Source organism: Trichomycterus rosablanca, chromosome 4 (genome assembly GCF_030014385.1).
Source record: "Trichomycterus rosablanca isolate fTriRos1 chromosome 4, fTriRos1.hap1, whole genome shotgun sequence".
Taxonomy (NCBI): Eukaryota; Metazoa; Chordata; class Actinopteri; order Siluriformes; family Trichomycteridae; genus Trichomycterus; species Trichomycterus rosablanca.
In genome coordinates, this window is record NC_085991.1 from 36,231,255 (window position 1) to 36,284,594 (window position 53,340).

General features: G+C 36.6%; 2 protein-coding genes across 3 annotated transcripts in view; one reads left to right on the forward strand and one right to left on the reverse strand.

Moving 5' to 3' along the window:
* The window catches only part of rell1 (RELT like 1), a 26,339-nt gene extending 13,439 nt beyond the window's left edge, over window positions 1–12,900 (forward strand). Inside the window, exons 4-6 of the mRNA XM_062993278.1 lie at window positions 7,412–7,666; window positions 9,827–9,965; window positions 12,645–12,900. Of these exons, the coding sequence (XP_062849348.1) occupies window positions 7,412–7,666; window positions 9,827–9,965; window positions 12,645–12,668 (418 nt within the window). The 3' untranslated portion in view covers window positions 12,669–12,900. The remainder of the gene's footprint in view (window positions 1–7,411; window positions 7,667–9,826; window positions 9,966–12,644) is intronic.
* A 9,297-nt stretch (window positions 12,901–22,197) lies between these two features.
* zgc:194930 (uncharacterized protein LOC557813 homolog) lies at window positions 22,198–51,864 on the reverse strand. 2 transcript variants are annotated; one of them, XM_062993275.1, is made up of 3 exons: window positions 51,799–51,864; window positions 34,196–34,248; window positions 22,198–22,895 (listed from the first exon to the last, which is right to left on the reverse strand). In XM_062993275.1, exons 2-3 carry the CDS (start codon window positions 34,225–34,227, stop codon window positions 22,235–22,237), a joined length of 693 nt encoding a protein of 230 aa, XP_062849345.1. In that variant the 5' UTR covers window positions 34,228–34,248; window positions 51,799–51,864; the 3' UTR covers window positions 22,198–22,234. The 2 variants fall into 2 exon arrangements, with proteins under 2 accessions (XP_062849345.1, XP_062849344.1); XM_062993274.1 differs by lacking the exon at window positions 51,799–51,864 and adding an exon at window positions 34,978–35,072.
* Between the last annotated feature and the right edge of the window lie 1,476 nt (window positions 51,865–53,340).

Here is a 53,340-nt window from a genome sequence, read left to right on the forward strand (position 1 = left end):
TGACAAAATGATACTTTGACACAATGAAAAGTAGTCTGTGTGCAGCTTATATAACAGTGTAAATTTATTCTTTCCTCAAAATAACTCAATATACAGCCATTAATGTCTAAACCACCGGCAACAAAAGTGAGTACACCCCTTAGTGAAAGTTCCTGAAGTGTCAATATTTTGTGTGGCCACCATTATTTCCCAGAACTGCCTTAACTCTCCTGGGCATGGAGTTTACCAGAGCTTCACAGGTTGCCACTGGAATGCTTTTCCACTCCTCCATGACGACATCACGGAGCTGGCGGATATTCGAGACTTTGCGCTCCTCCACCTTCCGCTTGAGGATGCCCCAAAGATGTTCTATTGGGTTTAGGTCTGGAGACATGCTTGGCCAGTCCATCACCTTTACCCTCAGCCTCTTCAATAAAGCAGTGGTTGTCTTAGAGGTGTGTTTGGGGTCATTATCATGCTGGAACACTGCCCTGCGACCCAGTTTCCGGAGGGAGGGGATCATGCTCTGCTTCAGTATTTCACAGTACATATTGTTCATGTGTCCCTCAATGAAATGTAACTCCCCAACACCTGCTGCACTCATGCAGCCCCAGACCATGGCATTCCCACCACCATGCTTGACTGTAGGCATGACACACTTATCTTTGTACTCCTCACCTGATTGCCGCCACACATGCTTGAGACCATCTGAACCAAACAAATTAATCTTGGTCTCATCAGACCATAGGACATGGTTCCAGTAATCCATGTCCTTTGTTGACATGTCTTCAGCAAACTGTTTGCGGGCTTTCTTGTGTAGAGACTTCAGAAGAGGCTTCCTTCTGGGGTGACAGCCATGCAGACCAATTTGATGTAGTGTGCGGCGTATGGTCTGAGCACTGACAGGCTGACCCCCCACCTTTTCAATCTCTGCAGCAATGCTGACAGCACTCCTGCGCCTATCTTTCAAAGACAGCAGTTGGATGTGACGCTGAGCACGTGCACTCAGCTTCTTTGGACGACCAACGCGAGTCTGTTCTGAGTGGACCCTGCTCTTTTAAAACGCTGGATGATCTTGGCCACTGTGCTGCAGCTCAGTTTCAGGGTGTTGGCAATCTTCTTGTAGCCTTGGCCATCTTCATGTAGCACAACAATTCGTCTTTTAAGATCCTCAGAGAGTTCTTTGCCATGAGGTGCCATGTTGGAACTTTCAGTGACCAGTATGAGAGAGTGTGAGAGCTGTACTACTAAATTGAACACACCTGCTCCCTATGCACACCTGAGACCTAGTAACACTAACAAATCACATGACATTTTGGAGGGAAAATGACAAGCAGTGCTCAATTTGGACATTTAGGGGTGTAGTCTCTTAGGGGTGTACTCACTTTTGTTGCCGGTGGTTTAGACATTAATGGCTGTATATTGAGTTATTTTGAGGGAAGAATAAATTTACACTGTTATATAAGCTGCACACAGACTACTTTTCATTGTGTCAAAGTGTCATTTTGTCAGTGTTGTCCCATGAAAAGATATACTTAAATATCTGCAGAAATGTGAGGGGTGTACTCACTTTTGTGATACACTAATACGTAAGCGTAAAAATATTCATCTGCTGCCAAATTGACTACACTGTAGTACTCATCCTACATGTTGTGCACTTTACTGTTATGTAAATATTTCAGATGCTGCTAAATTACATATCTGTATATAATCTTATAGTTTGGATAATTTCATGATTTTGTGTTTAATGTTTAATGTATACGTTGCTTGTACACTGTATCGTACCATTACTAGAGAGATACCATCAGCCGAAAACAAATTCCTTGTGTGTATCCACATACCTGGCCATTAAATCTGATTCTGATTCTGATTCTAAGGAAAGTCTATGAGTATACATACCTGAAACCATAAAAGAAACTTATACACAACCTACCCCAACCTGTGAAATCTGCCAAACATCTGTTACAATAAAGCACATCCTAATAGAATGCCACAAATGCACCAAGGAAAGACTACAAGTATACATACCTGAAACCATAAAAGAAACTCTTACGCAACCCACCTTGCAGCCATAAAATAAAAAAATTAAATGGACCTACAATACACTGATCAGCCATAACATTAAAACCACCTCCTTGTTTCTACACTCACTGTCCATTTTATCAGCTCCACTTACCATATAGAAGCACTTTATAATTCTACAATTATTGACTGTGGTCAATCTGTTTCTCTACATACTTTTTTAGCCTGCTTTTACTCTGTGCTTCAATGGTCAGGACCCCCACAGGACCACCGCAAATATTATTTAGGTGATGGATCATTCTCAGCACTGCAGTGACACTGACATGGTGGTGGTGTGTTAGTGTGTGTTGTGCTGGTATGAGTGGATCAGACACAGCAGTGCTGCTAAAGTTTTTAAATACCGTGTCCACTCATTGTCCACTCTATTAGACACTCCTACCTAGTTGGTCCACCTTGTAGATGTAAAGTCAGAGACGATCGCTCATCTTTTGCTGCTGTTTGAGTTGATCATCTTCTGGACCTCCATCAGTGGTCACAGGACGCTGCCCATGGGGCGCTGTTGGCTGGATATATTTTTGGTTGGTGGACTATTCTCAGTCCAGCAGTGACAGTGAGGTGTTTAAAAACTCCATCAGCGCTGCTGTGTCTTATCCACTCATACCATCACAACACACACTAACACACCACCACCATGTCAGTGTCACTGCAGTGCTGAGAATCATCCACCACCCAAATAATACCTGCTCTGTAGTGGTCTTGTGGGGGGGCCTGACCATTGAAGAACAGGGTGAAAGCGGGCTAAAATGGACAGTGAGTGTAGAAACGAGAAGGTGGTCATAATGTTATGCCTTAAACATGACATTCATAAAAGTAAATCAATATATTAATAATGGATGGCTAAAAAGATCTTTTAAGATCTTTCAATGTAGGATTTTTGCAGGGTATTAACTGGCATTGCCACAAGGTGGCTGTATAACATTTTGCAATGAATGGCCAGTTTATCACAGAATTAGTAATGCTCAAAGTGAGAAGCCCAAGTTTACTTTTGGAAAGTAATGATTGGTTTAGGACCAGCGAGCCAGGCAGTGGCTGTATGACGTTTTTAATTAAAATTAAGGTCTGAATTTTTAGTGTTGCACATGTACATGCACATGATTTCTTTAAGCATTAACATGTCTTAGTTTTATAGTTCTACCTGATGTTAGCAATCTTTAATCTAGAGTAAGGCCAGTAATTTAGAATCGGACCCAGAGCAGCAAAAACCAGTATAGATAGATGGATGGATGGATGGATGGATGGATGGATGGATAGATAGATACTTTATTGATCCCGAAGGAAATTAGAGAAAAAAAGCATTTAGTAAAGTTTAATGTAATTATAATTACATTTTTCTAGTCCTGTGGTAAAATATTTTTGCACAGTGATGCAAAAGGTCTATTCACGCCTATTACTTAAAGGTTTGTACATTTGTTCACTATTCAATTTCAATTAAACATCAAGTTTTCTTTGCCAAGGATTTTTGAAGCTCACATTATTTCTCATTCATACCTCCAACCTTGATGTTATAAATACATGCTCATTCAGAAACACCTCAATAGCTGTGTGCCTCTTTTAGCACACCAAGGTCTTTTCTATTCAAACGCTTTTCATGAGCAAAGCTCAGAAGCGTGCCTTTGCGTCATTGGACACTGAATTAAACAGCATGGTACAATTCCACAAATAAAAACAGAAAAAACATCTGTCAACAGCAAATAAGCTTTAAAGGTGTGTGCAGTATTTCAGTACAAGATGGCAGCTGTACCGTGGACGAGGATAGTAAATATGGGGATGACAACAAGGGAGGACATGCCATTATGAGAACAGTAGGAAGATGTCAGGGATGATGAATGACGGACAGGCAGAAAGAGTGGCTGGACGAGTGCGAGGGATAGATTAGCTGAAGGCTGGAGTATTTCAGAGCGGTGATGTCGGACAGGGTGCATTTATTTTCTGGCTGGTTGGTGGGCGGAGAGCCAAAGGAACACTTAGAGAAGCAGCTGGGAGGAGCCTGGGTTGCCCTAGCCAGACGAGGCAGAGCTAAGGTTGGAGCAAGAGTTGATTGACAGGCTGGAGAGAGTGTTGCTGGGCCTGGGTTGAAGCTTTCTGGATGCTGAATATATGAAAAAGTGGATACAGATACAGATATAGTGCTTCAATCAAAATGAACAGCAGTTTAATGTTTGATGTCTGCATTTAATAGTTTTATTAGCTTGCAAAGATAAAACGAGCGTAAAAGTCCGCCCATTTCTGTATATCTTTGCCTGCCTGTTGTATGAGCATCAACAATTGATTAGCATTAACCAGAGTCATGAAATTATATGATTACTACCATCACCCACACACCATTATGAAGCTTTTTGTCACAGTTACTGCAGTGTTCCCTTCTGCTAACTGCATCAGCACGATGCTTTAATTTTACTCCTGCACTGGGGCACAGCCAGGCAGCCTAGTTCTAATTAACAGAAAATCAAACCAGCATGGAACATCAACAGATCATAAAGACATTCTCATTAAGAGTTAAGAGTAAGTGTTTTATTAAAAATGGCTTGTGAGAATACTCCATGGTGCTGACCCTCCCCCTATTCTCACTGGTTAATCTTCAAAATCCTAATAACCAGGTTTTTTCTTTGGCCGAAAAATATGTGGCTTAAAAACATTATTAAACTATAGTCTAATTGGTTGGTTTTCAAGCAACCCACATTTTGTCCTTGATTTTTATTGTAACACAGGCAACACACACAATGCATCAAAACAAAACATACCTTAATTAATAAAAATGGTGGTAATCACAAGGGGTGTGGTGTTCATGTAAAGTCATGGGTAAGGATAGGGTAGGGTCACCTTACTGATTTCCAAGGTAGACCACATCCAAATACAACACAAAATAAGATCTAACACAGTGGCATGTACTTCTTAGGATTGCACTGTTTTATAACATAAAATCATTTTATTAACTTTGCTAGATAGAAGTTAGCTATACAATTAAACTGGTTCTCTAAAAGAATTATAAATTATTTTCTAAAGTTTCTTACTGTTGGCTCAGGTTGGGTTTGAAATTATGTCTAAATAGTAACAATAAGGTTGGTCTGGGTGTTTGGTGGTTAGAAGCAAAAATAATTCCCTGTTTAACACCTGACATGTTTAATGTTGTGCACTCTGTAACATTTATATTTTAATCACTGTACTGCCCTTATTTAGACAGTCCATGTTATGATTACTTGAGGGAGCAAAAAAAAAACAATGATTTCATGATATAAATAATTGTTTTGCCCTTTTCCTCACTGCCATTGAAATGAGGGCACAGCTTCAGATTTCTCTTTCATTTTCTCTCTCATATCTTCTGTAGATGGTCATTTACATATCATCTTCATCCTGATCTAACTCTAGGCTCATCACACAATCACAGTGGCATCCCATAGCGTGAATGAGACCATTACACGGTGGGCTACTGTGTTTCCCCAAATAGTGCGCCCCAATAGCAGAACATTGACATCACTTAACCATTAGCCAGCAGGGAAGGAGAGAGTATAGAGACGGAAATTAACAACAATTTAACAAAATAGAGAAAGCACTTAATGCAGCTGCTGGATTTCTGATACTGAAGACGATAGTGAAAAATGCAGGCCAAAAAATGCTTTTTCTTTTCAAACAGATATAAAATAGAATTTGTAGAACACATTAAAAGGGAAAAGTATTAAACAATTTGTTTATTTAATATACATACATTTCTGTACACATAACCACCTTAAATTTAGGTCATTTGAATAATAAAAAAAATTATTTATAAGCATAATCATATGTTTGAAAAAAATACAATTAAAATATACTGTCACTATTGTTTTGGGTTAATAATAATGTTGCAAATACAAAAAATAAATAAAAGAAATTTTAGGCACCTGATATTATTAAATACATAGGTTAAAAGGATTTACAGGATAATAGATAGATAAATGAAATATAATAAAATATTTAAAAAAATTTGTAGATATAGATAGATTAATGAAATAAATAAAAATATATTTTAAATAACATTATTGTTAACCCATACCAATATACTGACAGTATATTTTACAAGTACAAGTTGCAAAAAAAAAAAAAAAAAAATTAGGCAGCTGATATTATTAAATATCTTGCCATAGGTTAAAAGGATTTAAAGGATAATAGATAGATAAATAAAATATAATAAAATATTTAAAAATATATAGATAGATTAATAAAAAATAAAAAAAGCAAATATATATTTTTGAATAACATTAAAGTGTACTGTGACTATATTGGTATAGGTTAATAATGTTGTAAATTAAAAAACAAAAAACTTTAGCCACTTCATATTAAACATGTTGTCATGGGTTAAAAGGAATTTATGCCTCGAGTAATAATCATGATAAAGGTAAATGAGGGACAGTGTATAAGGACAAATGATTAAAGAGCACTTGAATGGAAATAGCTACAAAGCCGTCGCAGGCACCTTAAATAATCCATGTCAGGACATCTGGCTCATTAATCTACTGTACATATTAGAAGTTCATGGTACACACATCATCATTAAAAGAAAGAAAAATGGTAATCTTTTAGCTTGACCCAGAAAAGTTGCATGCATGATCCCAAAAACACCACACTCACAGTAAGGTATGGTGGTGGCAGCATGATGATATTGGGCTGCTTCTCTGCAGACAGCACTGGGGTGTTATATGTCATTAAGGTAAACGTAAAGTAAGGGATGGGGGGCTGGGACTAAACAACAACAAGACAGTTACCTTAAACATAAAGCCAAAATAACTTAGGACTGTAAGGCAATCAGATAAACCTTTGTAATCTTAGATTTGAAGATGGTTTGCATCATAGCAGAAACATTAAACCTTAATGTGGTATAAAGCTTAATAATATTATTATTATTTTTATAATAACTGTAAATGTCTTAAAGCTGCAATGGCCAGCAAATGCTGTACAACAAAATACTAATATTAATAATTTCTTGTTCTTAAATACCTGTTTCCCTCTTTTGTACTTGCACTGGAAGCACAAAATTAATTGATCACCTTTCCCTCTCCAATAAAACCACAGTGGATGCTTTATAATATAGAAAACCAAATTGGTTTCAGTTTATTTGTGAGGACACTTCCACATCAGACTAGACGCTGTAAAAATGCCATAAACCTCACCTTCTTTATGCTCAGTGGTTTAGAGCTGCATATAAAATAGCAACAAACCACAGCTGCGTCGAGTGTTACCTGTTAGCACTGAATCTGTCAAAATATCAGAACAATTATTCATAGCATTATTAAAAATCACTCTGCTCTGTGTTCTAGTTGTCCTTTCTCTGACCAGTTGCTTGCACTTATTTAATCACTTGTGTTTATTTTGTCTATAGTGCTCCTCCGACACCCGTCACACCAGTGACTCCTGTGACTCCTGAAAGCCCTGATACCCCTGTGTCACCTGGTGCCCCTCTGGGAGCTGCCAAACACACCTGTAATCACCTTCACACTATCGGTGGAGTGGTGGGCCACAACAACATGTGTAACCGCTGCAGTCAAAAGAAATGGCCCCTGATGCGACGTGGGTCCAACAGGAAGGTGGAGCGACGCAGCCATGCAGGAGAGGTCACCGTGCTAGCAGTGGGCAGGTGTGTGTGTGCGTGCGTGTGTGTGTGAAAAACTGTATTATACATCAGTGTTTATGCCCATGAATAAATGTGGGTCTAGTCACATGGATAAGGTTTATAAGTAAGGCCCTACCTAATTCACGGCTGTGAAAATCGCATCACGAACCATGAAATAAATTGTTTCCCGTGTAATATGCAATCTGCTGTAAAATGTAAACTCTAGGGTTTGTGTTCAACAATTTAACGTTTTTCATTCGCATAGCATTTAATTGCCTCATGCTAACTGGTTAATTTGCACTACGAGGCGGTCCTAGCAATCCGACGGCAATTCAGTTGGCAATCGGTTAGTCAGAATGTCCAAGATGTCGAAGTCCCTAACATATACTGATCAGCCATAACATTAAAACCACCTCCTTGTTTCTACACTCACTGTACATTTTATCAGCTCCACTTACCTTATAGGAGCACTTTGTAGTTCTACAATTACTGACTGTAGTCTATCTATTTCTCTGCATACTTTTTAAACCTGCTTTTACTTTGTTCTGCAATGGTCAGGACCCCCACAGGACCACCACAGAGCAGGTATTATTTAGGTGTTGGATCATTCTCAGCACTGCAGTAACACTGACATGGTGGTGGTGTGTTAGTGTGTGTTGTGCAGGTATGAGTGGATCAGACACAGCAGCGCTGCTGGAGTTTTTAAATACCATGTCCACTCACTGTCCACTATATTAGACACTCCTAACTAGTTGGTCCACCTTGTAGATGTCAAGTCAGAGACGATCGCTCATCTATTGCTGCTGTTTGAGTTGGTCATCTTCTAGACCTTCATCAGTGGTCACGGGGCGCTGTTGGCTGGATATATTTTTGGTTGGTGGACTATTCTCAGTCCAGCAGAGTGAGGGTGAGGTGTTTAAAAACTCCATCAGCACTGCTGTGTCTTATCCACTCATACCAGCACAACACACACTAACACACCACCACCATGTCAGTGTCACTGCAGTGCTGAGAATGATCCACCACCCAAATAATACCTGCTCTGTAGTGGTCCTGTGAGAGTCCTGACTGGGGCTAACAAAGCATGCAGAGAAAAAGGACTACATGTACAAATGGACTACAGTCAGTAATTGTAGAACTACAAAGTGCTCCTATATGGTAAGTGGAGCTGATAGAATGAACAGTGTGTAGAAACAAGGATGTGGTTTTAATGTTCTGGCTGATCGGTATATTTATATATTTATATTTATATCGGTGTATGTATATTTTTTTGATTCCTCAAAAAAACCTTCACAATAACCCCCACAAAAAAGTGTTTTAATGGTTTACTGAATAAAAATAGATGCAGAAATCATTACATCTATAAATGTATGCCAACGTTTGACTTGTTTGTACTGTTCATGTGTTGTCATGCATCTTTTATGCATAAAATTGTTTCTGTAATATATTGTGTAATATATAATATATAATGTAATGTATATTAAAATAGTGTGCTTATTTGAATCAAGTACATGTATCACACCTCCTGTATTTGTGGGCAAATGCCTGCACATCTTTCCTGTGCAAATGCAGAGGTATAAATCAACAGTGAAGGCAGAGAATGTGAACACTCCCGTTTGGATGGATAGACGTTTGTGGTCCAGCACACCTGAACATGAAATTTTATTTGATTTCTGTTCTTAGTTTGTGTCAATGTTGGCTTGCACCTTCTGACAGGCCCATTCAAATGCATGTGCCCATTTGACATGAGTCTCTCTGTGGTTATGATGTACTGGCTGACACATTGACATTTCAGTGTGTGTGCATGCACAAAAACACACGCATCCCAAGATCATTGATGCTGCCTCGGTGTGTGGGTGAATTAGTGAGTGGCTGGACCAGGCCATTATTCATTCTCGTGTGCTTCCTGAATGTCAGGCTGTGTTTTGAATGCAAATCGAGCATTTCCTCATTCATCCGTTTTGATGAATGAGAGTTTATATCAGGGCCAAGGCAACCCGAATGTGTCTGTGTGCAGATCTTAATTAATCTACAGATTTATTTATTTAAATGTTCCCAGATTATTGTTTGTAAAGTGTGGGTGGCTGCCTGTATTCACCTCGTCATCCTGTTATGCGCATGTCCTTGTATTAAATCCACTATCTGTGCTGAACGGCAGACTTAAGAAATCGAATTTAATTTCAGGTTCCGCGTCACCAAGACTGACCCTCGGCCAGCCCGAGAAAGTCGCAGCCTGCTTGTCACTGAGCCCAACGGAAGTGTTCCCACAACTCCAGTGAAGACCGAGCCTACGTTGAACAGCAGTACGTTATTACAGCCTCAGGTGAGCTCCGCTGAAGTCTTTTTCACACATAAAATCCAGGTAATTGCCTGGTCACCTTTACTGAGCACGTTCTGCCCAAGTCCCTAGATAGGCAGAATTTGTCTGGAGCTTTGTTAAATAAATTTAAAGTCTAATAACTGTGAGAAATATAACCATGTTCTGGGCTGTGTTTGAACATGTGCTGGACTGACCTTGGAATTAACAGAAATAAACACATATTCATAGCACAGTTATACATCAGTACAGAGCAAATCTCTCATCTTATTAAACAGTGCCCGGCTTTACCAATGAAGCTGTGTAACTGTGAGATGTCAGCATTCCTCAACTCTGGTCAATCCTTCTTATTAGAATAATTAAATCCATACAAGTTGTTTATCAGTAACACTATGTTGTAATACAACCCAGTAATAAAATAGGGCATTATTATTATTTATTGTAGTAGTAGAAGTATTATTATTATTAGTAGTAGTAGTAGTAGTATTGTTGTTCTTATTAGTAGTAATAGAAGTATTATTATTATTTAATTATTATTATTAGTAGCAGTAGTAGTGTTTTTATTATTAGTAGAAGTATTATTATTATTTGTAGTAGTACTAGAAGTATTGCTTTTATTATTAGTAAAACTATTATTATTTATATTAGTAGCAGTATTGTTTTTATTATTAGTAGCAGAAGTACTATTATTATTATTATTGTTAGTAGTAGTAGTAGTATTGTTTTTTATAATTATTAGTAGAAGTATTATTATTTGTAGTAGTAGTAGTATTTCTTTTAATAATTACTGGTAGAAATATTATTATTTGTAGTAGTATTGTTTTTATTATTAATAGAAGTAGTATTATTATTTGTAGTAGTAGTATTGTTTTTATTATTAATAGAAGTAGTATTATTATTTGTAGTAGTAATATTGTTTTTATTATTAGTAGAAGTATTATTATTTGTAGTAGTAGTATTGTTATTATTATTAGTAGAAGTATTATTATTATTTGTAGTAGAAGTTGTAGTATTGTTTTCATTATTATTAGTAGAAGTATTATTTATAGTAGTAATATTGTTTTTATTGTTATTAGTAGAGGTATTATTATTTGTAGTAGTTCTAGAACAGGGGTGTCAAACTCATTTTTACCGAGGGCCACATCAGCATTATGGTGGCCCTCAAAGGGCCGATTGTAACGTATCCTGCTGTGATTGCAGTCACATTGCTGTTTTTCTTGGAGGCTGAATTCTGCATTTATATTGTTCTACTTTACCACAGACACAGCCTCATAACACAAGAGACGCACCGGTTTTTCTTCCTGAAGCACAAACTTGTTTTCACTTGCATTAAATTTCCTCCTTATGCTTAATTTTCTTACTTATCTTCTTGTACATTTTGGGATTATGTGTAAATATGTGTAACATCATCTACTGGTGGGCTGTGTCACTTTGCAGGTCACAAAATCAGCCTGCATTTTGAAAGATGCAGTTTATTTAGGATTTTACAGTGTATTTTTAAGACAATCATTCTGCCCTCACTAATAGTTTATCCCCCTTTCTCAGCTAGACAGACAGACAGACAGACAGACAGACAGACCCCTTCAGAATACAGTCGGTTTATTTGCTTCCCAGTTGTGTGATACACTGTGTGCATCAAAATGAAGTAAGAATACAAACAATAAAAACAATAAAGAACCTAATACAGTAAAAAGCACACAGCTGTAGTCAAGTGTTACATCTGGTACAATATGAGATTTAACCAAACGTAAAATAACAAGTTAGCATTTTGTGTAAAGATACTAATTGTTATAGTAACGGTAACAATTGTATTTAATTACGGTAAATTTGTAACTAAAACGCTGTGATATACTCACTAAACATTTACTAACAACTGAGAATATAAACGCCACTACTTACAGACGATGCTTGGGTATTATATTGCAGTATAATTATTTGTATTTATTTATTATTGTTTACATTACTAACTACGCTACCCCGCGTTCTTTTGCCGTAAAAGTCACATGGCTTCTTAGCGAAGGGTAAAGTTAGTTGCCATGACTACGATGTCACGTTGTCTCTTAAAGGCGCAGGAGCGCATTAAATTATAAGCGCGTCTCTGTAACGACTCGAACCATCACAACAATCATACAGTCGTTTAAGCTCTCGCGGGCCGGATCAAATGACGCGGCGGGCCGGATTTGGCCCGCGGGCCTTGAGTTTGACACCCCTGTTCTAGAAGTATTGCTTTTATTATTAATAAAAATTTATTATTATTATTTATATTAGTATTGTTAGTATAGTATTGTTTTTATTAGTAGTAGAAGTATTATTGTTATTATTATTTGTAGTAGTAGTATTGTTTTTATTATTAGTAGTAGAAGTACTGTTATTATTAGTATTTGTAGTAGTGGTAGAAGTATTATTGTTTTTTCACTAGTAGTAGAATTATTATTATTAATTGTAGTAGTAGTATTGTTTTTATTAGTAGTAGTAGAAGTACTGTTATTATTAGTATTTGTAGTAGTAGTAGTAAAAGTAGTTTTATAACCATAGTATTATTTGCACTAGTTAAACCCTAGACAGTTTAATGCGTATTAGATACTTCTTACCAGCAGACTAGACCTCTGTTTTTAACTGTTGGAACGTACGCATTACAGATGTAGTGAAGTGTGTTTTCATGTCTTCCTCATTGTCTTCTCATAGGTGGAAGCTGATAATAAAAAGTGACGTACAGTCAGATACGGTCAATGGATTTGAAAACTTTTTAAACCAAATCACCGAGCCATCACAGCGAAGGGAGGAAGTGATCGACCATGGAACTGCAATTTCTAAACCCTTTACAGGGCTTAGAAAAACCAGCCGGAGGTAAAACCAAAAAAAAAACAAAGGTAAAAATATGAAAGGAGAAAACCAAATTAACTTTTAATATTTGAACTGCAGTATTAGACTCTGCCCTCTTTCCAGTGGAGTTTGTCACTGGACAAAGGAGGAGAAGCAGGCTCCAGTAATTCCATCACCACGCCATGCCTCCCTTTACAAACACGCCGCGTCATTAATCGTGGACGGAGTCATTGTGTGCTTTTAATGACCAACAGTGTGTCAATGGTTAATCCACAGTTAAACATGAGGCACATTAAAGTGTATAGTCTGGAAAGGTTAGATGACCTGAGATCATGTGACTCGGTCCGCTAGTTCCAAGAAGCAGGAACTGGTTTAATGAACTCTTTTGTGCGTTTACAAGGAAGAACGAACAAAGTTTCCTTAAGACTGGATACAATCTTAACCAAATACGTCTGAATGCACCATCATGTGATTCTGACTATCTGTTGCACCAGTCCCCCACATAGCCGGCTATTCGTCTTTTTGAAATATAAAATGCCTTATTTTGCTAGTTATGCCTAACTTTATGCTTATCAGATCTGTGTAACCAATAGCATATCAAATCTAGACTATTACTTCCCATGTGCCAAAAACGTCCTCTATATGTCTAAAAAGCCATAGGTAAGAATGTGTATATGAACAATGCAAGCTTATTTAAAACATATTTTGGAACATCTGGCATCAACATCATTCTCCCCAAGACCGTGGGAGCAAACTACCACCTGTGTAAAATATCACCAGTAAAATGTCACCAGTGGGTTGTTTTTCTCTAGCAAAATGGCCACAAATGGGCTTGTCTAGCTGCCTTCATAGCACCACTGGGAGACAATTTGTGGGATTGTGCACTAAATCACCCACACAACTTTTTACACTGTTCTATTTTCTAGTTCTAACTAATACAAATATAATAATACTATATATTCGTATGTTACTCATGTTTGCCTGCTCAGATACTGTAATAGTAGGTCCGTTGCTGTTCTGTAGATACTTAGTAGTTAGTGTTTTCAAATATATCACTCCCACAAGAGTAATGGTGGCCTTATATAAAATACGGGCAAAGGAGGCTGTTCAGGGATTTAGGAATCTTAAAACACAATATATAGCTAACACACTTATTTATTCTGTGAATGATGTGAGGATGATGATGAGATGGATGAGGAAAACAGCTAAATGGTGTGAATTTTTCAAATGCACATTTCTAGTTTATCAAAATAATGAGGCATTTTAATTGTGTATATGCAACAAACAATGTCGTTTTTATGCATATGTGAACTCCTTTACACAGTTACAAATGTAATTGGTGGCATATCAAATGCTATTAGTAATGTGATTTTAATGAGATAAATACCAAACCTCTGAATTGTTAAGTGAGGAGAAAATAACCCAGACTGCTTCCAGGCCACATTTCTTTTTCCCCTCTTTTTTTTCTCTGCTTTGTCTCACATTGCAAGAACAGCTGATAAGCAGTTTTGCTTTAATTGGACAGTTTCAGCCCTTTAAAAATGAAACCCACTGTTAAGTGTGCAGTGTATGCTGGAATGGTTGACCTACTAGAAGTAAAATTTTGAAAGCTAATAAAATGCCAACACCGACCACTTTCACTTTAATTAAAGAAAATTCTGAACATTGCATGGCAAAAAGTATTCAGACTGTAATTATTCAGATATTTTCTCCCAATATCAAAATAATAAATCCTTCCTAGGATTGAGTAAATGAAAAAATAAGGCCCTTCAATAAACTGGCACCTAGTACAGGGTGTGTGTGTGTCCAGTTTCCAACCAGTATTTTTCAGACCCACTTTGACCCAGATTAGAAAGAAGTGTCTAATAAAAATGAACAACTTAAGAATTTGCGATATTAGTTTCAGCATTGTTTTAAACTTTAAATGGGAGAAAATGCAGATGCTTATTTTTTTAATAATATAAAGATCTAGAAGTCTTGCAGCATGATGTGGCAATTTCTAAACAATAAGTAAAACAATGATACTTCATATAGTCGTTTTTACAGTGGTTTTGTATTTAAAAAACATATCTGGCTCTTGTGGTCAACATGCTGATTGCAATTTTCCAAGTATGCTAAAAAATTTAAGTATTAACGTATGGAACCAAAAATCTGAAAAAGATAGCGACCACACTTTACCAGCTAATTATTTTATCTGTCTTCAGAATTAAAAAAATGCAGGTTCAATATGGCTTTATATGTCACTTGATAAAAAGGTAATGATAATGTATCTTTTAAACAGTGTTTTGTAATTTCCTATAATATTGCTTCTCATTTTATTAAGTCAATCTTCTAAACCCTGATTTCCTAAGAGATAAAAACCTAACCTAAAGTTAAAATATCGGGGGTAAAACACCAGCTATCAGAGTACACTATGTATAAAATAAATACATAAATAAATTATTAGCTATCAATATTGGCATCTGTAATACCAGTTTTGACCACAAGGAGCTGGGCTTTAAGCGTTAGACTGAAACTTCATCCTTTTATTCCTATTATTATTATTCTGTTATACATCCTATTATTATATTATATTACTGTCCTGAACTATAGTCATTTGAGACTTCCACATATTTTTTACATGATATAACATATAAACAGTAATACTTAAATCAGCTGCCTTCAGTAGTCAACATGTTTATCCTAATATTTAGTCTCATGTTTTCCTTCTGGCAATTTTTAAAGGGGCTGCAATTGTACTATTAACTGAGGGAACTCTTATTTCAGCTCTTTGTTACACAAAAAGAATAAAATGGCCTGGAAGGACTTTTTTTTATGTTCTTCTTCAATGCTTTTGTACAATGTGCTTCACTCATATGCAGTTTTGGTTAAAGCAATGCTTCACTCAAAAGTTTTAATACTGAGTCATGTGTGAAGTATTTCCTTGAAAAAACTGATTTGAGCCTAAAAACAATTAAATAAGTTATCTGTATTTTAAAAAAAGAACTTTTTAAACCAAGTATGTCTATAATGTAATGAAATATGGAATTCTAATAAACATTTTGAATTTGTAAAACAGAACATCCTGTTCTAATATTTTTGTACCCACCATTTGCACTATTAAAATGCTTAAAATAATTGCATGTTTTTCATCCTTTGTGTTATATGAGAGCACTTATGCCACCCCACCACTCCAATAATTCTCTCATTAAGTACTAGTTGGGTCCAGCAGGTTAATGTGGGCAACGTGGGCAATATCTAACAGGTGTGTATTAATATGTCACCAGTGTTACTGATGACCTTGGTAACTGGCTTCTTCCCAACACTCAAATGCCAATTCCTCTTCACTCCATTAATTCCTTATTTCTGTTGTTCACAGACCCATGTCCACTAACACTGTGGGCCTAAAGAAACTGCTGACCATAAGCTTTTATATTTGTCCCTCTGTATTTCATAGCAGTCTCTATCGCTTTAATGACGCTGCTGTATTTGATGTGAGTATAAACCTGGATCACGTGTAGTGTTTTATAATAGCATTTCCATAAACACTAACTAAAATCACATTAACCGAGCGAGCATCTGGAAGTTCCTGCAGTTTCATGGTAACTAATTTATGTGTGCGGTTTGCACATGTGGAGCTTATGAATGTTTAACAGGATGGATTATTAGTCCTGGTATTTTTGGATCCGTGAATGATTCTGCTTCATAAAGCTGTTTAAAAACACAAGTTTCTGAGATCCATCTGCACAATTAATGACGCATCATAGAGGATTATGTTTCATAATGTCACTATTAATATCATTTTATTACCTCATCGTGTTATTTACAGTGCTGTTCCCATAAATCAGGAGCTTTATAATACTGGTCCAAATATATTCGAAAATCCTTTTTTTTCCTTGATAAATATATGGATCAGTGACATGCTAGGCACTTTTGTGTCCAGGTAAATGAATATAATTGCCGTTTATACTCATCATACTACACCTATTCATCCATAATAAAAGTTAATGAATAATCAAAAATCTCATTCATAAAATTATTCAGACACTTTGCTGTAGCTCTTCAAATTATAGTCTGGTGCATCCTGTTTGCTTTAATTATTCTTGGCATGTGGAGTCAACCTGTTGCAATTTGAAGTGACATTTGAATTGTGGAAAGGCACACACTTGAGTCTGTACCTGACACTGCATTGTTAGAACAAAAAAAAAACATTTAGGTCAAGGAACTGAGTGCTTCCAGGACCAAAGTGGCCTAAATAATTTTTAATGAAAAAAGTTGACACAACCTTGAACCTTCCTAAAGTTCTCCAGTCGGCCAAACTGCAAAACTGATGAATGCTGCCAAATCTAAGAATATCCTTAAAGAAAACCTCCTCCAGAGCACAAACAAACTTAGACTTGCCCAACAGTTCACCTTTCAACTTGGCAATGACCTGAAGCATACAGTCAAAACAACACAAACAATTTTGTGTCAAGTCTCCTAATGTCCATAGGCGGCTGAGCCAAAGCAAACACTTAAACCCCTTTAAACATCTGTGGAAACTTGAGGGGATCTAACATTAAAAAAAAAAAAAAAAAAAGTCAAAACCATTTAAAGTATATATATTTTTTTTTAATTAAATTTTTTTTTTTTTACTTCGTTATGGATGGCTCAGTGTAGATTGATGGGTAACATGGCGATTATTTCCTTTTAAAATCAAATCCATAACATAAAAAGCGCAAAAAGTCAAGTTGTCTGAATGCTTTCTGAATCTACTTTCTAATGCAGCATGTGGAGCAACCCCCTCCCCCCCCCCATCTTTTTCCCCAAGAGTTTGCCAAGGTCTGTAGGAATTTGTGCCCATACAGCCAAAGAAGCATCTGAGAGGTCAGACACGGGATCAGTGTTCCAATTCATCCAAAAGCTGTTTAGTGGGTTGAGGTCAGTTCTTTGTGCAGGCCACTGGAGTTCCATCACACCAAACTTGTCAAACTGTTGCCACATAAATTATTACCAAAGCATATTATATAGTTTATAATAATTCATTTTGTACAGTATAGTTAGCAACGGGTGTAGCATATACACATATGTACAAAAGATGTGTGCAGGAATCCTGTAGCATTCTCCCAAATGATGAATGTCAGAAAATGATTTATAACAGGCTTTTAATCAGACATCATTTTATTGTTTTTTCAGTCATGTGACAATTTAACTATTTTCTCTTAATAAAATAAGTGGAACAGATTTATTTATAGGGCAAAATCATATTTGTGCTAAAGTATTGTGTAGTGTGTGCAAATCATGTAACGCAATAAATAGTGGATTAGTGATGATTTGTGCATTTACATATATACAGAATTTTTGGCCATAACAAATGCATAGTCCCACACTCAGTAATAAACAATGAAACTGCTAAATGATTCCCTTCCAGAAACATGAAAGCTTACAAAAGTACTATGAGAAAATAAAAAATATGGCTAATACCAAGATATCACATTTAACCTGATGAAGTTGAATATTATTTTGGAAATCTAAGGTGCTTCTTTCCACCCAATGTTTAAATTAAACACAATAAGAAACATCAGGTCTGACTAGTTAACCTGAGTTTTGCTTCTCTGAGTATTTGGTTTTGCCAGTAAAGCCATTCGCTATTGACACAGATCTGCTAGAGGGTCAGTTCTTTTACCTAGGCAGCTAAAGTAGTTAAATTTGTAGGGCTTTCACAGGTCACTTAATGCTTTTCTGAAGTGACCTTTGAAGGAAGTAAATAGTTGTGGTGCTCAAGATGTAAGCAGTCAACACCAAGGCCTTGTCCACACAAATATGGGTGTATTAAAAATGTATTATTGGTTCTTTAGAATAAAACTTTTTATTTATATTTATAATATATGCTTTTTATGTACTGTTGTGTCAATTTGCTGCATTTATTGTTCTTTGAAGTTGTGAAGACCACGATTCTAGGGCTACCTTAAAGTCATTTGTTAATTTATCATGAACCCAAAAATGTCAGACTGTTTGCAAACTACATAGCATCATAAAACATAATATAGAAAGATTTTCCTAGTGCAAAGGGTGGGTTTACTGTTTTAACATACTATTTAGTATGTAATGCTTTACATACTATTATGTAAATTTAGACCATCTGACTGGGTGTGTAAAAAGTATTTCGGCTCAAAAAAATGCACAAGCTTTTTTGTCACCACTGCATGTCAGTGTGAATTAAAAAACTATTTTTTTTAGGAATTTGTTTTAAGAATTAAAGTGCAACATAACAGCCTTTAAAAATATATTTATATGTGTTAGAACTGGGCATGTTTATTTTAATAAATATCTGAACAAATCATAGTAATTATTTGTTCTGCTTTTGAATGTTGCATTTTATTAAACTTTTGTATTAACATTCCATTTTTTGATAGAATGCATGATTTTGTTACTTAGCCCATTTCTTAATTAGCTCATGTAGTTCACTACATGTCCAGTAGAACACTAGTAAAAACTTAATTTACTCACTGTACAAACATTTATTTATTGTCACTAACTGCTTAATTTAGTCACTCCCTGCGCCCGAAGCCAACTCATCACAGGACAGACACTAATATATTAATTAATTAATTAATCACACCATGGGGCAATTCATATTAGCCAGTTCACATATGGCTGGTTGGTTTTTGGAAGCAGAGAAAACTGGATCTCCTGAAGAAAATCTACATTGAAAAAAACATGTGAAAATCAGACAGACACACAGACTTTCTGGCAGTGATCGAAGGAAAGGATCAAACGAGTTGCAACGCAAATGTGGGTATTTAATTATCTTCAAGAATCCTAATTAGCAGAGACCTTACTTGTTAGACACGATGTGCAACGAGCAGAAATTACAATTTGTTTAGTTTGTTAATTTAAATTAAATTAGTAAATAAGTAATAAAATTGGCACATGGGTAGTGAAGAGGTAACTAATGCTAGGATGCAGGGTTTTAAATTCCCAGCGGTGGTCTCAACCGGTCGGGCATCATTATACACCCATGATTGGATATGTCTGGAGAGAGAGGGAAGACCCCAAGATAAATTGGTGTCCTGTTCGGGGTATTCTCGGTGAAAAAGATGTGGTAAAACATGAAGATTATGACAATAAATAAAATGAACATATAATGACTGTTTATGATCTTGAGGTTTAGACTGTGATGACTGCATTATGTGGTTTTGATTAGTAATTATTGATAGTCTGAACTATATTCGTGTTCCTATACTCAAATACATGTACTCAGTATACATCTTCATCATCACCTATAATATCAATGTGGACAAGGCCTACGTTAACTTTATCAGCGGTGACATAGTCAATCAATACAGTGTGATAAACAGATAATCCAGGAACAGAATGAGTCAGCATGAACATGTTTACACTGTTGACTCTATCTTTGTTTGAATATTAAACTCCACCCACAGAAAGTGCACCTGGTCAAAGCCCTGCGTAGGAACTCTGTTTGTTCTACTGGGACGTAGTGCTCACATTTTGGGACAGAATTAGAAATGTGTTCAATATCTCTATTTGTACTATAAAAAATAAGTTTAGTTTACACATATTATTTCTATTCTGTTATACATGTATTATAAAAGTGGCTACAGTTACCTGAAAAGACATTCTGAACAGGAACTGGAACACATACACAGGGTTAATGGTACTTGCCCAGCCCTCTAGAGTACACTGCATGGTCATTAGGCCTGTCACAATCACTTCATCAAATAATTATGATTTTTATATAAAATGTTGTTTTTCCCCCAATATATAAATTATAAAAGTTAGATATAAGTTGCTGCAGTGCCTAAGTGGGTAGCACTGTCGCCTCACAGCAAGAAGGTCCTGGCTTCGATCTCCCTGTGTCTGCGTGGGTTTACTCTGGGCGCTCCGGTTTCCTCCCACAGTCCAAAGACATACAAGTAAAGTGAATTGGAGATACTAAATTGTCCATGACTGTGCTCGATATAACCTTGAGAACTGATGAACCTTGTGTAATGAGTAACTACCGTTCCAGTCATGAATGTAACCAAAGAGTGTAAAACATGATGCTAAAAACAAACAGATATAAGAACTGAACTGAAATTTATGTTAACTGTTTGGAACAAACCTTGTGTGGAAGAAGATTAGCACGAGGTACAATAATTAGACTGGTTTGGTTAATACGTGCCAAGGTCTAGAGACCTGCATTTCCGTTAGACTACCGGTGCAATTACAGAACTAGTACAAATAGTATGCAACTCTCTGAACAGGAGCAGGAGAAATGTTTTCTGGAAGGATGCAGAATAAATAAAGCTAATATAGTCTGGAGTATAGGTTTACCAATGACTTAAATTAAAAATTAATTGTGCTTTTAATGTATCACAGCACTCATCACCATGCATTTAGCCAGTCTAATCCAGCCATGCACACCAACATGCAGGTGTTAGGGATCTAAACTATTGGGTTTTCGATATTTAAATGACTGATTAGCCAAGCTCTTTAAAAAGAACATACTGCACCTTTACAAATTTGACTGAGTAAATCCTCAGACTATCACACACCCACCACCAACATGTGTGTAGTCGCCAGGATCTTTTTTCCACCAGCCAGAGGTAGCATCCCAGGGAGCTGTATCGCCTGTGGAGAGTCATGCTGTGACCATAAATCATTCAACCCTCGTGGTGACCCCTCGACCATTCCTCGGGGGAACTGTTTACCTCCTTCCCTCAGGCACAGCCAAGTTGACAGCACAGCTGAGGTCTGAGCTCGAAATCTCACATTTTGCATTAGTTATAGTTTCTAACTGAACAAAATGATGTTTTGAAAATGTGAATTTAATATACAATTTGCGTATTCACTGGCCATAGGTCAACAGAAAACACTATTTAATCATTTGTGCTAAATATAAAAAAAACTTTTGATTATATAATCAGTTTTAAGTAAAAATTTTATAATTGTGACAGGCTTAATGGTCCCATACTACAGTTAAAATAATGGTAACTGCAAATCAGGAACAGTGGTTTAGGTTTAGTTGGTTAGGTTTGCATATTTCTTTGCCCTTCCTGCCCTGTAGTCTCATTGTGCAATGTGGGAATGTGTTCCCAATGGCAATGTGTTCCCAATACACTGGGAATTGTTAAAAAGTAAATGATAACCAACAAGGTTAATCCCAGTAGTATGGATTCAATCAGAATATGAAAAGGCACAGAGTAAATTTAAAGAGTAACGGTCTGTACCCTCCATGCTACCGAGTTGTTAAATATGTCCATAAAATAAACCCATATATTCTGTTTATTAACAGCATGAGCTTTAGTTCCTTAGCCACATCTGTCGTCTCTAGAGGGAGCATTGTCTTTCCTGTAAACAACCCACAGTCCATTTCGTCAAGTTTAGACTTCATTTAAAATCCTTCATGGAGACCTTGTGAATTTTCCTATTAAGAAAATATATTTTGGCTATGTTTGGTTTTCCAAAAATGTAGCTTTACTATGTAGCATTTATTCAAACTCCTCTCCGGCAGTGGCAGCCTCCAAAGCTGCGAGTGCTTCTTCCACCATAGAGTCTGTGATGCTTACACTGTCCTCGTTTTTCTTTTTCGTCTGTGAGAATGATTCATCCCCCTCATCTCTGTCGTCTATCACGAGCTTGGTATCAGATGAAGATAGGCTGGTGCTGCTGGTGTGGATGTCCACCGAGATGACGCTCTCCTCGTCGGCTGTGTCTCCGGCAGACCCCGCTCTCTCTTCCTGTCCGCACAGGTACCCGTCCGATCCATCAGTCCTATCTGTTAGGCCACCGTTTCCCAGGCCTGAGTCTCGAAACCTATCAGAACAATTTCCAGGTTCTGTGCCCAGCATCAATTCGTTACATAATGGTGGAGCGCTAGGAAGAGTGGCTGAATCTCCTCCATCTGGTTGTAGAATATATAGGCTAGGCTCACTTCCTGATGGCTGGTTTGATTTAGCCTTGTTTATGTGATTGTTGTCAATGTCAGATTGGCTACTGCTGGTGTAGCCAAAATTATGGAAGCCTTCCTTCTCGTTAATTCCATCCACTGAGAATCGGTGTCCTCGGTAGGAAGAGACTAATGAGCTAGTGGAAGGATCCTGCTTGATTCCATTGATGTCTTCGGAGGCTCCGGCGGGGTCATTAACGTAACTGCAAGAGAGTCAGAGAAATGATTAAATAACAGCAGCAAAACAAAACAAATGCAGGTCAAGTGAAACGTTTACATACGCTTGTAAGGGGCACAGATGTCATAGCAGTCCTGAGATTACTGCAGCTGTTCTTTTTCTGTGACTAAATAGATGGACCATGCACTTCTTTTATGAATTTGCATTCGTTCTTCGATTTATTGTTTACTTTATTTCGATTTATTGAGTTTACTGGCTTAAAATTACGCATACAGCAGATTAGATTATCGATTTTGTAGTGTTAAAAGTTCTATAATGAAATTTTACTTTAGGGAATAACTTTCTAATTTCTGGTGATTGAATATAGCTGTTGAATTCTCTGTGTGCACATAAATATTGCCAGTTTAAGTGCATTTGTTTAGAAATACATTAAACCAGTGGTTCTCAAACCTTTTAGACCGAGTACCACCCATTATCAAATCGAAACTTCCAAGTACCACCTATGTTTCTCATCACAGAACCACATAAGGCTAACATTAATTAGGTGTGTGTATATATATATATATATATATATAAATATATATATATATATACAGTGTATCACAAAAGTGAGTACACCACTCACATTTCTGCAGATATTTAAGTATATCTTTTCATGGGACAACACTGACAAAATGACACTTTGACACAATGAAAAGTAGTCTGTGTGCAGCTTATATAACAGTGTAAATTTATTCTTCCCTCAAAATAACTCAATATACAGCCATTAATGTCTAAACCACTGGCAACAAAAGTGAGTACACCCCTTAGTGAAAGTTCCTGAAGTGTCAATATTTTGTGTGGCCACCATTATTTCCCAGAACTGCCTTAACTCTCCTGGGCATGGAGTTTACCAGAGCTTCACAGGTTGCCACTGGAATGCTTTTCCACTCCTCCATGACGACATCACGGAGCTGGCGGATATTCGAGACTTTGCGCTCCTCCACCTTCCGCTTGAGGATACCCCAAAGATGTTCTATTGGGTTTAGGTCTGGAGACATGCTTGGCCAGTCCATCACCTTTACCCTCAGCCTCTTCAATAAAGCAGTGGTCGTCTTAGAGGTGTGTTTGGGGTCATTATCATGCTGGAACACTGCCCTGCGACCCAGTTTCCGGAGGGAGGGGATCATGCTCTGCTTCAGTATTTCACAGTACATATTGGAGTTCATGTGTCCCTCAATGAAATGTAACTCCCCAACACCTGCTGCACTCATGCAGCCCCAGACCATGGCATTCCCACCACCATGCTTGACTGTAGGCATGACACACTTATCTTTGTACTCCTCACCTGATTGCTGCCACACATGCTTGAGACCATCTGAACCAAACAAATTAATCTTGGTCTCATCAGACCATAGGACATGGTTCCAGTAATCCATGTCCTTTGTTGACATGTCTTCAGCAAACTGTTTGCGGGCTTTCTTGTGTAGAGACTTCAGAAGAGGCTTCCTTCTGGGGTGACAGCCATGCAGACCAATTTGATGTAGTGTGCGGCGTATGGTCTGAGCACTGACAGGCTGACCCCCCACCTTTTCAATCTCTACAGCAATGCTGACAGCACTCCTGCGCCTATCTTTCAAAGACAGCAGTTGGATGTGACGCTGAGCACGTGCACTCAGCTTCTTTGGACGACCAACGCGAGGTCTGTTCTGAGTGGACCCTGCTCTTTTAAAACGCTGGATTGGCCACTGTGCTGCAGCTCAGTTTCAGGGTGTTGGCAATCTTCTTGTAGCCTTGGCCATCTTCATGTAGCGCAACAATTCGTCTTTTAAGATCCTCAGAGAGTTCTTTGCCATGAGGTGCCATGTTGGTACTTTCAGTGACCAGTATGAGAGAGTGTGAGAGCTGTACTACTAATTTGAACACACAATGCTCCCTATGCACACCTGAGACCTAGTAACACTAACAAATCACATGACATTTTGGAGGGAAAATGACAAGCAGTGCTCAATTTGGACATTTAGGGGTGTAGTCTCTTAGGGGTGTACTCACTTTTGTTGCCGGTGGTTTAGACATTAATGGCTGTATATTGAGTTATTTTGAGGGAAGAATAAATTTACACTGTTATATAAGCTGCACACAGACTACTTTTCATTGTGTCAAAGTGTCATTTTGTCAGTGTTGTCCCATGAAAAGATATACTTAAATATCTGCAGAAATGTGAGGGGTGTACTCACTTTTGTGATACACTGTATATATATATATATTAGGGCTGTCAAACGATTAAAAATTTTAATCGAGATTAATCTCAGAATTTCATATAGTTAATCGCGATTAATCGCATTAAAAAAAATCTGTGTAAATGTTATAGAAAACAAGGATTTTTAAGTGAAATGTTACAATTAAAATGGTGAACACATTTTATGCTAAATGTACTAATGTTAAAAACTGCTGGGACAAGAGAAAACTGTAAGGGAGTTTTATTCACTCACATACTAGGCAGTAATACTATCCAGTGGTTTAATGGACGTTTCTACACGAACTGAGTGTGTTTAGACTAGGGTGGCCAGATTCATAGTAACAAAAAAAATTCATTACACCCCAAAAAGCCGGACATCATATTAGGAACAGGGGGACATGCTACTGCAACACACAGAATGAATCCAGAACCCATATAACAGTTTTTGACCAATTTAAGCAAGAATTATATAACAAATGACTGTTTTACTCACTAAATGTTGTGTCTTTTCATATTTAGGTCCGTTCATCGCTGCCTCAAAAGTTTACTTTTTGGCATTTTCACCGCGTTCCTGATCATGAGAGCTGAGTGATTGACTCAGGTAGCGCGGTGTTTACAAAACAGAGAGGGCGGGCGAAATTCAACCACCCAATCACAGACTAGCATTTAGAGGGCGGACCTTCTCCGATTGGCCAGTGGTAGCTCTATAAGGAGTCAAATAAGGCTGTTAAACCAATGAAATACAAAGCATTTGTTTTGACATGTACCTGAGCCAATGGTAAATAATATTGATCAAAAATGAAACCAGTTCACTCCAAAAGGAGGATTTTGAAGTGTCCGTCCTAGCGTTACGTGAATGGAGGACTGGCAGCTTCTTTATTATGCAAGTGCATTACTACGACACTACCACGCTCGGTAACATTATGTTAACAAACCGCAAATAAAAAACGGTGGCAAGTCCGACATTAAAACGTTTGTTCTACCAGTCAAGTCTCAACATGAACTAGAATTTGCGTTAACGGCACTAATTTTTATAATCGCGTTAAATTGAGATTGCGTTAAAGCGTTATTATCGCGTTAACTTCGACAGCCCTAATATATATATACTGTATATATATACAGTGTATCACAAAAGTGAGTACACCCCTCACATTTCTGCAGATATTTAAGTATATCTTTTCATGGGACAACACTGACAAAATGACTTTTTGACACAATGAAAAGTAGTCTGTGTGCAGCTTATATAACAGTGTAAATTTATTCTTTCCTCAAAATAACTCAATATACAGCCATTAATGTCTAAACCACCGGCAACAAAAGTGAGTACACCCCTAAGAGACTACACCCCTAAATGTCCAAATTGAGCACTGCTTATCATTTTCCCTCCAAAATGTCATGTGATTTGTTAGTGTTACTAGGTCTCAGGTGTGCATAGGGAGCAGGTGTGTTCAATTTAGTAGTACAGCTCTCACACTCTCTCATACTGGTCACTGAAAGTTCCAACATGGCACCTCATGGCAAAGAACTCTCTGAGGATCTTAAAAGACGAATTGTTGCGCTACATGAAGATGGCCAAGGCTACAAGAAGATTGCCAACACCCTGAAACTGAGCTGCAGCACAGTGGCCAAGATTATCCAGCGTTTTAAAAGAGCAGGGTCCACTCAGAACAGACCTCGCGTTGGTCGTCCAAAGAAGCTGAGTGCACGTGCTCAGCGTCACATCCAACTGCTGTCTTTGAAAGACAGGCGCAGGAGTGCTGTCAGCATTGCTGCAGAGATTGAAAAGGTGGGGGGTCAGCCTGTCAGTGCTCAGACCATACGCCGCACACTACATCAAATTGGTCTGCATGGCTGTCACCCCAGAAGGAAGCCTCTTCTGAAGTCTCTACACAAGAAAGCCCGCAAACAGTTTGCTGAAGACATGTCAACAAAGGACATGGATTACTGGAACCATGTCCTATGGTCTGATGAGACCAAGATTAATTTGTTTGGTTCAGATGGTCTCAAGCATGTGTGGCGGCAATCAGGTGAGGAGTACAAAGATAAGTGTGTCATGCCTACAGTCAAGCATGGTGGTGGGAATGCAATGGTCTGGGGCTGCATGAGTGCAGCAGGTGTTGGGGAGTTACATTTCATTGAGGGACACATGAACTCCAATATGTACTGTGAAATACTGAAGCAGAGCATGATCCCCTCCCTCCGGAAACTGGGTCGCAGGGCAGTGTTCCAGCATGATAATGACCCCAAACACACCTCTAAGACGACCACTGCTTTATTGAAGAGGCTGAGGGTAAAGGTGATGGACTGGCAAAGCATGTCTCCAGACCTAAACCCAATAGAACATCTTTGGGGCATCCTCAAGCGGAAGGTGGAGGAGCGCGAAGTCTCGAATATCCGCCAGCTCCGTGATGTCGTCATGGAGGAGTGGAAAAGCATTCCAGTGGCAACCTGTGAAGCTCTGGTAAACTCCATGCCCAGGAAAGTTAAGGCAGTTCTGGGAAATAATGGTGGCCACACAAAATATTGACACTTCAGGAACTTTCACTAAGGGGTGTACTCACTTTTGTTGCCGGTGGTTTAGACATTAATGGCTGTATATTGAGTTATTTTGAGGGAAGAATAAATTTACACTGTTATACAAGCTGCACACAGACTACTTTTCATTGTGTCAAAGTGTCATTTTGTCAGTGGTGTCCCATGAAAAGATATACTTAAATATCTGCAGAAATGTGAGGGGTGTACTCACTTTTGTGATACACTGTATATACAGTTCCTTTCAAGGAGCCGTTCAAAAAGTGACTTCACGCTACTAGGTAAACTATAAGACACCCTCGATATTAACATCAAATTTGCATTAAATGTAGGCCTAATTCAAACATCACTTAAATGAGAAAGATTCATTTCAAAAGGCAAAAACACTACAGGGAAGAGGCAGACTGTGGTTGCATTTCATTAAGTTTCAGAAAAATCCTCTCGTACAGAGATGTGACTGTGTTTGTTTCTGCTTTAAAACATAAGCACAATGAAATAATCAGATTTAACAGAATTAAACAAGTTCATAGTTTATTTCTCAATTATTTGTAATTATACTACTATCTCTCTCTCTCTGTGTGTGTGTGTGTGTGTGTGTGTGTGTGTGTCTCGTTCTCCGCAATACTGAAAGATTTGAATATCGACAATACACAGCCTTTATTACGATTTACGATGAATTCCCCTTTACTGATGGAAGCTGAATGGGTGGATTACAGCCGATAAGAATTGTGCAGAAATAAAAGATTCGGCTCCTTTCGTTCATTTCAAAGATCCGTTCAATAGAATCGGCATGTGAGTGAGTGGGATGCGTCTGTTTAGCGGAGCAGCCAGGAATGAGATCAGTGAGCTTCAAACGCAGATCTGATCTGATAAAAGCGAGAGATCTACTGATAACTTTACTGATAACTTTACTGATAACTTTACTGATAACTTTACTGATACCGTTTCGGAAATTTCCAGATGGAAACCGCGAACGTGAAGTATAGACGTAATGAAGTACGGTGTCTGCGTAGCCCCGAATATTTTAAATAACACATTAGTTTTAATACGATTTGTTTTAATTCAACTGATTTTATTAAAACAGAATTATAAGAATTTTATTAGTAATTTACACATTTTGTTATTTTTTATTTATTATTATTAATTTTTTTTTTCGGTGCATGTAATTACTTTTCCGAGATTATCTGGCGTACCACCTCGTGCTGCTTCACGTACCACCAGTGGTACGCGTACCACAGTTTGAGAACCACTGCATTAAACAGTGTACTCAGGCCAATGTCAGGAAGAAAACCCAAAAGGCCACCTAATGCTAAAAAAAGGTCTTGAAGGTTGGATGTAATTCAAGAACTAAAGGTCAAGCCAAGTCAAGTAAGATTTATTTGTATAGAACCTGTTACAATAGACATTGTCTCAAAGCAACTTTACAGCATCCAGGACCAATAGACCAAAAACCCCTGTTGAGCAAGCCAGTGGCGACAGTGGCAAGGAAAAACTTCCTTAAAAGTACAGGAAGAAACCTTGAGAGACTTAGGAGGGATTTCTGTCCTCCTTGGGTGGCCTGACGAATAATTTAAATGAATAGGATTTACACAAACCATATATACACAAAATAAATTTTAACCAGAAGTTGTAACTATCAAAAAGAAGCAATAAATTGGAGGTAGAGGATATCATGAGGTAGAGGCTGCTGAAACAAGGGTGTCACTGTCCACAGTCAAGCAAATGTTACACTACCATGTTACACTACCATTTATTTAATAGTAGTTTTTTAAATGAAAAACATTTGACTTTATTCTGTGATTACTATACGTAACAATGGTATACGTCAATAGGAATGCAAGTATTAATTGTGTTACCTAAATAGAAGAATAAAAGAGAAGGAGACACTGAATAACCCATTGTTTCTGTAAACTACCACCTGGCTAGTTGCTCCTTTTAGGCAAGCCAGTAGATTTAAATGCCCAGAGAATTTGCATTAGGCAGGCAAACACATTGTCTGACACACCAAAGTACTTTGCAATAAGTCCTCTCTCATACATTACACATAGAGCCTCGTTTATAATTACCTAAAAACTAGTAATATTAAATAATCCTTTATAATAAGGCTAAGAGTCCATTAAAATATCACATAAAAAAAAAAAAAAAACTACTAGATAAAAACATAAAGGGTGTGGGGGGATATCTAGTTTGATGGAGAACGATATCTAGTTTGATGAAGAACAGTCCAATAGAGTGGTATTTTTGTACTAATTAAAATAACTTTTGCCCTTTTTGCTCTTAGAACAGCCTCATTTTTGAGGCAAGGATTTCACAGAGTTGGAAACATTCCTTTGACTTTTTGATCCATGTTAACATGACGGCTTCACAAATCGATAGATTACAGGACAGATGAATTAAGGCTATGGCCAGGCTGGTATTATTAAATGGTAGTCAGGGGCCTAAAAACCTCCCCCACACCATTACACCACCAGCTCGACTTGTTTACACAAGGCAGATTCCATTGGTTCCATGGATTTTTGCTGTTTATGTCAAATTCTAAATCTTCAGGTTTCAGTGAGCCTGTGCCCTCTGTAGACTCGGATTTCTGTTCTTGGCTGACAGGAGAAAAAAACCTCAAGGTCTGATGTGTTGTGCATACCCCTTTCATCATTCGTCAACTGATAGCTGATAGTGCAAGCAAGTAGTGACCCAATAAAATATAAAATACATCACTGAGCTTTATATCAACAAGTCTTTATGCTTTATTAAATGTTTTTTTCTAAAGAACGTCATAACATAGTGAACATCATCTGTATTAAACAGTATTAATAACTAATACTGTTTATTATTAATAATTTATGAAATAATACTGTTGATACTGTTGGCCACTTAATAATGGCTTTTTCACTTGATTTGTCAATGTTGCCAGTACAATCAGCTATGTTTGTCTAAATGATTCAACCATGCAGAAACCACCAGAAAGGTGACGGTAAGTAACATGTTCACAGAACTAGTTTATAAATCTGAATGTAGAATTTAAACAGTCCGTAAAAAACAGTTACAAGGGCTTAATAACTTGCTTATCATATGATAGTGATGCAGTCTGTAAATTCAAACTCTTCCAGACATCAGTGTAGCAGAATTTTACCTTTATACTGGAGCATGACACAAAATATCCAAATTATTTTTATACACAAATAAAGTGAAGAATTCAACATGTAGTCAGACTCCATACTTACACTAAAAAAAGCTTTTGTTTATGATTTAAATGTGTAATAGTTCCATTATTCATTAGTGAAATTATAGACATGCATAATTAAGTTTTTCTGTTAGGGTTAGAACAACAGTGATCATTGTAAAATTACACATGCGCTTTAAGGGTGGGTAGGGGTGAGTCTTAAATCAACAGTGCTCCTGCTCTCTGTACAGCTTAAGGATTTATGGCAGCACTCAAGCATCAGCTGTTGGAAATAAATTGAAATAAACCTTTACAGAACAATAACTTATTTGTTGGTTATTGGTTAACTGGTTAATCACTAACATTCCCAATAAGATGTTTGATTTGCAGGGAACTTTGTAGGTGTTGACAAGTTAACGTAAGTGACGACAAGTGCTATTTGTGATAGCCTTACATAAATTATTTTGTATCAGCATGCAACAACTTCACTGATTCTGATTTAGGTTTATTTAAGAGTAATTAAGTGCAGGAATCTTTGTTCTTGTTGTTCTCTAAAATGGTTTTCTGTAAAATTATTTTTAATGCATTTTTAATGTTTGTATTATTTCATCAAATCATATTTTTCATTATTTTCTTTTACAGTTTTATTGCTTAAAAATCTCTTTCATTTTACATTTGCTTTGTACTTTATCTTAGAAGCATTACCATTTTAGGCAGTTGCTGATCAAACATTCAGTATGGTGTGGAGCAGTTTTAGACCAGAGATCAGACCCTGACCAGCTAAGCATAATGCTTCCTGTCCTGCACTGTTTTACAGTTGTGATAAGGCAACTAATGTAGTTCCAATTAAATAAAATAGGGAATGTTTAAGTTTCAGTTTCAGCAGTCACATTAACTGTGAGATTAATTAAAGTTTTAAGGTAACAATGGTCACAAAGGGAAGATCACTGACAAGGATAGACGGCACTTTACAGTATAGTTGCTAAATGCCCCAAAAGTACAGTTAAAATAATTAGCACAGAAATGAAAACGTACCTTTTGCCAAAAAATGCAAATACACAGAAATACATTGGTGTAAGGAGTGAAAAACCTGGACCCCTGTGTAATAATAGAAATAAGTAATATACATTTTCTACATCTAGACATATTTATGTTAGGATGAAGCCAAATTCATTATGTCCTTGGATTGTTTTGCATGGTATAACAACTAATAAGAATAACTCATAACATCTTACTGGACTAGCTAGAACCAATTGAGCAAACACGCTTTTTATATTATGTTTTAATATGCCAAGATGATGCCTTCATACATGCTGCAAAAATAATAAAAGATTGGTTTGATAAATGTGAGGATAAAGTCAAGCACCCTTTTAGAGTGTCAGAACATTAATAAAGCTTTAAAGAAATGTCACAGATTATGATGTTGAGCCCTATCTCTCCAAAAAACTAAAAAAGTTAATTATGAAAAATGCTCCAAACCTGCTTTAAACCTGAGCTGCTTTAAAGGGAACTAAAGGCCTGCTTGCCTGGTCCCTAATATTGAAGTTAATAATTCCTTCTGTTATGTTGTCCTTTGTGGATTAAACAGTATTATATGATAGTAGATATATAATATTTATTTAATAATACTGTCTATATTGTTACGAGTAAAAAAATTGATAAAATAACCCCTTAGTAATGGCTTTTTCACTTGGTTTGTCACAGTTAGCCATGTTTTTTTAAATAATTAAACCGTTTCGGGCGTTTCTTTTTAGAAAACGGCTAAAATCACTAGCAGTAAAAGATTTTGTTGTTTGTTCTATACAGCACACCAGAGTGAACTATGCTATAGATCTGCAGGCTGCTCTATATAGCAGAGACACTACAATGGCTATAACACAAGCCATTAATGTTCACCCAGTGCATAAAATATTTATTCAGCACTTGAAAAGAAAAGGGTGCATTTAATATGGATAAAGGGAATGACTCAAAAAAGGAAGTGGCTTATGTTTGTATGGTATTTGCATATGAGGCAACCTTTTCAGCCAGCTCAGGCTATGCCCAGAAATGTGACACTCGGAGCATTTAGTGGGCAGCTTTAGTCAGTGTGTGTTCACTGCACTATGTATACTTTTAACTAAATCTGGATCATAGCCAGTACAAACTTAGAATGGATAGCAGTAACATTACCAGTGTAAAACACAATAGAGGTCATTTGCATTGGCATATTGAGCTATCGTCTAAACAATGCCCTAGCAAAGCATTTAGTCTGGTGTAATTCACTGGGAACACACTAGCTTGATCATTATAGCCCTATATGGCCAAAAGCAATCCCCTTCCAGAACCATAAGCATTAATACATAGTTGAAAGGCTTGGAAGGTGTTCAATAAAACTTGTAAAAAGTGGGAATTTGTGCCCATTCAGTCAAAAGAGCACTTGTGAGGTAGGTATTGCTGTTGAACAAGCAGGCCTGATCGCAATTCATCTAAAAGAGTTTTTCTGGGATTGAAGTCAGGGCTCTGGGCAGTCCACTGGAGTTTCTCCACCCCAGACTCATTAAGTCAGATTTTAATAAACCCCACTTTGTGTGCATGAGCACAGTCAGGGCCTTTGCTGTTGCTACAAAGTTATTTTATATAGCTGATTTCATAAACTGTTAGCAATAAGTGTTGCTGAGCATATGTCATATAAGAACCAAGAGGTTCATTGCTTGTTGCCCACTAGTAAGTGCAGGTATAGGCAGCTATTAATTATTATGTCACTAAACATGCTTGAACAGCTAAAATACACTTTATGTGTCATTCTTATGCTTTATTGGCACTCTAAATAAACTATAATTATAACTATAACATCACTATAAATTCGAAGTCGAGATGCCCCTTGTCTTATCAGAAAATGATGGAAAAGTTTAATACAAGACTTTGAAGACATCATAATTTTACAATTGAATGCAAGATCTACAGTATGCTCTTGAGTGGTGCAACAATAAAGTTTTTGCTCTAATATTTTGTGTGCTCAATTTCAAGAACAAATGATGCCACAGAAGCCATGCCCAATGGTCCAACAAAGCATACAAACAGCGGCAAAAAGAATACCAGGTTAAACCTGGTGCACCTTGGCCAAAAAAGCTTTTAGATATTTCCTGAAGGGTCAGAGGTGTTTTAATGATTTAGATGATTGCAATAAAAAGCACTGTCCAAAATCTCACATAGGTGTTTATTTAGGTTAACTGGTCAGTGTGAATGCCACAGAATATTTATATAAATAAAATTCATATAACAATTCATAAACATAATTGTATACCTATTAATACACTTATGGTGCCTTGTGAACTGTGGTTCTGTCCATTTTAAAGAGACTAATGTTATAGAACAGAAATCTTAAATTATTCAAGTGATCAGATTTTTTAAGTGTAATTCTGTTCATATTTTTACTTACCCATTGACCATCCGACAGCATCTGCACCCCATCTGGACAGCTAGCTAGCAGAGCTGTAAGGAAAAGACACAAACAAAGATTTCTTTTAGAGTACAATCATAATTTAGACTACACACTATTATTAATTATTAAACACTACAAGCTAACTAAGGATTAATAAAAAATATTTCTAAACGTTAACACCAATTAAACAAACATCTAGTGGAAACTAAGTGTATCCTCAATCGGTACCATACTTACATTTAGACAAATAATAAAATTAATTTTTATTTGACTAGTAATGACACCATAATTCTCTTAACATTTTGCATGTTTTAAAGATGTGACCTAATGTTCAGTGTATTTATGCAAGATAAGACACAATACTATATCCACTGTAGCCTTAGTAAAATCAAAGTTGTCTTAATTCATTACAAAAGCTTTACAAATGAAAACTATGACTTGAAAACATTAAAAATAATTGGTAGTGGTAGCTTAGCAGTTATGGTAGTAGACTCGTAATCATAAAGTAGCTGGTTTAAGCCCTATCATCGCCAGAGTTGCCACTGTTGAGCCACTGAACAATGCCCTTAACCCTCAATTGCTCAGATTGTATTCAGTCATAATTGTAACTCGCTTTAGATAAAAATAGGATAAATGTAATTGTTTTTATAGACCTTTAATGACACATATACACATTTTACACAATCATGTAATTCAGTTACCTTTAGTAAATGTTTTATTCTGATCATGGTAACAAAGGATTCTATCTCGGCATCAATCAAATGCAGGGCATCACTTACTTATTCATTTATTCACTTTCTCACACCAAGAGGCAAATTAGAACAGCCAGTACGCCCAGAGTGATTAGTGACAAAGTTCAGATCTAGGTTCCCAGGGCCCTGAAGCTGTGTGGCACAAACAGTACCTGCTGTGCTACCATGCTGTTTCTCACTTAAGATCAGGTGGAAAATAACTCTGTAAATTTCAATCTATAAATAAATTAGTAAAAGAAAAAATAAGGCAATGAAGCAAAGCTGATTTAAAACTGGGGGAAATGTAAGTATGAAGAAAAGTAATAAATAAATACATTTCAAAAAGTGTAACCATGGGTACCATTTAAACCAAAACTCCAAAAATACTTTATAGACTGAAAACAACACTGAACAAATGCTGGGAACTTGGTATCTAAAATCGAAAGCAGATTTAAATTAATTTTCATTTTGATTTATGTACTTTTACAGTAAATATATAATATTAGAAAATAAAGTAAGTCTGCTTTGCAAAAGTCGAGACAGTGACCGGCTTTGTGTCAGCACTTAAGCAAATATTATGACCAGCACACTATCCACATTACTTCAAGGTGAAACTCAACGCGGCAAGCCCAACCCACTGCAACCAGCCTTTCATTAGCACTATTTTTAGCTTAGACCTTAGAAAAGGCTATGATAAAAAACCATCAAGTAATATCCCAAATTCTTTCACAGTTCTATCTGAGGAAATGTCATCCTTTATTGATTTGACATATTGCTCTGACAGAAATTTGCCAGGTCCTTGTCATGGTTCAAATGTGTAGAAAGATAAATGTGTGTATGACATTGCAGATAGTTCCCTACTGTGCTGTAAGTGCTACACAACGTGGTTACTGTACACAGATCAGTGTGGCTCTGCTGACATTCTCTCCGGACAGGCACTGACATTTCTTCTGCTCTCTTTGACCAAATAAAATGTAAATCATTGATAAGGGACTCTGGGAATGTTTCTGCTAGAGCAATAGAGAGATATTACTCTCTATCTAGAGATATTTTGTATTTTTTCTTTACTTTTTATTGATTCACAGATAAAGAGGAAGTATGTAAGAAAAATCTCGTACATTTCCTCCTAATAATTTCCTTCTACTTAAATCAAAAATCCAGCATTTCTCAACTTAATCTGTATCCACCACATTATATGTAGGTTCTGGTTAATTACCACGGACACAACACCCATTTCTTCCTCACTGAGAAAATAAAATGTACTGGAGGAGAGCAGAGAAGGAAAAAAAACAATTCAACAATTTGAGGAAGGCCCTTTCCTACTCCAGTTTGACTAAACCCCAGTGCACAGGGTGAGATTAATAAAGGCATGGTTTAATGAGTTTGGTGTGAAGGAAATTTAGTGGCTTGCATATTTCTTACGCCCTAGTAAGAAATCAGAACATCATGTGTGGTCCAAATTTAGAGTCAAAATTCATAATTTTTTAAAACAATATTCATGTAATACTTACAGGTAGCAACAGGAAAAAACACCAATTTTACACCGGCAATAACTGCTAAGAAGTAGCCAAATTGTGCTTTGTATCAAAATGACACAAAATGAACCAGATTTAATTTTATTAAACTTCAATTCTGCAATTTAAATTTGATATCAAGGTATAATGTCATTACAAAGGACATGGACAGACAGCTTCAGCCCTGAAGAGAACACTGGGCTGAATGGCAGGTGTAATTCACTGTTTAATGCTCATAGTCAATTTATTTGTGTTATGCAAGCAGTTTTCTTTCTTGTTTGCCATTAAAAGTTCATGTAAACTGTCATATTGTTGAATTTAGCAGAATTTTGGCACTTTCAGGTCACTGGTAACTGACATACTAGCATGGATCGATGATTGAGATGCATATGGCATCTCATCAAAATCTCAAAAGTCTTTAGACAGTTTAACAGTGAACATTACTAAAAAAAGAAAGATGAACAAAGTATTGCAAGCAGAACCAGTTCAGCATTCACAATGTAGATTTTATAGTCAGTAATGAACAGTTTATTCCAAGCAGTTAATTTCAAATGCTAAATAAAGATCTAATTAAAGTATAGGTGTGCAGTCGCTATCCTAAATCTCTTCCTGAAAACATTAGTGTAGTTATTATAAGATTAGAATTTTACCTTTATACTGGGGCATGATGCAAAAATACATTGATCAACAAGTTTAACAGACTCACTATTGATACAAAACCCTCACTGTTTGTGAATTTAATGTGTAATAGTGTTGTCATTCATTATTTAAATATAATGTGTAATAAAGTTGAATGTAGCTTTACACAGAGCTGACGTATGTGCACTGAGGGTGGGTGGGTGTTGAGGGTGAGGGGGTTTAAAATCAGCATTTCTCTGTACAGACTGTAGCTGCACTCTTTACTGGAGTTAAGCGTCAGATGTTGGAATTTATTTTCAATAGCATTTTAAGTGACAGCAGTTTTAATGAAACAATGAGTTCCTCATGTACTGGTTAACCAGTTAATAATTGACATCCCTGGTTAAAAAAGGTATATTTCTATCTAATTCTAGCTGGCATTTTTAGCAGGGCTGGATATGTGTGAACAGACATAAAGTTAAAAAAGGAATACTTTATATTATTAAAAACAGATCTGTAATATTATATATACTTGGTAGTTTAGAAAATGCCAAATATAAAGCACACGATAAACCTGATATTAATAGAGTCTACATAAACTCCAGGTGCAGAATATGCTTGGTTGCCCACATTTCCCAAGCAAAGCAGAAATGCCAGAAAGACACTAATGTGGCTTGTTAATAATTAGACTTTAGACGTGTATGACAGCACACACTGACTGGCTGTGGTACAGGTTAGTTATTACAAACGGATTACTGCAGCAGCTGGGCACCTCATCTGCTGCCAGACACACTGTGCATAACACTAGTAATTACTGGGCATCCGTCACTTTACATCTGTACATCCTTACCTACATACATGCATACATTTTTTTTAATTGAAACTTGGGTAAATAAAGTCCTGAAAGCAACAAATTATAATAGTCCAGAATAAGGTCAGGAAAGTGTGTGAGTGAAAGAATGGAAAACCAGTGTGAGGTGTATGAAAATACAGCTGGAAAATGGCTTCCTTATTTGTATCCGGCAACAACAAGGAGTTCAAACAGCATCATGTTTTTTCGTTTAGATTTCTAAGCACAAATGAATAACACCAGCCAAAAAGTATATTAGCAAATATGATTTTATGATCTACTGCTGATCCAATGTTAAATATATGCTAAATCAAATATTTTAGGCATTGATGCTACTTAATTTTTTACGTCAGTAGATTAATAGAATTTATTGGGTAATTATGTGCTACTTAGGGGAAGGCATGGTGGCACGGAGGGTCTGGGGTTTCCTACTTTTCGCCCAATAAATCTGAACCACTGCAACCCTGACCAGGATAAAGAAGTGGTAAAACAGACAATGATGACCAGAGTGGACTGTTGGACAATACATCTACACCTCACAAGACAGAAAAACTGAAGGTCCTGCTAATAAGGTCATAATGTCATAATAATAATGTCATATATACTGTATATATTATATATTATACACCGATCAGCCACAATATTAAAACCACCTCCTTGTTTCTACACTCACTGTCCATTTTATCAGCTCCACTTACCATATAGAAGCACTTTGTAGTTCTACTATTACTGACTGTAGTCCATCTGTTTCTCTGCATGCTTCGTTAGCCCACTTTCATGCTGTTCTCCAATGGTCAGGACCCTCCCAGGACCACCACAGAGCAGGTATTATTTGGGTGGTGGGTCATTCTCAGCACTGCAGTGACACTGACATGGTAGTGGTGTGTTAGTGTGTGTTGTGCTGGTATGAGTGGATCAGACACAGCAGCGCTGATGGAGTTTTTAAACATCACTGTCACTGCTGGACTGAGAATAGTCCACCAACCAAAAACATCCAGCCAACAGCGCCCTGTGGGCAGCGTCCTGTGACCACTGATGAAGGTCAAAAAGATGACCAACTCAAACAGCAGCAATAGATGAGCGATCGTCTCTGACTTTATATCTACAAAGTGGACCAACTATATAGGAGTGTCTAATAGAGTAGACAGTGAGTGGACACGGTATTTTAAAAACTCCAGCAGTGCTGCTGTGTCTGATCCACTCATACCAGCACAACACACACTAACACACCACCACCATGTCAGTGTCACTGCAGTGCTGAGAATGAGAATGGTCCTGACCATTGAAGAACAAGGTGAAAGCAGGTTAAAAAAGTATGCAGAGAAACAGATGGACTACAGTCAGTAATTGTAGAACTACAAAGTGCTTTTATATGGTAAGTGGAGCTGATAAAATGGACAGTGAGTGTAGAAACAAGGAGGTGGTTTTAATGTTATGAATGATCGGTGTATGTGTGTGTCAAAAGGCAATACAGTTAAACATTCACTAACATTTACTTGCATGTTTTTGTTTTTGGTAGATGAGAGGAACCCAGAGAACGCCTACATGAACACATATAGAACAGTGGACCCACCATGACCCTAAATAAGGTAGGGTCACAAATACACAAATACATTTGCGAGTATGCAACAAATCTTACTTAAAAAAACTAATCTGTTACTCATTAAGGTCAGAGTAATTATTTGAAAGCTGTACCAAGTACTGCAATATATTACATGGTTTTTCATACATCTCTAAAAACTTAAATAACCCACATGTGAAGACCTGCACACACTAGACATTGTTAATACTACATATTTACCTATTACATATTTACTGCACTTTTTTGTGGCAGAGAGACATTTTCATGTTTGCATAATAGATCCTAGCTTAAAACCTTTAAGCTAAACTCAGGATATGAGCAGACCTTTGCATTATACAGATTACTTTATAATATTGTAATCACATTTGCTTTACTTAAAGAACCTTCATACATATTAATCATCATTTATTAAAGACCAGAAGTGAGTCGGTGCTGAGCATATTTTAATGTCTTGGGTATCAGATCATTTTAGAGGATTGAGGTAAATAAGGAAACAATGTAAAAAATGGGAATTGTAGCATACATTTATGCTTCCTTTGGAAATTGAAGTTTTCCATCTTAACAAAAATAACAAAAAGGGGAAAAAAGTCAGATTACACACAATTGTGGGCTTAAAGTGCAGCAGATTGAAATTTAAAGCCTATAGCACAGGCCTCTTATTTTCCCACCAAAATGAATAGGACTGAGACTTTCTCATCTTAGTAGAGAGCCTAGTCTTTAACTCTCTGTGGTGCTCTTGCTTTCTATACAGCCTGGAAAAAGTGCTGAATGCTTCACACTGCAACATGAAAGTCAAAACAAGCCTTTACCTTACTCCCTTACCCAGGAATTGTAATATGTGCTTTCTTTTAATCCTCTTGTTTGTTGTTATTAGGTGCCAATTATCCTTGAGTTTTCTCAGTTATTAGGTAATCCTATCACTATCATCAAATGCTTTATCCTGGTCAAGGTCGTGGTGGATTCGGTTTCATTGGCAAACACTAGGTGCAAAGCAGGAACACTCTGGACAGGGCGCTTATCCACACAGGGTGTGTTTGCTCGCTTACAACTGCACAGTGCTCGAGCTTTTGAATTTGAGCCTGGATGAGTGGTGGGTGATTTATAAAGGCCAAAGTGTGACTCTCCGTACATGATACGGCTCTCTGTGAGAATCCATTGCTGGCAGGTGAAAAAAAAAAAGCTGGCGACTACACACGTTAGTGCACTTACATTAACTTTGCAGTACTTAGCTGACACATTTATACAAAATGTTACAATCCAATTCAAGCAACTGAGGGTTTAGGGCCTTGTGGCAGTAGTGGGGCTTGAACCATGTACCCTTGCTTCTTATTTTAAAATAACATGGCATTAATTTAGTTCTTATATAAGTATATTGTGGGTTTCTAAAAATATGGCACATTCTGCTAAGTAAAAAATATACAAACAGCACACCTAATATTGTTAAAGTTCAACCAATTTTAATAGACTTTCTGGGGTGGGGTGGGCTGGACTTTTTCAGTAGAATTCTTGATCCAGTAAATATTCTTGATAGGTTTTTCCAAAACATTTTAAAAGGTTAATTTTAGCTTGGTTTAGCCATTCCATAACTAGCTTTAATGTTTGTTTTGGGACATTGTCCTGGTGGAACACCCAATTTAAGACACTGTTTCTCCTATATTATTATGTTTGCATTCTGCAACACACTAGTAAATGCTATATAATGGTATAATATACTATATTAATTAATTCTGTTTCATAAACAGAAGACTGTGTTTTATTTATAATTAATAATAAAAGAACAGCTTAAGAAATCATTATCTCCAGATTACATACACTGATTAAAATTAGGACCACCTATATAGCAAGACAATGCCTATTTCATAGCAATTCTGCATATCACTGTCAGGGATATACGTAAATGTTGGGCCAGTGGCAGTTATTAATAGTACACGTGTTAAATGTGCAGGCAAAAAGACCTAAGTGACTTCAATAAGCACCAAATAATTACCAAATACTTACCAAATAAGTATCGCTAAAAACATCAAGGGGTGCTCACAGGTAGCCATGGTACACACCAACAGTGGAAAAAGAAAAGCCAAGGCACACAACGCTGACAGGTTATTAAGCAACCAAGACTCATTATTGTCAAAAGACATTGAGGTTATAGTGTCTGGTACAGACCAACAGAAGGGATACTGGTGTTTAAATTGCAGATAATGTTATTTAATTTTAATGTATAGAACCCTTCTGTGTATAAGGCATTGACGCAGACCAGTAAAAGCAGCCATGCCAACTTCTGTCCGTTGTTGAAAGCACCTACAATGGGCACAAAGGCATCAGACCTGGACACATACAATAATGAAATAATAGAAGGTCAACTGGGCCCAACAAATCCAGTTTTTTTCCATGATTGTGTGGACAGAGAAGGCACATGGGCATCATTTACCCACACTGGAAGATAAACCACCTCACAATGTATACAACTTGAAAAACCAGTTGGTAATGCATATTAGGTGGGTTGTCCTAATGCACTGGCTCAACAGTGCATATAACCTTTACAAGTTATGTCAACACTACACATGATCACAACATTTGTGAATGTAGTTAAGTTGATTAAGCCACTAATGATAATTAGTTTTCATAGTTTTGGGATAAGACTGCAGAGTTACTCGAGCTTTTCTGCTATTCCTGAACTATTTTTCGATGTGAAGACTTCTCTTCTTTGTTGTTTTTCCTAGTGTTTCAAATTTGCCAGTGTATTTGTGATAAGATAAAGTCATTTAGGTAACAATACAATCTAACAGCAAATCTCTTTGACACACAAGCACCGGAACAAGTACACACATGGTCTAGTTCACCTTAGTGTTAAAAGAATACCTAGATAAACAAATGCCACAACAGCTGTAGTTCCATTTACTTTAGATTTATCATTAGCAGAACTTATGTACTGGTGATTATGAGGTCTGTAGTGCTCATTGCTTGGTTGAGTTGTCATTTAAACATTCTTATAAAACGATAGTTCCGGTCCTAAAATCTGATTGGCTGAGCCGCGTTCGAAGCCGTTGTAAAATCCCCGATAAACGCACACCTATGACCACCTCACATCATTCCATATTAATACGCCACTAAAAAGAAAAAGTTAATGTTATTTTCGCCCTCATGTTGCCTAGCAACACTGTTAATCGAACTACCTGGCGTCGCGGAAGAATGCTTTATTGTAAGTTTATACACAATAAATACATTTATGAATTAAACATTGTTGTATTTATTGTATTTTATGTTGACCGTTTTATAAAAGCAATAAGCCATGAGAGGCCGTGCGTTACTGCTATGATTTTAGCACGGGGAAAGAAGTTTTAGGCACTCCGCTTCGCGTCGTGCCAAAAACGTCATCCCCGTGCTAAAATCACAGTAACGCACGGCCTCTCGTGGCTTATTGCTTTAATAAACTACAACCGATCAATTAAGCATCCATTTTTATTGAATAAATAAACACTGTCTTTTGGTTTCAACCTTAACCCTAGTTTCAACTGGGACAGTAAGAAAAATATAAATATAAACAAACAGAAATGCCTTCAATACATTTTTTATCTATATGCACAACTCTGTTTCTATAAATATTTGGAAACTGGGGGAACCAGTGCTAAAAAAGTGCTATTTATCTAAAATAGTGTGCTATTTTGCTAAAACTGGAATTATTCCCTACAGTCTTGCTAGATATAACAGTTTGGCTGCTCAAGAATCTTTATGCTATATATTGTGCTTCATAAATCTTTGTATGTTTTCACTGAACAGGTCTGGACTGTTCAAACCAGAACATCAGCTGCACACTCTTGCTACAAAGCCATGTTATTACTGTACATGCAAAATTTGGCTTGGCATTGTTTTGCTTAAACAAGCAGGGATGTCCTTAAAAAAATGTCATCTAAAAGTGCATGTGTATCCCTCAGCATTAACAACAAGGGCATTCAATACTGGTTTTTGACTTTTGGCCTTAACAATATTATGGACTAAAGATGGTGGAATCCCTAACGTCCTTCGAAATGTGCATGAAGAAATGTTCACATAGTTTTACACAAAGATGTTAAAAAAGATTTCTTTAACATTTCACAGTGTTCCTGTCTTAATTTTTACACACTTTACAAATCACTGCTTGTTTTTATATGCGGTTTACTTACACTCCCAGCCCTCTTAGATTTAAGGTTACAAACTACAAATACAATAAGCCGTTTACAGATAATGATTTAATAATAACTTCCTAGAGAAAATTAATCTGTAATCAAGAAAGAAAAGGCACAATGGCAACCTGCTTAATAATAATTTGATGTCTCCACTATGAAGAATATCAGATAATCAACATCAAATGTTTCAATCCAACCTGATACCAAATCAGCACTTCGGGCCAGTGATGGCACACCCAGTATCTGATCAAAACATCCAAGTTAGCATTAAAAGCACTGCCATTAACGCTGCTACCAAAGTACTGACAACACCTTAAATATTCTCAGATTTTCTATGTTTTGCATTGTGATGTAATTTATCAAAATGTTGATATTATTTTCTCAAACCCAGTCCAATGTGGAACCACTTCATTTTTATTGTAATATTTTTAAGGACTGCAATAACACACTTAAAACAAAGACAAACAACAGGAGAATTTAATCTTATAGACCAAGTAACTAAACTATAACTAACTATAACTACAATAGGTGTCTAAACTGCAGATTCATCTTAAAAGTCATGTTAATGTCAAACAAATATACACAATATCATCAAAAAGAACTAGTAGTCAGTCTAAGTCTAAGATCAATGACTGTAATAGAGCCATTTTCAACAAAAATGCACAACTCTAATAATGCTGTAATTTAACTGAAGAGCTTTTTGGAAACAAAATAGAAAAATTGGTGTAAGAAACACCTAACCTAGACCTATTTTCATCATTTTTAAAAAAGCACAAGCCAACTAATTTCAGGTAAAATTAGTTATCGTGTTAAGTTTAATGACTTATTACGCATGTACATTTAAAACACACTAAAGATACAAAAGACAGACACATATGGGTAACACCTTAGCCACAATCAAATTTAAATTTTATTGTATTCCAGGATGATAAGAAATAAAGTACAGAAACCCTAAATACACCAAACACTAGATATAAAGTTCTAGACTGCAATGCAACTGTATGACATTGTTGAGTAAAATTAGTGGCTGACAATGAAGAAAAAAAAAATCCAAACAAAGTGGAATAGAAAATGATTTAAATAAAAATAATCTAGGGCAGATGGAATGCCTTTATTTGACATATGTACATGTATACAGCAGATTTTCTCAGCTTGTTTGGAGGGTCTGCCTTTTTACAGTGCCTCTAAAGTCAGGAGGGTTAAGGGCTGTGCTCAAGGGCCCAAAAATGGCTGCATGGTAGAGCTGGGATTCAAATCCACAACCTTGCATTTTATAAGCCAAAGCTCTACCCACTGGGCTTAAATGTCTAAAAATTATGTAAGAAATGATAAATATTTACGTATAACTAATTATGGTGGGTTTTTGTACAGATGAATAAAAGAGCATATCAAAGATCTAATTTTTTCTACTGAATTTGGGTCTTACATAGAGATGTTCAAAAGTTTATACTGGTTTCATCTTAGTAGACAGGTCATTAGATTGATTCACAAGAGCACATGTGAAAGGTGAGTAAACTGGTCTAACATCTCCCCTCTCTGCTAATTCCATATCTTCAGGTAAAATTTTTCTGCCCATTCCCCGAGTCTTCTTAGTGTATTTTATTTAAATACACTCCTGTCACTGTACGTGTACATATAAGTGTTTCCTTTCTTAACTAGAAAGTAAATGTCAATTATTTAAGCTTTCTATATATCACACAGATGTAATTTGATCTACTGAACTGATCTGGCTTTATGTATCATGCAGGTGCATCAGACAGGTAGGGCAGGTGTGTTTCCCTGGAGTTGGTTGCTATAGCAGTAAGTATTACAAGCCCTCTCGAGAAAGTCCACACCAGCTAATTGGCAGGTAAACACAGAAAACAAAGAGCGACGATCATCAATGCCTCCCGTAGGCATCAGCAAAGTTGATACTCAAGAGGGATTACTGTCTTTAACCATAAACATCAAGACTGTTGGGGCTGAACGTAGTTTGTTGTTCAAACATACACGTCGTGGTGTGTTTTACAAACAGAAGTACCTGTAATCAAAACATGTATGTCATTAAATCTTTGTCCCATTGTGGTCAATGCAGATTTTGACTGAAAAATGGAATTAGACACATGATGAACACATTCTTGATTAAGCTTAACGTTTACACACCACTACATCACTATTTGCATGTTAAGTGAGCTATTTTCTCATTTTTCAACAGACGTAGTACAAGTTTCAAAATAATGGAATGAGATGTTCCTATAAACCTGAAAAATATCATAATCTAGTTTTTTAAGGTTTCCTTATTAACACCAACAGCAAAAGATGTTCTAAAATAAATAAAACCGCAACAGCACTGGTAAGATACTTTCTCATGTCATATACAAATGAACATGATTAAATCTTTGAGGGTTACATGTTTTATACGACAATTGGCCCAGGCCTTCCAAAATAACTGTGTCCATCCTCACATCATCCAAAACCATCTAGTTTGGTTCCTCCACCAAACAAAAACGAGCCAAACTCCAGCGCACAATCAGGACAGAGAAAATCTTATGATGTAGTCTAATGACGCTTCAGAACATCTACAACAGCAGGGTGATGAGGCGTGCAGGCAAAATTACTGCCAAGTTGCCAACCCCTCTCATCCTGGACATCTCCTCTTTCAGATGCTTCCCTCTGACAAAAAATTCACACAGCACACCCAGACATGCAAAAAGCTGTTTTTCCAGAGCTGCAGCACACCTTTACTACAGTGGACATTTCACACCTAAATGTAAACTAATAATTACATCTCCTTACTGCATTACAGTAACTCTTCTGTAATGCAATGCTTATATGCACATGTGTACAAATGTTAAATTTATGCTATATTCATATTTTCAGCTAATTAGATTTCTTTTCCATATTCTTATTTTGATTAAAGTGAATACATTTTAAAGGAAATAATTACTTAATTATTGTTTGTGGTAACTGCATATAAGACATTAAACATTACACATTAAATAACACTCATTTTTCTGATCAGGTTTGTTGTTTTAACAAAAGGGTTTTTTTCTTTGTAGGTTTTACTGACAATGACATAAGTACGTGCTGTTTTGGACTTCATTTGAATTGCATTTGCATACTGGCTGCAACAACATGTGCCTTAAAAGGACTTCATGCGCTAACAACAGTGGTTATTTTGGAACACAGGGAAACAGTTTTGAAGGTGGCACACGTACACATTTTTTTCTTACCTAGTGAAAGTACAAGACAAGTAGAAGTTTTTTAAATCTGATATAGAAATATAGACACACAATTTTGTTTAGCAAATTATTATTGCTTAGAATAACATTAAACTCTTCTTTTTAACTTTACATTAAAGTTAACAGTTAATAAGTGAAAATTACACTGTTTTAGGAACTATCCTACCTATACTTGTTAAGTATTTATTTAGCAAAAACTGCTACAAATAAAATAAAACGTAAAATTGATCATATGATCCCCAATTAGAATGTTGTAAAGTTTTTCTTATCAACCCCCGTTTTTAAATAAGTCCCACACTAAATGTATGTGGCAAAAAGACTGAGAGCGTACTATCATAAACTGTTGAATAACTGATGTTAATGTTTGGGTGAAAGTGAAGTTTCTTCTTTATCTTGGTGTAGATGATGAACTTAATGTCCGTTCAATTTTCAATTTAACATTCTTAATAAAAATCTGCTACTTCAGCTAACAACTGTTGAGCTAACAAGCTAAAAAAAACCTTAGCTGTTTTACTTTGCAAATTGCTACAGTCTTAGCTATTTTAAAATGTGTTGCAGGTCTGAAATGCAGGAATGGATGTATATTAACAAATGAAATGAAGTTGACAGACAACGACATATCTTGTGTTCATACTGTCTGCAATAAAATCAAAGAAAATGTAAGAAACTGCATTTTTTCCATACTGTCCCAGCTTGTTCTAATTTGTGTTTTACATTTTGGAATTATGATTAAGTTTATACATTTGATATCGGTGATATCGTTTACTTAATATATGCTCATTCTGAAAATGATGCCTGCAATACATTCCAAAGAAGGTGTGACAGGCATAATTTAAGGCACTTAAGATGTTCTCTGGGCCAAAGAAGAAAAGGACCATCTAGATTGTTACTAGCATTCAGTTCAAAACCAGGGCATGTCATGGTTACTTGTATCTGTATGGCCACTTATACTGAGCAACATGTGCCTCCTGTGTATTTGACTCTGTTCATCTATTTGTATTTCAACATTGTAATGTCAGGCCACATCCTGGACATTACAACAGTATGGCTGTGTAATCAGAGACTGTGGATGCAGTTCCTACTCTAGTCTTACACCAAAGCATAAAGCACAAAATTGACAACATAGCTTACAACTTGCATGATAAAAGGTCAACAAAAACATGTGTTCACAACTGGATTCGTCTATATTTTAATATCTCAAACACCTATAATGTGCTGTAGAAAAAAAATTAATGTATAATAGGTCAAATAGAATTTACTTATAATTACTTTCTGTTTTATTAGAATTTCACATCCTGATCTAACCCCTTGGCATTGAGATTTGTACCTATACAGTACTTTGATGTTTTCCAGCTCTAAGGATAGTGTGGGAGTGTCAGGAATAAGGCTGATGGTATATTATGTTACAGACAGGTTTACATCATGTAGACATGATATCATACACCACGCTAATGTTTTTGTTTTTTGTTAACCCCATAATTAAACTCTAAACAGTTTAAAGCTATTATTGTTACAACAATATCAATTTTGTTCTAAAAAAAGAGATACGGAAGAAAACACGTCTGTAGTTAGGTAAAGGTTGTTTTCAGTGTTCTCTACAAATAAATTGCACTTTCTTGCTGCATTCCTCTTTGGTGAAAACCTATTCATATTTCTACGGAAACATTATTTATTATTTTATTTATCTTCACTATCGATGGGTTCAGTGCCACATGAAAGCACTAGGCGCAATTTAAGCAGAAATACACCCATGGCCAGTTAATCACAGGTGATAACAACACTTGGCCAAAAATGTACCTAAAATGGCAACAACAAAAAAAAGACAAACAAATGAATCATTGACCAAATCAAACTTAATCTCTCAATCGAAGCCCAAATATCCAAACTGAAGCTTACTTATTTTGGACACATTATAAGAAGAACTATTTCAGTGGATAAGAAATTATGTTCTGAAGTGTTGAGGCTAAAGGAGGACAAGGATGGCCAACAACAAGATGGATGGATACAATTTGAGAAACAAAGATGGAGCTATTAAGAAGCCTTAAGACCTAAACAGAAGACAGGATGTTCTGGAAAAACTCGTCAGGAGTCGGAATCGACTTGATGGCTCTTGATAATCATATTAATAATATTATATATTAATATTAATAACAATACCTACATACTTAAGTGCAACCCTTTGTCCCTTTAAAAAAATTTTTTAAATGCCTGCTTGATATGTGTGAAAGTTTACAGAAACAGAATATGTAATATCTTTGAAGCAGAATTCCACTTTCACAAACACTATTGTAAAGGTTTGGCTTTCATATGACCACACCTTATTGCCAATGAGACAGTAAACAAAGTGTCCATGAGTAAACATGCAGGCAAACCTCTTTTACCTGCTAAATTACTCACTCGCTAAATACAACGTCAGAGTCTACGCATAGCCTTTCATGACAATGTCTTCATGAAGCAGTTCAGTCAAATCTCAAAAAAGTAGCAGACCCCTATTTAAACACTGTGTTGCTAGTTTAGTTTTAGTTTAATCTAAACATCTGATACATGCAATCCTCCTATAAAAAGGCATTCCTAACCATACATTGTAAAACATAAAAAAGTAATGCCATTTTTAGTTAGCAGTTAGAATGTTGAGGTTAAATTGAGGTAGAATAGGTAGAATTTTGTAAAAAAAAAAAAAACACACCTGGAAAAAATGCAGTTTTAACCACCATAGGATGTTCTTCAGTCCTATAAAACTCTAAACCTGCTTTTGGTTTTAGACTAAGCTTTTACCAACCTGTAGGAGTTTTTTCCACAACCAATAACAATGTAAAAATGTATGGTTTACATTATTATTACTTTCTTTAAGGGTTGCTAAATGAATATGGCAATTATATTTTCTATCTATAGGGAAAATTAGGAAAGCACGTGCCTAATAAGTCAACAGTAACCTTTAACCAAGACTTAAGGTCAAAAAGTTTACATACACTAGTAGGGAACATGTAATTAATAGCGGTCTTGGTATTTCAATGATTTCTGTAACTGTTCTCCTTATACAACTGAGTAACAGAAGCATTATTACTAGTAAAAACAAAAGCCTTAACACAAAGGTTTTTGTGTTGGGTCGAAATATACATGAAGAAACTTTTCTAATTTATAAATTATTAAAATATTATTATTATTGTTATTATTATTATGATTCTGATGGTGTAGTATGATTGTTATTTAACTTTGTGGTATGGCCTAACACTGTTAGTAATTATTATTAACTATAGCTGGTGACTACTTTACTACTATACAATTTAACTGGTGTGTCCATATACATTTACATTTACATTTTCAGCATTTAGCAGACGCTCTTATCCAGAGCGACTTACAGAAGTGCTTCTATAGTGAACATTTCATTTCTCAAGTTTAGGAAAACAACAGTCAAAGAACACAAATCTGCTAAAACCTGTTAGAACCAAAGTGTATTTTTTTTTTTTTTTTTTTTTTTTAGAAATGGAAAAGAATGGAACAAAATGTTAGTAAATAAGTACAAGTCCGCCTAAGTGTTTAGTAAAAAGGTGTGTTTTTAATCGTTTTTTAAGGACAGCAAGAGACTCAGATGTTCGGACAGACAGAGGAAGTTCATTCCACCACTTCGGCGCTAGAACAGAGAACAGCCTTGATGCTTGTCTTCCTTTAGTCCTGGATGGAGGCTCAAGTCGAGCGAGACTAGAGACTCGGAGGTTGCGTGGTACAGAGCGGGGTTTGATTAGACCCCGAAGGTAGCTTGGGGCTGGTCCATTTTTGGCTTTGTAGGCGAGCGTCATTGTTTTAAACTGAATGCGTGCAGCTACAGGAAGCCAGTGAAGAGAACGTAGCAGTGGGGTGATGTGGCAGTGTTTGGGTTGGTTAAAAACCCATATAAATAAGGCTAGCCTAGATCAACTGCACTCATAAAAGTCAGCCACAGGCATTGCAAAGGAAAAGTCTAAAATGCTTTGTATAGTATTCAAAAGGTTAATAATAGATTTACCTATATTTAAAACAAATATGAATAAAGTATGAATGAATCAAAGAGCAAAAGACTGTACAGATTAAATAAATCAAACAGCAAAGGATGGAAACAGCTCATTAAACTAATACCTCATAATGGAAGGGAAATTTGTCTGTATTGTCAGGTGCAATCCAAGAAACTGGATGGACAAAGACAAGGCCATTGAAGGAAATTTCTTTATGTTTGGAGGAGAACAATATGGCTAAATTAGGGTACAATTATGCATCTGAGATGCACTTCCCAAGGTCCTGGGTTTGGTAAAGGGTTATAAATCTAGCCAGGTTAATGCCAGAAGCTTGTAGATGTTATCAAAAGAGTTTGACCAAAGTCAATTCAGCTATGGGACATACAGTACAACCAAATATTGGTATGTCGTAGCCTATATATCTGACAGATGTCGTCATATTTTCAAGAAACACACTATAAAACTATAACAGAACTCAAAAAGAGAGCTCCAGCAGTTGCAGAAATCATGACATACTTTTCCTTTCAAATGTATGTAAATTACTGACTTGGCACCCAGTTCATGCTTAAATATTTAGACCTATATCTTGGCAGTGCAATAACTTTAATTTATTCCGCTAGTTTACACACGTAACGCGAAATTCGAGTAAAAATAAGTGTGTCCTCACTTGGGAAATCTTAATTTCTCAAGCTAACATACATTTTATAATAAAGAAAAATTAAACATGCATATAATTACACACAAGACACTATGGTTGTTGAATTCGGTGAGCAGTGGCTGTTTACAGAAAGCTAAAATGTCGACATAATAGAAAGTGCTACACAACTTTGTCATGTTAAGAGTAATTCATTCATTAATTGCGTTTTATTTGCTAATAAATTTGAAAATAAAATGTTCGCTTATAAAGCTGTATTCATACAAACATACGCGTTTACCTGTTGAAGTGCTGAAGGTGTGGCAAATGTTTGCCGGAGGTGCCGTAATTTTACTTATAACCTCAGTGTTCATTTATTTTCCAAAATAGTAATCTTCCAAGTGTAAAAAACAGAAATAAAGTAGTCCAGAGGCTTGTGTTTAGAAGTTGGAAGCATGGCAGTTGAAGTTGAGACACAGGCAGTTCTGGGCGTGTGTTGGTGCTGGTTTTTTTCTTGTTTGCAGTAGGAAGATCTACAGTATGTTGAGCTGTGTTGTGTGCTGCTGCACTGCTCTGCGCTGAGGGAGCGCTCACATAACACCTATTTGACTTTCAGATAGCAGTTCAGTCCACTCACGTCCTCTCCCCTTTTGTAAAGCCTGGATTTAAGCACAAACACCTTACGTCGTACTGTAATTTGGGCCTCTCTTCGTACCTGTGACTGGAAAACACTTTGTAGACGTTATTTAATCTGTAAATATACAGTAGGACTGAGTCTGTAGAATGGTCATAACACATTACACAACACACTATAGCAACTACCCTATTCCATACACTTCACTTCACCATCACAACTCCAAATTAGTGCTCCAGCTTAATGCTACCGGTGAGTGAAAACAAGTATTTACCTGCTTTTAATATTATACTTTCAATGAATATATTTACTTTTTTACACACACTGCTACAAACTTATAAATCTGAACGAAAATGTGTGTAGTATGTTTAAAATATATTTAAAGATTAGAGAGGAAATTAGAAAAAATAGATTATCTATCTATCTATCTATCTATCTATCTATCTATCTATCTATCTATCTATCTATCTATCTATCTATCTATCTATCTATCTATCTATCTATCTACAGGGGTTGGACAAAATAACTGAAACACCTGTCATTTTAGTGTGGGAGGTTTCATGGCTAAATTGGACCAGTCTGGTGGCCAATCTTCATTAATTGCACATTGCACCAGTAAGAGCAGAGTGTGAAGGTTCAATTAGCAGGGTAAGAGCACAGTTTTGCTCAAAATATTGCAATGCACACAACATTATGGGTGACATACCAGAGTTCAAAAGAGGACAAATTGTTGGTGCACGTCTTGCTGGCGCATCTGTGACCAAGACAGCAAGTCTTTGTGATGTATCAAGAGCCACGGTATCCAGGGTAATGTCAGCATACCACCAAGAAGGACAAACCACATCAACAGGATTAACTGTGGACGCAAGAGGAAGCTGTCTGAAAGGGATGTTCGGGTGCTAACCCGGATTGTATCCAAAAAACATAAAACCACGGCTGCCCAAATCACGGCAGAATTAAATGTGCACCTCAACTCTCCTGTTTCCACCAGAACTGTCCGTCGGGAGCTCCACAGGGTCAATATACACGGCCGGGCTGCTATAGCCAAACCTTTGGTCACTCGTGCCAATGCCAAACGTCGGTTTCAATGGTGCAAGGAGCGCAAATCTTGGGCTGTGGACAATGTGAAACATGTATTGTTCTCTGATGAGTCCACCTTTACTGTTTTCCCCACATCCGGGAGAGTTACGGTGTGGAGAAGCCCCAAAG

Coding starts and splice junctions, on each gene's coding strand:
- zgc:194930 (XM_062993275.1), bottom strand. CDS start 34,227: ATGGGGTGCAGATGCTGTCGGATGGTCAATGG. Junction 22,896..34,195: donor TGCTGTCGGATGGTCAATGG/GTAAGTAAAAAT, acceptor ACTCTCTTGCAG/TTACGTTAATGACCCCGCCG.